At 41.3% G+C, this 72,089-nt stretch overlaps 4 protein-coding genes across 7 annotated transcripts in view; 3 read left to right on the top strand and 1 right to left on the bottom strand.

Moving 5' to 3' along the window:
- The first annotated feature begins 37,799 nt into the window (after positions 1–37,799).
- Positions 37,800–39,406, top strand: myf6 (myogenic factor 6). Of its 2 annotated transcripts, XM_072455180.1 has the most exons (4): positions 37,800–38,545; positions 38,962–39,043; positions 39,155–39,214; positions 39,300–39,406. In XM_072455180.1, the coding sequence occupies exons 1-4, from the start codon at positions 38,027–38,029 to the stop codon at positions 39,302–39,304; spliced, it is 666 nt and encodes a 221-aa protein (XP_072311281.1). In that variant the 5' UTR covers positions 37,800–38,026; the 3' UTR covers positions 39,305–39,406. The 2 variants fall into 2 exon arrangements, with proteins under 2 accessions (XP_072311281.1, XP_072311280.1); XM_072455179.1 differs by having other exon boundaries at positions 37,802–38,545; positions 39,155–39,400.
- A 2,373-nt stretch (positions 39,407–41,779) lies between these two features.
- On the top strand, positions 41,780–43,481 carry myf5 (myogenic factor 5). The gene is made up of 3 exons (XM_072455181.1): positions 41,780–42,286; positions 42,922–42,991; positions 43,075–43,481. Exons 1-3 carry the CDS (start codon positions 41,840–41,842, stop codon positions 43,269–43,271), a joined length of 714 nt encoding a protein of 237 aa, XP_072311282.1. The 5' UTR covers positions 41,780–41,839; the 3' UTR covers positions 43,272–43,481.
- Positions 43,482–44,920: 1,439 nt separating this feature from the next.
- lin7a (lin-7 homolog A (C. elegans)) lies at positions 44,921–61,833 on the bottom strand. 2 transcript variants are annotated; one of them, XM_072455177.1, is made up of 6 exons: positions 61,721–61,833; positions 55,682–55,800; positions 51,602–51,673; positions 48,533–48,742; positions 48,120–48,329; positions 44,921–46,664 (listed from the first exon to the last, which is right to left on the bottom strand). In XM_072455177.1, exons 1-5 carry the CDS (start codon positions 61,755–61,757, stop codon positions 48,120–48,122), a joined length of 648 nt encoding a protein of 215 aa, XP_072311278.1. In that variant the 5' UTR covers positions 61,758–61,833; the 3' UTR covers positions 44,921–46,664. The 2 variants fall into 2 exon arrangements, with proteins under 2 accessions (XP_072311278.1, XP_072311279.1); XM_072455178.1 differs by lacking the exon at positions 44,921–46,664 and having other exon boundaries at positions 48,066–48,329.
- A 6,281-nt stretch (positions 61,834–68,114) lies between these two features.
- Positions 68,115–72,089, top strand: part of acss3 (acyl-CoA synthetase short chain family member 3) — a 12,839-nt gene continuing 8,864 nt past the window's right edge. For both annotated transcript variants that reach the window (XM_072455196.1, XM_072455195.1), the window contains exons 1-8: positions 68,115–68,472; positions 69,395–69,539; positions 69,611–69,799; positions 69,968–70,102; positions 70,277–70,417; positions 70,616–70,696; positions 70,767–70,862; positions 71,081–71,232. In XM_072455196.1, the coding sequence (XP_072311297.1) occupies positions 68,192–68,472; positions 69,395–69,539; positions 69,611–69,799; positions 69,968–70,102; positions 70,277–70,417; positions 70,616–70,696; positions 70,767–70,862; positions 71,081–71,232 (1,220 nt within the window). In that variant the 5' untranslated portion in view covers positions 68,115–68,191. The remainder of the gene's footprint in view (positions 68,473–69,394; positions 69,540–69,610; positions 69,800–69,967; positions 70,103–70,276; positions 70,418–70,615; positions 70,697–70,766; positions 70,863–71,080; positions 71,233–72,089) is intronic.

Below are 72,089 nucleotides of genomic sequence, written 5' to 3'. Positions count from 1 at the left end.
CTCCAACTCCCGAGGCGTTCCCAGGCCAGCCGAGAGACGCAGTCTTTCCAGGGCGTCCTGGGTCGTCCCGTTGGGGATGCTCAGGAGGAATCAGGAACACCTCAGCTGGCTCATCTTGACATGGAGGAGCAGTGGCTCTACTCCGAGCTCCTCCTGTGTGACTGAGCTCCTCACCCTATCTCTAAGGGAGCGCCCAGCCACCCTGCGGAGGAAACTCATTTCAACCGCTTGTATCTGCGATCTTGTCCTTTCGGTCATTACCCAAAGCTCATGACCATAGGTGAGGGTAGGAACGTAGACCGACCGGTAAATAGAGAGCTTTGCCTTTCAACTCAGCTCCTTCTTCCCCACAACGGTCCGATGCAGCGACTGCATCACTGCAGACGCCTCACCGATCCGCCTGTCGATCTCACGCTCCATCCTTCCCTCACTCGTGAACAAGACCCTGAGATACTTGAACTCCTCCACTTGGGACAAGGACTCCCCACCCACCTGGAGAGGGCAAGACACCTTTTACCGGTCGAGAACCATGGCCTCGGATTTAATTTCTGACTTCCACTTTTTATTTAAACATAGTTTAAACAAGCTCAAGTCAATATTCAGCATAATATAAGACATTTCAAAATGGCATCCAAAGTAAACATTTATTTAAGCCACAAATTAAGATTTCTAAAGAATTTGCAATATGCTTAATAGGTCAATTACGATACAGAATAGTAGCCTATGCTTTAAATGAACCACCAACATTATTATTACTTTTTTTTTTTACCCAATTATTTTTAAATATTTAATTAAAGGTGGAATGGACTGTTTTTTTCAGCATTTTTTTTTTTTTTTATCATATGTCCTCGTGGCGTGGATAAATCATTAGTCCTGCCACGTATCAATCATAAAACGCACCTACCGCTCACCTGCAGCCGCGTCAGGCTCGTCCCCACGTTTCCGCGTGCCTAAGCGCATGGATCTATCATAATATAGTTCCCTCAGTGTACGGGGCAATGAAGACGGAGAAAGACAGTTCGAGCTGACGCAGAAGTGGACAGAAATCTACGGGAGACGAGAGATGCGATGCGCTCTGTTGCGCTAATAAACAAACGCACGTGTGTGTTGTATCAGTCCGCACGGGGGAGTGCGCATGGGCACTTCCGCCTGCGTTCTCAAATCACCGAAAAATCGTCCATTGCGCCTTTAATTTCAAGTTTCAAACGTTCAAATAAATCCTTCATTTGTAACAAAGCGATTTAGTCCTTAAATGTGGGCCGCCATGTTGGACATCCTGTCATCATGTTTTTTATGGCTTTGACTTTGATATGATCACTTTATGACAGCAATGATTTAACAGTGCTTTAGCAATAAAATAACAAAATAACTCTTGACATATTCAGTACATGAAAATGCCATAATAATACTGTTTGACTTGTGTGTCAAACAGGATGGCAGTGCGGACAGACCAGCCTAAAGATTAACAGCTTAAAGTTAAGTAGATTGCCAAGAATGTTCCACAGTATGACATTAAACATATCTATGTACAGAGACAAGATGATGCCACCAAGTAATATGTTTTGGCAGGAAAGACACATGTAATTAAATAAATGCATTGCAGACATGTTTATGCATGTAGACATCCAACCTCTGATCTACCAGATAAATGATTCACTACATTTTCATCTTATCATATTGTAGTATTGTATTAAAAGCTCTGAAAAACTCTGATGACCAGAAATGTTAGCAGAAACATTTGCATATATTTTCTTATTAGTGCTATTTTTGATCAATCAGACCGATCCAGTCATATCCGTTTATCTGCTGTCATGTCACTTTGAAACCAACAAAAAACTGACTAAATTAAAAGTGTTTATTTTGAGTACTGAGAGAGGAACAAATGGACCAAGTTTAAAAGCCTGTTGTGATTGGTTCTTAGTAAGTCTTCCTTTTGTATTTGTCACTTTTTACTGCCCAAGAGACACGTATCAAAAATCCCCACTAACATGACTACCAGTTACAGGAATTAATTATCATGATTTTCTGTGTCACGATACAGGCGCTGCGTTATTTCCTCTCTAGCTGAACATAGCAGCTTCTACACATTATTCACTGTGATGTGGCTTCTTATTTCTGAAACAACCATGTGGAAAGACAAATCCCGTGGTCATGGAAAATATTTCAGTGTGTTTGAGAAGCGTCAAATTATTGTCATCAAGCAGAGAAAACATCTAAGGAGAAGCAGAAACTAAAGTACTACAGTTCTGAACCCCAGAGAGTGTTTGGGACGAGCTGGAGAAGACTTTGTGCAGTGCATTTCCTTCTCTGTATAAAAACACACCCCCGCAGCCCGAGCGACTGACACACTTTAATTAACCGTGATGTGTCCCGGCTTTTCCTTTGGGCATATAGTCTTTTAACAGCATTCAATAGACTCGATAAGCTCCAACAGACCTCTGGGATCACAGTGCAAAACTGCATATCTAATCATTAGGTATATCAGTAAAACTGACTTGAATTGAGAATACTGCAGTGATCTTGATTTGACTGATTGATTTATATGTTGGTATATATTATTATTTTAACATTTTAATATCCTTACGGGTTTTAATAGAAGAGTCATAGTATTATTTTCAATATACCATTTTGTCAAGGCACTACAATCCAAATCTGAAAAATGGCTAGAGCCAGGTTTAATTTTTTTGCCTTGTTTTGTTGACATTAAAGGTTGAATGGACGATTTTTTTGGCCCAAATTTGAGTCTCATTTCCTCGTGGCGTGGCCTGCCGATTAGTCCTGCCACGTATCAATCATAAAACGCACCTACCGCTCACCTGCAGCCGCGTGTGGCTCGTCCCCACGTTTCCGCGTGTCTAAGCGCATTGATCTATCATAATATAGTTCTCTCAGTGTACGGGACAAAATGAAGACGGAGGAAGACAGTTCGAGCTGACTCAGAAGAAGATGGAAATCTACGGGAGACGAGAGATGTGATGCGCTCCGTCGCGCTAATAAACAAACGCACGTGTGTGTTGTATCAGTCCACACGGGGGAGTGCGCACTTCTGCCTGAGTTCTCAAATCGCCGAAAAATAGAAATACAGAGGGGATTTATTATTTAGTATTTGAGTAAAGTAGATCTGACTGTAAATTAGAGTAAACATTCAAATTTGAATTAATATATCTTAGAATTAGATATGAACAAATCCTGTACTTGGGTAGATTAAATTAGGCAATAAAACATCCTTAGGTGTAGATTGGACAATGTTGTTGTTTCCAGGTGAAAGTTTCTATCTTGAGAGAGCAAACTGTTTTATTACGTTTTAGACCATAAATATGAGAACTTTTTGAAAAAAAAATTTGTAGTAATTTGGATCAATTGTAACACCATGTGGGAAGTCATATGCGGGGTCGACCTTTTGGCGACCAATTTGAGTCTCATTTCCTCGTGGCGTCGACAGCAGAGTAGTTCTCCCAGATGTCAATTATTCCCGGCGTGCTACTGCACACCTGCAGCCTCGTCCCCAGCATAGCAGCACGTTTCCCTGGCTGCACATGCGTGGTTGATATGCCGCTGTGTGTTTAGTGAGTTCCTTCAGTGTGCAGGACAAAAATGACGATAGAGAAAGACTGTGTTTGATGCATTCCGGTCACGCTAATAAACAAACGCACGTGTAGCAGCGGAGCTGTAGCGTGTTTGTGCACGAGGTTTGATGGGAGGCGGCCTCTCGGAAAGAATAAGAGGGGGGTGAGTGTGCGCATGCACATTTTTAAAAAAAGGACTAATAGTCGCTGATTTCTCAAATCTGCGAATCTACTAAGTACAAATTTTGTACTTAAACTTTTAAGTTGCCACTATCGTTTAAGGGCAGACTTTTTTCAATTAGGACTTTTTTCTTGTACCCAACATATTTCATCCATTTATGTGGAGCAGGTAAGAGCAATCTACAGTGAACTAAATCTAGTTACTTAATATTAATATCCAGCAGTTTTAATTCAGTGCAGCTCAGAATGCACTCCATTTGTCCCGACCGCAAAAAAGTGTTTTCTTTTAGCACAGCAGTAAATCTCCTCGGATGCATCTTAACTTACTGTACTGCAAACCATTGAGAAAGTACATGTAATATTTATCTCCAGCCTGTTCCCATGTGGCACCAACAATCCCACCTAAATAATACATTCTCTTTCTAAAGTCTGTGCCGCCATTGCTCATTTTGACCTATTTAGTGGTTGCATTTTGGGAGAGACGGTATATATGGAGTTTACTTTATGTTTCAAAATGGATACACTGCTAAAAAAAAAAATGAATAGTATTAGTTTTGACAATATTTAGTTGCTTGAAAGTATAAAAACACGTACCGGTAATTGTAGTTCACATTTTCTTTCTTAAATATGAATAAATGAATGAATAATAATATGAGACACACAGCATCAATAATAATGACAAAATCTAAATTAAAATCAGCTAATCAATACTGTGACTGAAGGCTTCTAAATTAATAAAGTGGTGTTTTTTGACTTTTTAATTGAATAATGTCTTTGTTATAAAATGTATTTTTATATGTGTTTCAGAGACTGTGCAGAGAGCCATAACGATGATTAAAATATGACTGTTGGAGCTCTAATTACTATAAAGTGTTGCCTAGTAGTAAGGTTTGTTTTCATTCTTTTTTAACATTGACGTTGCTAATGTTATTATATGTGTGTGTTTAAAAGCCAATCAATTCTTCCAATGATGTCAAATCTGCTTGTTTTCACATCAACACATCACACAAACTCACTTTAGATTAAAGAGTCCATTTGAATGTTGCCTCTGGTTTTGACTCTAGCTCTGAACTCTCACTGCTTCAACTTTCAGACTGGATTCATCCCTTGCGGAAAACTGGACCAAGGTTACATCAAGCCGAGCATCAGTGGAGTCTTCAGACCGACTGACCGGGGCCAAATCTGAGGTGCGGCGCTCACCTACGGGGCCCCGGTCCATCTGGGTCAGTCCGTCCATCCCGAAGAGGCTGTAACGTGCAGCCGCGTGCAGCTCTGGGCACGCGCCATGACGCAGAATGTGTGGTGAGGGGTGAGGTTACACTGCCACCTGCTGGAGAGATGAGAGAATGCGGCCGTCGCAAACTGAAGACAGATGGTGAGTCATGATTGTTTAGTAAGTGGTTTTGGAATGCGGAGGAAATAGATGTGATGACTGAAATAGATTTGTAATAAATTTAATCATTTCAAGAGTGTTCCGCGCTTAAAGTATTCGGTTTAATGTCCGATTTGTTTAAAGCAGTGCGTCTCAAACTTTTCCTGCTGCTGAAGAAATATCAATGACTCCCCACAGCCTCTACATTAGTATTATAACTAAAAATAATAATAATAATAACAACAATGATTAATTACATTTTACTGTTCACTGGCAAATAAATACTATCATACTTGATTTAACATGTTCTGCCACTTAAATTGTTTACAGCGGTTAGTTTCATTCCCAAATAAAGTGCATGGTTACTTTGGGTTTCCCGGCTTAAAAGGTTTGAGAACACTTACAATATTATACAAGTTGTTTTGTGAGTTGCCTTACGATTCCCAAGAGATTGAGATGTATACAACACACAAATGGCACAAATGAACAGATGGTATGATTTGCTCACCTTGTTCGCAAAAAGTGGTGCCATTATCAATTGTTGTCTTGCTTTAACACAGCTCATAAAGCAAATGAGGTTGGTGATTATAATTAAAGAAGGCAGTAAAATATAATTTTCTGATCATATTTTTTACTTGGATTAGTAACAAGGGGAAAATCTTGTTGCACAAATACTCAAATGTTTAGTCATTTCAAGCACTTTTGCCTATATTTAAGACAGTTGTTTAGTGTGTTCTTTTCAGATTACATTAAATAAGATGACACAGGCAGTGGCAAGCACTCTTGCCTCACAGCAATAAGGTCACAAGTTCGACTCCCAGGTCAGACGAGTCCTCTCTGTGTGGAGTTTACATGTTTCTCCCCGGTTTCCTCTGGGGCCCTCCGGTTTCAAATCCTCCAGCTACGTTAGTCCTGACCAAGCCAAGCACAAAGAGCCATCACTGCTCCTGAGGAGACGGCCCGGGGGCATTGAAGGGTCAAATGCAAAGGACAAATAAAGTGTACCTTATCTTACTGGTAACTTAACATGTCTGTAAAAGAGGAGCCTCAGAGAATCTAAATAAACATAATATATTATACACAAGAGTAACCAAGACTAGCCTTAAAAAAAATATGACAAAAGACTTAATTCATGTGTATTAAGAATGATTCAGACCTAACTTTAACTCTTTAATCAAGCAGTTATTAATCCTGAATCAGTTAAAAATCATGAATTCATACTTAATTAAAGTGTAGTTGTTATAATATGTTTTGCGGTTTTATCTCTGAATGACGTGAACTTGAAGATATTCAAACATTGTAGCTTCCACCTGCGTCTCCAGGACTGTGAGATGTGAGCAACAGAAACAAACTTCCCCTGCAGAGTTTATGAGGACACATCTGTGTGTGCTGCACTGCCCTTTAAAGAGAGCTTTATAGAAATGCACATCACTTTATCTTCTGCTGCTGATACTGGATTAGTTTTAATGGGTTTGTTTTATAGTGTTAGCAAAGGAATTTACTAGTGTTAAGGTGAAAGTCCTTATAAGTACAACATATATTAACACAATAATTGTAATAATTGTCCTTTGCAAGTATATTTCATTTCAATGTCACAGACACACCTATTCTTCTTATACTTATATTGAAAGCAAGAATTGCACATTAGTTCAGGGCTCTCAATATCAAGTATAGATTATACACTCATACAACACATATTAGATATGAATGTGTAGCCATGTATAAACATAGGCTAATTTAAAAGCAAATATTAATATTGATAGAATTTAATCAGATCTGACACAGAAGAACTAGATTGAGGGTTCAGTGCTTATAAAAGTTTACAGTTCGCAAAAGTTATGTTCACAAAAAAAACAAAGAAATATTCCTTTGGTTTAAAGAATAAGGAAAAACGCAAGTTGTCCAAGAATCCTTAGATTGGGAAAAGGAAAAATGTCTAGATCCTACAAGCTCGCCATTTTTACAAGAAGAATTTAGTCCAGTTAGGTCGTTCTTAAACATCTTAAACATGTCACATTTACTGGTAAATAACTTCATCTGTGTCTCAGTGCCTCAATCAACAAAAATAACACAATGATTTATAGTTCAATAAACAAAATAGTTGCACAACATTCACCTCATTAGCATTAGGTCATAACATTAGGCCTTTTCCACAGACAATAATTACAAAAACACAAAGGTACTTGGCAGCATTTTGATCCTGCGCACTACAACGTTAAGCATGTAACTCATACATTTCAATAGCTTTAGTCATTTAAATAACCTTGCTAACAAAATTAGCATTCAAGCCTAATTCAAATTGAATTAGGCTTGAATGCTAATTTTGTTAGCAAGGTCCCACTCTACTACGCTACTTCATGTCTGAGAGACCAAATATTATTTGCTCCCTTTAAACCTGAGAGTTGCACTACTTGAAGTTCAGTTTGGTTTGGAGATGCTCTGCTTGTGTAGCACAACTTACTCAAATATGATCAGATGGGTCCTGGCTCGATTCACATCTATGCTGGACCATGAGTGTCGCCCCCTGCAGGACACTCTGTCCGCTCTGGAGAGCAGCTTCAGTGAGAGACTGATCCACCCTCGCTGTGTGAAGGAAAGGTTTCGCAGGTCTTTCCTTCCTGCTGCTGTCAGACTTTATAACAAACACTGTTAGTCCTGAACACTCGCATTACTGACCTAACCATGTGCAATTCCGTCATATGTGCAATTATTGTCGTGATTCATGTGCAATTACTGTGAAATTCATGTGCAATCCATGTGCCGTCGTGACAAATATTCATGTGCAATTACTGTCATGACCACATGCAATGGTATTTATGTATTTATTTATTTATTTTTATCTTTATTATTTTTCCCCTCCATCCCTTGTTGGTAAATGGGAGGTTTTGTCTATGGGAGTTTTTGTTTATAAGAGATCTTCTACTGAGAGTGTTTTTTCAAACTTCCTATAAGTTATGTTCTTTTCCTCTGTATCTTCCTGCGTTGCACCAATGAAATTTCCCCATGTGGGACAATAAAGGATTATCTTATCTTATCTTATGTGCATGAGTGAGACATCATTGTAAAGCTTTGAATTCACACTTTCAGAATCTGTGAATAACTCAAAATGTCTGCAGGTAGACATGTACCTGGTTTATCCACGGTCAGTCATATTATGCCCGATGTGTTTGACAAGATGCAGCTCCCACCACTTTGCTGCATGTCCTTCCCCAGTCGCATCCACGTGTCACGCTGTACTTTCCTCTTGAATAAAGCCTAAAGCCAAAAGAATATATATATAAAAATGGCCAGAGCCTCCATAAGATGTAGCGAGCTTGAACGTCCAGGTTGTAAGTATTAAACATATCTATAACCTTTATTCACACAGTTAATTCTTGTAAAATTGTGGAACGCTGCTCAACAATAATATCTCCAACATCAAACAATATTCTGATGTGTGTTTGATGTTCTCCTGCCTTCCGGTCGCCACTTCTGTCTTCCTCTGTTTTAAGGGAAATAACTCCAAGTTTTCAGTTCTTCCACAAACATAAAACTAAACTGAATATTTAGATTGTTGCTGCTCTTAACCTGTCGCTGTTACTCTTACTGTGTTTTATGTCATGTGATTGTGAATGTGCTGCAAACCAATTTACCCACGACAAATAAAGTCTGCTATGTACTGTATGTCAGAGAAAAAGTGACATGTTATATACAATCACAGCAACATATCTATTTCATCAAACAAACTCACAACAATTATGCTAACAGATAATTGACTTCAGTTTGTGACTATAAAGATCTTACCCTTCATCCTCCTCTCCTCGTACGACCCTCGGGCGAACAATGCACTTGATAATGCGCATAATATCGGAGGTACAGTGTTTTTGCCTCGTACTTGAACAGCATAAGCCCCTGTCGAACATATTCCATTTGGCGTGGCCGGGTGAAACTGCACAAATTTGAATCTCATGAATTCAAAGGCGCGTTGGCAGCAGTTCAGCTCCATTTTGTGCAAATCAGAGGCTTTCGGAGGCCGAGGCAAAGACAATGGGTAAAAGGTGAAGGGCAGGACGTGACGGGCGTGCAAAGCTCCAGTTGGAGACCGGCTCTGGATAAACACGAATAGGTCTGCATTAAGGTGACATTTGCGTACGGGCCAGCGTTCAGACCTTTGTCCTGGCACTGCGCGGCCTGGTTTAGCGTTTCACCATTGACGTCACAAGCCACAGTTTCCATTAATTGTTACATGTCCATATTTCTTGACGTTTGAAACCTTGCTCAGGGCTAATCAGTAAGCATAAAATCGGTTTCTGAAACTTCAAACCGTTATTTTCCGGACTATAAGTCGCACGTTTTTTCATAGTTTTGGCCGGGGTGCGACTTATACTTATATTTATACTTATATACTTATACTCCAGAGCGACTTATATGTGATATTATTTGTTATTTTCACACTTGCAACCACATTTCATACTCCAGTGTGACTTATATATGTTTTTTTCTTCTCTATTATGCATTTTTTGGCTGGTGCGACTTATAGTCCGGAAAATACAGGTATTTGAAGTGTTCTTTATGGAATAAAATGAATGAGTAATTTACTTCCGAGACCACAGCGAGCAACAACAACTGCGGTCAATGTTTAAAGAGGGATTAAATCAACTTGTTTACAGATACGTATGTTCTTTACTCGTGCAGAGGTGCAGACATTTTGCACTTTTGGGGGTAAACATTTATTCAACTACTGGTGTTTATACTGATCAAACATGCCTGGAAAACATACACTCTTACTGCGCCACCTGCTTGTTTCCATGGAAATAGACAAGTTTAATGCAATACTGTGGAACGTCCAGAAGAATCCACCAAATTCAGAGATTTAAAAATAAGGCAGCAATTTTGCAAGGAATATTCTGATTTCAATTGCAGCTGATATTTTTAGGGAATGGATTGTTTGCAACAACATATTTGGTCATTTTGTTGGATCCCAAAATACATAAAATAGAATTGTATCTTGTGTGCAAAACCGCGCTCCAGCAGGTTAATGTGGACGTCAAAAACAGGATTTACCACGAGTTGTGGTAGACTTGCTCGATGTTTAATTTGTAGCATTCAAAATATTGTATATCAATAATCCAACTGCACTCTGCACTCCTCCTCTGATGTCTCGGCCTCATCGTACAGCTTCAGCCTCCTCCACCTCTGCTTCACGTGCAGGTGATGAAACCTTTAATTTATGGCAGTGATTCTTTACTTGCTTCTCACCTCAGGACTCCAGGAACAATAGCGACTGGAATGTCGGGAGCTAATAAGATAAGATAAGATAAGATAATCCTTTATTGTCCACACATGGGGAAATTTCATTGATACAACACAGGTAGATACAGAGGAAAAGGACAGATCACAGAATATAGGAAGTTTAAAAAACACTCAATAGAAGAACTCTTATAAACAAAAACTCCTATAGACAAAACCTCCCATTTCCCAACAAGGGATGGAGGGGAAAAATTAGGATGTCCGCCGGGATAACGTGACGATCTCCGGGTAAGACGATGGTTTTCCGCAGTTTCATGAGTTCCTCCTTTGTATAAACGCACCGGCGCCGATCCATACGGCGGCTGTGGCCGAGGAGCGCGGTGGGGCCGGGGGGGCTAGCTCAGAGCTAGCGCACATCACGACGACACAACGAAAAACACTCAATAATCCAGCCGAACAAAGTCGAAACAAGTTGAATTAAGCGATTCCAGCGCGTGTCCCGATCGTACAACTAAAGTAGAAAAAATATTTACAAAATACAAAAGATAAAGCACATAAGTGTGAAAAAAGAGCGGAGCGTTGCACCGGGCTGCCAGCTGGACCGGCGCCTTTGTGTAATGGGAACCTTATTAAACTTAACTAAACCTTTTGTCCAGTTCCTCACACATAACACACTTTTACCTACATATTTTTAGAAATAACTTGACATGTGCCTCGTCTCGTTATATTACGTATCTGCAGATGCACAATGAAAAGATGAGAGCAGGAGCGAGGACCAGAACCACATTGACTGTGTGTGAATCCTGTTCTCTTACAATACTGAAAGAAATGTGGAGGATACAGTTTATCGCCCTGACGAGGCCGGACAGGTGCTGATGGGGCAGGAGCGTTACCCACATTATTTATAGCCTTGAATGTAAGCAGAAAATATTTGTCACAAACTGCTCCCTCTCTGGACATTAAAGAGGCCGAGGAGCTCATTCTACAACAGGCTTTCAGCTGAGCTCACGGAGAGTGATACAGGACGACATGCACCACATGCACGACTCACAATGTCAGATGATAACCTCGTGTCATGTTCTGTGTGTGCTTCTTATTCATCTGTGCATTGTATTTCCATAGTGCCTTTGTGACGAAGGACCCGCCCCGTTTCTGCCAGGTGCCTGATTGACAGGTCGAGTAGCCAATCACGCGTTAGCATAGGCAAGTTAGGTTGAGGATGCTACGTGTTTGCAGAGTTTTAGTTGTTTTCCCCCACATCGTGTAGAGCTTGTGGTTGTTGTTTGGTGTGCGTGATAAAAAGTGAGTATTTGTTAGAAACGAAAGTAGACATAGACACACCATTTGTTCCATGAGTGTATAAAGTGTTGCATGCCATTCGAATTGTTTAATAGTGTAGTTAAAGTTATATATTTACCTTGTTTTGTATTCGTGAATGCTAAGTGCCTCGAGCTAAGCGCTAACAGCAGTAGCTACGACGGAGCTCATGTATATTTGTGCATTATATGTTATTGTTTTACAGATTTTATTATAATTTATGTTCTCCTTGTTTATATTACAGAACCGCACACATATTTACATAATCAATAACTGCTCTGTAAATACCAACCACCAGTATTATTTGACTAAAACCTTTAATAAAGAGAAAACCCTGGATCATCTCTCCCAGTGCATTCTTGCCAATGCCCCCTGGCGGTCACAACCCGTATGAAACCAGAAAATTAGCTCTCCCCAAAACAGCCTTGTATTCATGACCCTGCACAACGATACATAGATGAAGTGCAAGATGCTGAGGCTGTACAGAATGTTACAGCATGAATCCAATTTATGCTTGAATGAGCAGTCGATGCTTCAGGAAAAACATGATTTGATGTCCGTGTGAATATAGACTGTATCCAGTGATGTCCTTCTATTAAAAATATCCAGTCTGACACGCACACGTCCAATTCAGCAAACACATCATGTCCACCTTATACAAATGAATGAAAGCACTCTCTCTTTTTATGTTAGACTGTGAGCAGCAAAGTGTGTTACTCAAAAAAACTGTTCAGAGGCGAGAGCGCCTGACTCATTCCTGATTCTTCCTGAGTCTTTGAGGATAAATAAAGTTATTTCATTGATTGATATATTGACACGTTAACGCAGTTATAGGCCTACTCTGATGTTACTCTCTCCCCCTCATTCATTTTTTTGAGCAATTTATTTATTTTGAATTTATGGGGTTTGTTAAAGCCTTTGTTAAATTCATACACTGATGCACATTTTGAATCTCTGGCCAATAACGTCGAGTTGCCATAAAAGGTGTTGAAAAAGTTTATACAAAAAAGGGGAAAAGGCCAATTTTCATTTATTTTTTAATTGTGGCTCGTCTGATCACTTGGAAACATCTAAAAGCTTTATGTTACAAGTTTGTTTTTAAATATTTTATTATCAAATGTGTATTACTGCTGAGATAAATGTATTGTTGGAGATTATTATTTAAACACATTTTATGCCATTAGAATATTTTCTATATTACGTTTTAATATTCATAATTCAATCAGGCCAAATTCATTGACTAAAGTAAATACTAGAAAATGAATTAATTAATACTTTTTGGGACAAGTTTAATGCGAGCTCTTTGTGGATTTCACATCATGTTTTCAGCATGAGGCTGTTCTCATCAGAAAATACATTTTTCCCTGGATCTATGCTACAAATTTGAGGAAATCTCCGCAACTCGTGGTAAGTAATGTTTGTGACGTCACAATCATTCACCTCAGTCGCCGTTTTGGCACATGAGATACAACTCTACATAATTTGGGACGAACATGTTGTTTTAATTATAATAACTTTATTGATATAGCACTTGTCTTAACAGTTACAAAGTGCTTTACAGCTGAATCATGTTCTAAAATTGAAAAAGACAGCATAGATAAAAAAAAAAAAAAACAGTACATTGCACCATAATAAACACTGTGCTACTGTACAAATGCCTGTCAATACAATGTGGGTTTGGTTGGTTGGTTGAATGTCTGCGATATGTTGTACACTATTGGTTTCCAACAGTGAATTAATAGTGCACCAAACTGTAAAAAAATATACAAAAAATAAACATCAATATCAAATTCTGCACTGTTACTATCAAAAATCGTTTGTTAACATTTGCATTGGTAATAAGCTTCTTCAGGGCTGGTGCTGGCTCTCCCGACCCCTGACTGGAGGCAGATGAGCGGGGCAGCTGCTCTGAGTGCCTGGGTGGGACCGCTCTCTGCCTGTGTGGATGTTGGAGGGCCGGAGAGGGGGGTCACAGCTGTGCTCTTGACCCCGGCTGAGGAGCCCTGGCTCGGGCTCACAGCGGCACACAGCTCCACTGAACCACAGTCTGGACGGAGGCCGAGGGTGAACATGCACATGTGCACAGCCTCGCTCCAAGGAGGCAGCTGCAAAGGGAATTGTGTTTCATATAGTTAAAAAGACTTCTGCAGCAGAAAGAGGCAAAGGTTGGCGGGGCGGAATAATGTGAATAATGGTTTCTCCTCATCATTAATTCTTTCAGGATGTGTTTCGGTTGATTGTTTAAACTACTCCTGTCTTGTCTTGGATTTTAGGATTGAGCGCTCAGAAAATATCTGTTTGTTCCTATTGCTTTTTGACTCCAGGTCAAAGGGTTCAAACTGAAGTTAAAATCCTATTATTTATCCTTAAAAATAACTTTTTATTTGTAATCAACAGAGATAACTTGATTTGGATATTGATCTATTATAAATAGTGAAATATTATTAGTAGCATTTTATTTTTGAGACAAAACGGTCACATCCAGCAGCAGGATTTAGTTGATTCAATACGATAATATCTATGAACTAATCATATTATGATTAGTTCCAAAAGGCAAAGCTCGGCTGTGAAAAGTCTAATGTGAAGCGCTCGCCTGCTTCCAAACACCCATTAACGCACTCATCCATGTCCCATGCATAATAATTAGCAGTTGGAAAGTTGAATGATATCGTTGTGTATGGGCTAATCTAAAAAATGTTATTTTTAAATAATAATTCTGTCTCTGACAATGGAAATGCACCTACGATGGTCATTTCAGACCCCTCCATCACTTGCAGGATGTTCAAATACTTAATATTTAATACTAGTTTTACAGGCAGCATAATTTACTGGAAAAATTAACAACATTCTCTCACATCCTCTAATTTATTTTAAAAACAGTAACTAAATAATGAAAAATGTATGTGTCAATTCTTAACTTTTTGTGCAAAACTTGGTTACAATAGATTATTTGAATAAATGTAACTGAGCAAGTGTTTATATTTAAGAGTAGTAAGCAGAGCGTTTAGCTACCAAGCTCCTGTGTTATGGAATCAGCTCCTGTCCATGTTAAAGAGGCCGACACAGTCTCTTCATTTAAGACCAGGCTTAAAACGTTCCTCTTTGAAATGGCTCATGGTCCGGCCAGTTAGGAACATAAATATAAACCTACAGTTTCAGCTACGCTGCCCTTAGAGCAACTATGCTGGGGAAGTATATCAAACAATATTTAATATTTAATTCCACTTGCAATCTGTTCATTGCTTTTCTTTCTTCTTCTCCCTCTTCCCCGCCGGGATTGGAACAGGCCCATCAATGACCTGTGGATCAAAACGCTCCTCAACTCCCTGGAGAAGCGGTCTCTACTACATATGAACAGTTCTTCATCTGCCTGGAAGAACTGGTTCTCCTCCTGAAGAACTGGTTCTCCTCCTAAAGAACTGGTTCTCCTCCTGAAAAACTGGTTCTCCTTCTGAGCTCCAGCTCCACTGTCTATCTTGCGTCCGTCTGTCCGTCTGAGGAAGTTGGATCCCTCCTTCACTCTGGGAAAAAGTAGAAACCTGGAGGAGTTCCAAAGAGGTTTTGTAGTTTTTCCTGGCCGAGAAGGAGGGTCAAAGGACAGGGGACCCTGGGACATTTGTCTAAGGATACGGGATGCTGGGACATTGACACAAGTCCCTATGAACATTGTTTAATCCGTTTTTCATTGTCGCCCTCCGAGGCAACTGCTGTTGTGATTTTGGGCGTTAAAAAAATAATTGAATTTCACCAGCAACACCTCATTAATTATGCAGGAGTGACACCTCTAACATTACTCATAGCATCTTGCCAAGTAACAAAGGCTTACAAAACAACATGTGCTTAAACAATGCTAATTGTCCAATCAACACCATATAAACTGTGAACACTGCCATTCTAAATCACTCTATCTAAACCATGCATGAGAAGAATACAGTGGGTTGAGTTTAAGTAATGCCACAGCATTCGATCTACATTTTAAAATTGAGCCGTCAGTTAGGTTGGGTTGATAAGCAGAAAACACCATGCATTTCTCACCTGACACACCACATTTTGAGGGCTTGGTATCAAAAGGGTGTATCAGAAGGTTATACTGTACGTAAACATTACACCAAGAGCATAAAGGCTGCAGTAAAGTGTGTATCTGAGTGTTGTCAATGGTTTGGACAGCAGCAGTGACAAAAGAGCTTTATTTTGTGAACTTATGAACTTCATATTACAAGTATTTAGGTTGAGGGAAAGAGGAAGAGAGAAGGAAGACAACGATGAGTGGAGGGGAGAAGGAAGCAAAGGAGAAGGAGTGAAAGAGGAGGAGAGAAGAAAGAGAAGGAGGAGAGAAGGAAGAGAAGAAAGAGAGAAGAAAGAGAAGGAAGAGAAGCAGGAGGAGAGAAGGAAGAGAAGCAGGAGGAGAGAAGGAAGAGAAGCAGGAGGAGAGAAAGACTTAGACTTTTAACCCTACATTTATTGAACATAAATAAGATTCATAAAAACAGCCACATATAGTCAGACTGCCCCTCCCTCACGGTGCATAAAACCCTGCCCACTGCAAACTGTCCACACGGCCTCAAAGTCCTCCATCTTGCTGTACACAAACTCCTCATTTATGCCTGACCCAGAGCAAAGTGAATTAAAAGCACAGTTCTATTTTGCGCCACAGAATACCAAACACAAAGAGTTTGGCCCAATGTCCCAAAAGCCTAAAGAGGGGAACGGGCATTAGAATAAACGTTGAGTTAAGTATTCCAGGTTCATTACTCAGGTTTGTATTTCAGATAACACAGATTTGTATTTCAGGTTTATTACTCAGGTTTGGACGCTTTAATATAAAGCGCCATCGGGATTGTATGATGCACTGTCTGGATGAGGAGGCCAAGCGTTCAAGCAAACGATTTGACTCATAATCCGTGGCAGTTCCTGGGTCTGGGGAATAAGCTCAGTTTGTTTGGGTTGGAGATGGTTTCGCGTTGAAAAGTTTCTCAAATGAAATAAAGTTGAATTTTACTTATCAAACGTTGTGGTCAATGAAATATTGCAATAGTTGAATACTGGTATAAAAATGGCTGCTATGGATGTCGATGTGGCTGACTTAGCATTAGAATGTGAGAACGAGGCCTAATTAGGCCTTGTTGTTGTACCATGTGACACCATCTGTTATGGAATAAGTATGCATTATCGGTTAGATAATTTATATTTGGTATATCGGTGTTATTTTCTCAATAAAGTTTGTTATTATTTGGTTTGGGACGCTGTACCATCTTACATGCATTACATTTTTATGACCACAAGATGGCGTAGTGGAGGTAATGAAACATGTTGCGAGGCAACCTAGAGCTTTAGTAAAGGTCCAAGTTTGTGGTGATTTTGCCTATTTTTTAGTTATAAATGTTTTACTGTTCAAACCCCTTGATTTTTATTAAAAAAAAAAGGTTTTAAATCTTTAGCTTCGGCTCATTCTGCTTTATTCTAGCAACTCTCTGATTGGTCAGAGCTGTCACGTTTCCGGATGTACTTTTTACTTTTTGTATTTTGTATATACAAATATAGTATCAAAACTACAAATATTATACCAATGACATTTGTCAAACATGTTATGAGTTATTTAAGGAACCATAACCTACATATGTTTTTACATTAGAGGTCATTGAAGATTTGCATATTTTCAGAGCATTTTTACATCATACATTTTAAGTAGTTTTCTTCAAGTTGTCTTTTGAATACTTTTAACCTTTTACATGAATGAATAAAGTATTTTGAAAGTAATAACAGATAGTTCAAATACATATTTTTTTTAATTTTTATTCTTCAGGATGATACCAAAAACGGAACATTTTTGACTTATTGATTTTGTATCTGGTTTTATTAGATACAAATTATTGTTCAAGAGTTTACGGAGAATTGTGTTTGGTATATGAGTTTGTCTAATAAGTTCTGTTCAAAGATATGCAGTGTCGGTAACCGAGGAGCAAACAAACTCTCAAAGTCACATTCTCAATGAGCTGCTTTGCAGTTTGAGCAATTGCCTCGCATACACTCTTAAATTCTGACTTTTTGCATGTTATTTTGTGAGTTGAGCAGATGTGTTCAAACGATTGCCCCTCTCGTCCACTAGAGGGCATATGGAACACACACCTTTGTACGTCCAACTCTGCAAGAAGAGAGATGTTCTGCTCCAAAGCACATGTTGTTCTATTGGTGTTTGAGGAGTTTCTAGCACAACAGAACCTGCTCATGAAACGAAAGCAGCTTGACTGGTAGTATTTCTATAATCAAATCACAACTAAGGACAAACTCAATATATACCTCCCATTTTCAAACAGCCCCTGGAGAGACAAAACCATTTTTGTTTTTCCTGTAACAAAAAATATTAACCGTTTCATTTTCAAGATTGCATCTAAATATTCAAAGTATATAATCTGAAGATAATATACAATATATCTTCTTAAAATCCTTTCACTATTTCAGATGTTTTTGATGTAATGCACTCAATACACACCAGATATAAGTTAAGATGGTTTATTGTTTGAATTGATTGCTCTGGTTTCATAATAGGCTGGAGAGGAGTTCTTTGGTTTTGACAGCATTAGGATGAGAGGAAAAGTTGAATGGTTTGTTTGTAGAGGCTGATTTTCTTAATGTATTTAAGATACATTAATGTATTAATGTAATGTTGGTTCAGATTGTTGTAAAAACCAAACAGCATGTCTTGAAACAGAAAAGTAAAGTTGGGGGAATAAACCTGAAAAATATATTTCCAGAAGGGGCAGTGTGACATGACCAGTAGAGATGAGTTTGACTGGAACAATGTACAATATAATCATGGCGATTAAGGAGTTTGTATGTTACTTCTCTCGTGCATGGAGCAAGTGCAGTCATGTGGGATATTAATTCATGTTGGACATAAAAAAATAAAGTTAAATCTGAAATAAGGCATCATTGCATCTGTGTGGATAATGTGAAGAACATTCGTCTGGTGTGGAATGATGCCAGTTATGCTTAGTGTTACAAATTGTATGTGCATTAAAAATGTTTTTTTTTTGTGTTTAAGTAGGCCTTTTATTTATGTTTTCCTCTATAAAATATGCTTTTATTTAGTTTATGAACCTGTATCACTTTAGACCACAAGGTGACGTAGTGGTGCAAATGAAATCCCTTGCGAGGCATCGCTATTGGCTCACAGCCTCAAATGGTTCATGAGGCTTCATTTGACCATCACTACTAAGCAGTTCTATTGCTTATACATTTCATTCTCTCACCACTGAGTTCGTTCATTTTGCTTCCGAGAGCTACTGAGATTGGAGTAGTTTTGTCTCGTCTCAAGCCACGAATTCTGCGCAGTCCACAACCGGAACAGGAAGTTGAGAGAGGAAATGGCTGGAGGCTCGGACATTTTATTACAGCGCCTCTTGTGGTTGGCGAAGGAACTGTTAGTGGAGGCAGTGTCAGTCATTAAAGGGTGAAGTTAACGTGAGTTACAGGAGGGAGCTGAGGAGGAGGAGAGAAAGAGGAGTAAAGGAAGAAAAGAAGTAGGAAAAAAAGAGGTGGAGAGAATGAAGGTAAGTTGTAGTAGAGAAGGAGGAAGAGAGAAAGAGGAGATGAGACGCAAGAGAAGGAGGAGGAGAGTTGGAAGATCGAGGAGGGAGGAAATAAGGAGGAGGAGAGAAGGAAGAGAATGAGGAGAGAAATAGGAGAAAATGAGGAGGAGAAAAAGAACGGCAGGAAGAAAAAAGAGAAGAACGAGAAGTAGAAGAAGAATCATCAATGCAGCAGGGAAATCACGTCCCATGTCTCCTGTTTTCTCCTATTAGGTTATTGTAAGTCATATTGAAGCCCACACCCCTGCACCCACTCTGTCTCCATAGTCCAGTTGGGACTCGGACACTGTGGCCGGCTGCACTTGGAGACTGGCATATGTGCTGTGCCTTAACCACTCCACCACAGGGCAGCACTCATTTTGAACAGATGAACTAGTTTATGCACAATGCATATAGTTTGTTCAAGTTTTCATTTTGTAAAAATAATATTGAAGCAAAATGAATAGATCACTGTATCATGAGGTTTTACGTAACAGTTTTTTATTTTTATTTTATTTTATTCCCTCCTCAAACTGCCCTGACACACAATCTGTTGACTCTGACCTGACGAGTTCTCCTGCTAAGCTGCACTGAGGCCTTCGACTGAGACACAAGGGTGACTGGGAATCTGTTTTTTTTCAACTAAACCCCCAGTATAATAAGATATATTATAATTAATTATAGTATAGTACCCTCACAACATATTGATGTACAAGGAGGACAGTACAAAGAGGATTTTACAGTAGGTCTACAGAGCTCAGCAGTTTGATGGCGTCAGGCAAGAGAGATTTCCTGTGTCTCTGTGCGTGACAGTCACATTCAACAACTGAACAACATCTGAAGCTGCGCAGCACATTGTGGGACAGTAACTCCAGAATAGTCCTGATTTGGGACAACATCCTCCACTCTGAGGAATCCAGCTCCTCCCCCATAACATGCTCACCCTTCTTGATGATCTTCAGAATCAAAGTCAGAATAGGTTTATTGCCATTGTCAATGAACAACATTTACAAAAATAGGAACTTGCTTTGGTGATCAATGCAACACAAAACAATACTTATTAAGTCTATTATTAGTCAAGTTGGTGTAAAGCATCATTCATCCAGGATGTTTTCATGTTTCAATCTGCGGATCAGTCTGAAAATTCAAATATTTATCCTACTCTGGGTAGGCCCTGCCCACCAGACAGAACCTCTTGATAATAGACTATAGTCTGTTTACAAGTTTTCTTGCAACTAATCTTCTTTGTACCCTAACAGCCCTGTAAAGAGCTATCTACATCCTATTTAAAGTGGCTGTAGCTCTCCATCACTGATGAGTACATGATTCGCATCAGAATGACCAGGGCTTCTCCTGCTCAATGGCTTCAAGACACTATTGTATACCAAATAAATTTAAATTTAAACCTCTATTCCTTTGGGATTCTCCTTCATAACAAAAACGGCCTCCTTAACTCTTCTTTCAAACCATTTCTTCTCCTGTTTAGAATGTTTACCTCACTGTCTTCAAAGGAGTTTTTTGTGGCTTTAAGATGAAGATGCACGGCAAGACATTTGTCTGGTAGTTTGCAGATGTGTTCAGGTGTCAGCTTGGTCCTTTCCTTTAAGGTGGTGTCCTCCTGCAGTCTCTTCATCACTGCTGCCACTGCCTCAGAGGTCAGGATGCAGGTGAACAGATAACAAACCATCAAATCATCTTAGTCCATTTAAAGATGTTTTACTTTGTCTAGACATTTCTGTTCCTCACCAATGGTGCCAAGATTGTTGTTAAATGCTTGTCCACATGGTATGTAATGGAATATGTGTCACACACAATGGGTCTAACTGGAACATTCTCTTTGTGAATGTTCTAGCACCTTTTCCTTGTAGCCGCTGGTAGGCTCCTAGAGGAGGCTGTTCCTTTGGCTTCACAGTCAGCTGTGTTGAGGATCACAGTGCTGTCTATTAGAAGTCCCTCTCGTGCAAACTGCTGCCCCAGCAGACCACAGCAGACCACTGCTGCAGACCACTGCTGCAGACCACTGCTGCAGACCACTGTAGACCACAGCAGACCAAAGCAGACCACTGCAGACCACAGCAGACCACAGCAGACCACTGCTGCAGACCACTGTAGACCACAGCAGACCACAGCAGACCACTGCAGACCATTGCAGACCACTGCAGACCACAGCAGACCACTGCAGACCAGAGCAGACCACAGCAGACCACAGCAGACCACTGCTGCAGACCACTGCTGCAGACCACTGCTGCAGACCACTGTAGACCACAGCAGACCAAAGCAGACCACTGCAGACCACAGCAGACCACAGCAGACCACTGCTGCAGACCACTGTAGACCACAGCAGACCACAGCAGACCACTGCAGACCATTGCAGACCACTGCAGACCACAGCAGACCACTGCAGACCAGAGCAGACCACAGCAGACCACAGCAGACCACTGCAGACCACAGCAGACCACAGCAGACCACAGCAGACCAGAGCAGACCACAGCAGACCACAGCAGACCACTGCAGACCAGAGCAGACCACAGCAGACCACAGCAGACCACTGCAGACCACAGCAGACCACTGCAGACCAGAGCAGACCACAGCAGACCACAGCAGACCACAGCAGACCACTGCAGACCAGAGCAGACCACTGCAGACCACAGCAGACCACAGCAGACCACTGCAGACCACAGCAGACCACAGCAGACCACTGCAGACCACAGCAGACCACAGCAGACCACATCAGACCACAGCAGACCAGAGCAGACCACTGCAGACCACAGCAGACCACTGCAGACCATTGCAGACCACAGCAGACCACTGCAGACCACTGCAGACCACAGCAGACCACAGCAGACCACAGCAGACCACAGCAGACTAGAGCAGACCACTGCAGACCACAGCAGACCAGAGCAGACCACTGCAGACCACTGCAGACCACAGCAGACCATAGCAGACCACAGCAGACCACTGCAGACCACAGCAGACCAGAGCAGACCACTGCAGACCACAGCAGACCACTGCAGACCATTGCAGACCACAGCAGACCACTGCAGACCACAGCAGACCAGAGCAGACCACAGCAGACCACTGTAGACCACTGCAGACCACTGTAGATCACTGCAGACCACAGCAGACCACTGCAGACCACAGCAGACCACTGCAGACCACTGCAGACCACAGCAGACCACTGCAGACCACTGCAGACCACTGCAGACCACAGCAGACCACAGCAGACCACAGCAGACCACTGCAGACTAGAGCAGACCACTGCAGACCATAGCAGACCACAGCAGACCACAGCAGACCACTGCAGACTAGAGCAGACCACTGCAGACCACAGCAGACCACTGCAGACCACTGCAGACTAGAGCAGACCACTGCAGACCACTGCAGACCACAGCATACCACTGCAGACCATCCTGAACACTGTCCTGCAGATGTCAAAGGTCCTCAGCTGCCCCAGAGTGTCGATGGTTCTTGCCCTTCCTGTGACATCCAGGTTTTTGCCCCAGTCCAGTTTATTGTCCAAGTTCACATCCAGGTACTTGTATTCCTCCACCATGTCCACGCTTATTCTAAATGTCTTAAAATGACCGCCATATCCTTCTGTTAATTCTATCTAACACCATTGAATTGAGTTTATGCCAAACCAATTGGCCAAACACAAAGTATCAGTTGTGTATCTAAGTTATATAGCTGGCCATTTTTTAATAGCATTTGAATAAAATCAAATGTATTCTTTTATGACCTTAGCCCTGGAGCTAGCACCTGTCTTTCCTCTGTTGACACCTCTGCCACCAGTGCAGGTCTCACGCCGACACCATCGCACCAACACAGAGGTGTTAACCCAGGATGCATTTTGTCATCACTTGCACTTCATCCCTTCCTCCCCTCCCCATGCATTTGTGCACACTCCTGAATGTCCCACCATATGCTGCCACAGCCTCTGAACAGTGTCAACGTACCATACATTTACTTTTAAATCCTTACAGCATAAAGAAAAGTCTCAACACATTTGTTGACTGCAGCTCTCCTCCTTGTTTCACACAAGCACATGCCTTTGCAATGATCAGACTCTTTGAGCAGAATGAGTAGACAACAGTAGCTGAAGGGGAAGGGACATCAGGAGACAGGAACAAATGTTGCCTTTGAATTAAAAGGAAATGTTGCATGTTGTTGTTCATTTCCTGGAGAGTAACGAATGAAAAGTGGCCCATTGTCTTTTATCTTATCTTTTAGAATATTACTAGTTTATCACTGCACATGTGTGTACCATTTCTAGTATATCTATTATATTTTTGTACATAGTATCAAACTATTGCACACATACTTTTCACATACATATATTTGAAAATAAGCGTTGATTCTTGAACCATTTGGTATATTTCTTGTTATACCATGATACATATATTTTACATTTGTTTGTGTAAATTTTAGTGGAAAAAGTAAGAGCTCACAAATAAGCCGCAGCATTAGAATGTTTCTAAGTGTTTAAATGGTTTAGCATTAACACTGATGACAGCTAAGGTCAAATCTTTTTTGTTTACTACTAAAACCCGCAGAGCTCCCAGGCCTCCTGCTTTACCCACGCTGACTACTTCAATACTGCAGAGCTGAGGGAAAAGTATGGAGCCGATGATGGATGTATCTCATGTGTTTGGCCTTGCATAGACACACTGCTCTCCTATTAAATTGTTTTTAGTTTAAAAGGAGCCAGAAAAGGGCTCTGTTACTGATTCGTTTGTTACGCTCCCCTTGGCCAGCACTGACTCATTCCCACTGCATTTAACCTAGACATAAATCTGAAAAGTCTCTTAAAACTTAACTAGCAAAATTACTGTTTAAATAACTTCTTCACTTTCTGTATACAGGCAGAAGTAGCAGCATCAAGATGTGTTCTCTGGCTATCCCAAGAGAGCTTGCCTGTTACGCCTAAGCTAAATCCCAGGTCATAGGCTAGCCAACACATCCTTCAACCTTTGACCTCTAGTTCTGGTTCCATTTCCAACCTGCAGCAGACCAGCGCTGATCGGTCTCCACAAGGTCAGCCCGCCAGCCCAAGATCTATTTTAGTAAAAACACACTGGTCACAGCAGTGCACGAGGTGAGATTTCAGCCAGCTTTGAAGTTTAGAGGTTATCTTTCATCCTTGGCACGTTTGTTGTTGTTCTTTTATTGCCATCTTTAAAAAAGGTATTGGTCAACTTGTCCTCTGTCAAATAATTACACGGTCCAAAACGAACGACGTTCATTATGTGGTGCTGTTTCTAAGTCCTGTCGATTGTTAAACGTTTTAAATCAGTCTATCCTGAAAAGAAAGGTCTTATTTGTGTCCTTTTTGCGTTGAAATTCCATTCAGCACACCTGACTTTCAGCGCCTGTTTTTTTTTTTTGCCTGACTCATTTACTGCCCTCAAAAAATTATGACTCATCCTTTGTCCTAAACCTTCAGTAAAAACCCCATTAAAAGACCATCACCATCATAACAGCAATGGATGACATTTTACTATCTATGCTCTCATCGCTTAAACCGCTTCGTTGGCAAATCTCCCAAGAACCTGTTGCTCCTCTTTTGAGTCTTTTGACCCGTAGTCAACGCTGTCACTTATGAAATGAGGCGCACATGAGCCGCTTGACTCAGAGCTGTCAGGGCGAGACAAGAAGACTGTTACTGAGGGGTACTGTGGAGAAGGCCCGTGTCATGCTGCCTCAGTCTCACGGAAGATTGGGGGACATGGCTAATTAAACGGCCTAAAAGTTGTTGAAAGGAATGGTCAGCGCCAGCGCGAGGTAGACTTGACGGCCATATGTTCTGGTTTGGAGGAAGTGGAGGGTGAGCGTGACGAAACATGAAGGCCCCACCCATTTACCAAGGCCCCATCCCGGATAAAACATTGCAATGACTGTAATAAAGGAGGATGGTGGCGCTGACTGCTATTCCAGACGTCCTGAAAACCACTGCTTGTACAACTCACAATGCGGCGCGCACACGAGAATATATGGTGAAAAAGATGAGAGCGTGACAATCTGGAAACAACGGTTGTTAGTTACAGAAAATGCATTAAGGCGTGAGCTAAGGGAGAGCAGCCGAGCAGAGGAAGTGCCGGAATTACCCCTGGTTCGCTCCGGTCTCCCCTCTCCTCTCAGTAGTAAACTGTCCAGATTTACAAGGCCTTATGGGATACCTCATACTCGTCCTGTCAGTCCTGGACAGCCCCTCATTTAAAATATTCTTAAATCAGCCATGACAGTGTTCAGAAGGGAAGAAGGTCAAAGTCATCAACAGTGGAAAAAAGGTAAAGTATATCACCTCTGGGCAGATAATAATAGCATCAGTGCAAACTTAACTGAAAGTTCTGGGCTTGCCATTTATCAATAAAACAGTAATAGTCAAAATAGTAAAAAAGATATTCCAGCAGTAATACTATTAAAATAGCTAAATTGCTTTTAAAACTGTTAGAATATAACAACCCATTATGGCTTCCATACAATTACAATGACAACATTTTAAGTTTGGATGCTACTCCAGCCTTTTCATCCTGTTGTTGGCACATGAAAGGATGTCATATTTTAGCCTTTTGACTACAGAAGTAGTTTCATTAATAAAATACACAATGATGTCTTCTTTGCAATACTTACTTAAATAGTTTGTTAACTTAGATTTGTCAAGGCAAAAAAATAAACTCTGGAACTGAACAAACCAAAATCCAGAAGTAGTTTTCTACCACTGAATGAAGAGAGCATGAATAATGCATTTAAGAAATAACAATAGCATATACAAATTGCAATTGAAATTGCACTTGTGTTGCAGATTACATATTTCTAACAGTTTCTCACCCCTAAATAACTGCATGTGTGAATCCCTCTCTTCCTGATCTCCAGAAAACATATCTTCCCCTTACAACTGTAGCAGTACATAACAGCACAAATCACAGAGCTTGGACATGTCTGTGAGGCCTTGGAAGACTCGCTCAACAGAAACAGGAAGCAGTTCACAGTGTAGGTCATGACCCCTCTCATTCAGCCCCATGAGTAGGCCTGGCCCACCCCAGCGCAACACGCAACAGTTCCGGTCCCATCAACAAGGTGTGGAAGGATGCTCAGGCCGCACTGTCCTGCTGCACATGTGTGTGAGGCAGAGAGAGAGGTGCACATCTGTCCAACTACAGCCGTGTAACAGTATTATACACACAGACATGTACAACTGCAGCTGTGTTCAATACAAAACCTCCACAGGATGACTACTGTATGGGCTGACGTTCAACAAATATATGGTTTCATTGTTCCCTCAGGTCTGCTGCTCCGAGACCATCGTGTAAAATATAGACTCAAATACTATAACTCTTTTGCACTGAGGTCCATGAAGCTGTATAAAGTCTTTTCACTTTTGAGTTAACAAAATTGATCACTCTGTTTCTAGTGTGAATGGTTTGCAGATTTATTTAAAATGAGATTATCTATATGGATGGTGGTCATGTGATGGTTCACGCACAACTTTCTGAAATGAAGGACAGAAGGACACTGTAAAGATGTGTCTCTGTGATTGAAATGGTACTTAGGAAGCCTTCTCTGTTAATGCAAGTTAAAACTAACCCCCTTTTGAGGGACCCCTTGAAAACAAAATGTGTCATCTCAATTATTCCTCTTAATATATAAATGCATTCCACATTTAATTACCAATATGTTATGCATTCAGTTGGCTTCCATCAACATCTTAAACACTGTTTTGTTTCCATCGGTCTGGTGTGTGGTAACATGAGCGGTTCACTCCTTTCTATCTCTGATTCAACCTGAGACGTGCCCTGACTTGTTCAGAGACTACACGGAGAGTAAAGAAATCATTCATAACCTAATTAGCCCACTAAGTCAGTTATTTTATATTAATTGCTTGTACATATTTGTTATGTCTTGAATACACACATACACATTATTGTACACGTCCTTCTAAAATAAAATACACATTGTGTTTTTGCCAAAGAACAGGATTTTCTGGCCCAAAGGCAGAGCTGATGTCATGGGAGCTGCGAGCTGTTTGGGCCACATCTGATGTTTCACTTTAATGGCGGAGTGTTAATAGTAGGAAGCCCAGGCAATATGCTCTGTGTGTGTGTGTGAGTGTGTGTTTGATGGGAATTTGGCTGAAAAGAGCTATCGTTTTCAGTTAAATCCATGCAGATTTTACTCGCAGCAAATTCAGCTCCCAACTTGCCAAACAAACCTCTCTCACCTGATTCCAACTTCTCAAATAATCTGAAAGTGCACTTTCCCACAACCCTTGTGCCAGATATGAGCTGTGGGCTTAGAAAGCAGTTCCATTTGTTAGGCAGACATGAAGTACAATGTATATTCACCTCTCCCCAGAACATAACCCGTCCAATAGTTGAAAAAAGAAAAGAAAAAGTGTGCTCACCGGTGGTGCAGTGGTTTGGAGCGTTGCACAGGGCCACTGCTAGCCTTTTGGGTGCCCTAAACGTAAATGCTCAGTTGCACCCCCATGCCCCTTACCCACTTTGAATGTGTTGTCTGTCATATGAATTCAATTTCTGAGTTTTTTATACATTTAATTTTACAAATATAGGACAACTCACGTGTGATCTGATGGCCCACAACCAAGAGGTTGTCTGTATCGGGGTGCATTTTAGATTATATATTATTAGCAACTCATTACTCAGACCCTAAAAGTCCCTGCTCCAGCATCACCTGAATCCCTTCTCCTGCTCTTCTGCTGAGCAGATCGAAGCTCTAGAAAACACTACAGACTGAAAACGATTGATGCATTATGTTGCATTTATAAAAACATGATATAGTTAATAAAATTAACCACTTTGGCTTTGCACACGCCGCAATGTCAGCTCTGCAAAGCCGCACCAGCTTTTTCACAGTTTCTAATTGAATATGAGGCCAATTTTCCTGATGGTTCGTTGCAGACACGTGTGGAGTCTAAACCGCTCCCACTGCGCCCCTGATCTCTCTTTTTCTGTTTAAACTGTGGCCTGTGTAGCTGCCCCTGCGCATCTCAACCTGCTATGGAGAGAGAGCGGCGACACTTGAGTCCAAGGCACTTTTGAGAATAGCCCTACTGTCGGCTCTCTGTTTAATTGCAAAGGGAACAGTACAGCTGCTGCACAAATAGCCAATAATGTCAATAGGTCCAAACTGCCTGGTCATATCAGTGCCCGTCAGAGCACTTGATGCCCTACGCACTGCATGTTATGTGCGGAATGGGAGCGGCGGCACTGGCGTTGCACACATATGGTTGCTGCCAGTGTCATTGGTTTGATTCTGGCCCTCGACAATTTGCTGAATGTCTGTACCTCCTCTCTCCCCCTTTCACATGGTTTTCCTGTTGAATTAAAAAAAACATGTTATCTGCATGGTGCCATTTCACACAAGCTTGATTTTTGTATTGCTGTATTATTGCAAATATGTGAATCGCAGGCCCTTTTCTCTGTAATATATTCAGTTGTTTAGGGAAATGAACAGCTATGAAAGATAATGCCAATCAAATACACTTCAACTTCACATGTAAGACCCAGGAATAAATGTACACAGCTTTGCAACAGAATCCACAATTGACCTGGTTTTCCACTAAAGTCACTTATAAGTCACAATAATAATTAAAAAAAAAACAGTTACAATGCCATGAACCAGTAGCTTTTAACATATTTTCTTTCATCTCCATTACAGTCAGACGTCTGCTGCTTCTCTGCTTCCAGGTTTATGTTTTGACCTGTGATGCCGCTCGTCCTGTTTCCAGCTGTTGTCTTTGCAGAGGTAAATCTCTATAAATCAATGCGAGTTAATCTGCTGAGAGATTGTGAGCTGGGCCTGACTCTGGGGCACTCCTTCCCCATTGGTTACAGAGCATCCATCATGTGCTCAATGAAGCCTCCGTGGAGCAGTGACACTTCGCTCCTGTCTGCCCCTCATCCAGAACCAGAACGCCACTTTGCCTGTTCTTACACACACTGCAGACAACACTGCATGGTAGCGTGAAACCTTTAAGAACAACAATCATTGGAATAGTATTTAGTCTTTCACAATCATTTATTTGAGTGACTGTGGCCTGACAAAGAAACTATAACGCACATCTTCAAGGGAGCAGTGACTTGTGGTGAAGGAAAGGTGAGCTGATTGACCTGTCGTTTATCATGTAACTTTAACTCCAGCAATGGCTTTAGTGATATGAACCCAGAAATGGTTCATATTGTTTTCTTTCAAACCTCTATAGAGTCATACATCTAGCTTTGAGAATCTGAAAAGAGGGAACCATGTAAATGTAACTATAATCAATCAAATAAGAGACTGTATTTGCTAATCTGATTTCATTTTTTTTTTTTTTTTATCAGCCTAAATTTCATATGTATTTAAGGAGGTGTTCATTGTCATGAAAAATATAGATTTCAATGGGGAGTTTGTGAATTTGGGAGCAACACATCTCCAATAAGACATGTGAACAACAGTAAAATAATCAGATAAAAGACAACAACTTTAAACCACTGAAAATAAATCTTAATATAGTATAGTATATTGCAAGGAATATAGTTGATTCGAGTAAGACTAAATTAAAGATGGCTTACCTGATTTTTATTTTTGCAAATTAGTGAATTTTCAGATTATTTTGTAAATGCAGCACTTCGGGACAAAAGCAGACCACTGCGTGCTGTCTGCATGTAAAAATAATGCATTTTATTTCTTGTCAAACAGGAAACAAGAGCTGAAAGCAGCACTCTGATTTGCTGTTCTTGGGGGTCCACCCTAGCGTCACCTTTTTCCATCTGAAAGGCTGTTCTAAAGCTGTAAACTCAGATGAAAATTACTGCATGTGAATACAAAGGATTTGTGAGAGCAGAAGGATAAATTGTATTTAAATACTTCTTTGCTCCTTTTGTGGTTTGAAAATCAGGTATTCCAGCTTTAAGGACATTTAAAGAAGATATTGTATTGTTATCGATGTTGAGAGTTGATGCCTACAAATGATCACAAATGATGTTTTATTTACATCCCTCAGGCTTTGGATTGTGATTGCACTACAGCACTGAAACTGAGATGTTTACAGAGATCAGAAGTGAGACGTGACCTTTGCTACCAGAAAGGGAAAATGCCTCTTATAAATATGTAAAGAAACAAAAACAGAAAGACGAGTGTGACCTTTCCTCTGGTTGTGACCCCATATTGACCCTGTTGTGTTTACCTAGGCTACCCAGCTCCTCCCATATTAGCCACATTATCCTGTATCCTCCAACCGTTCGTCCCCTGATAACCACTGATGGACCATTTCCCTATAATTAAGAATGTGTGGAAAAGCAAATGCTATAGATAACACCCATCACTGTTGTCTCGTCACATGTCAACAAAAGACAGCATATTTTATATCATTTTGTTGTGGTCTAAACAAAAAGGACCTATAAAGCAACATTCCAATGAGCAAAAGCATTAGCATCATTAGCATCAGACTTTGTGTTTATGTTTCTTTTTGCTCACAGAGACAAAACATTAGTGGCATTTCTTTCTCCTTCGAGACCAGAAGTGTTTTTTGGAACAGAGAACAACAGGCACCACATGTGGAGTAGAAATCAAGTAAAACATGTTCAGCAAACACAGCCAACAACCGCTCTCTTTCATCTGCAGCAGGTCAGCTAAATGTCTCGGACCCGACTGCAGTTTTGATGCTGTGGTGTATTTACATTGCTAATAGCCTCCCACTGTAGCCAAGCCCAAGTCAGGCAGGTCAGTGCTGGCACGAGTGAGGCCAACGACACAAAACAGATTTCAGAGCCAAGAGACTGTTTGTTCCTATTGCTCATCAACAAAACCTTCCCATTTCCATCTGAGAAGCATGAAGGAATTAGTCAAAACTCAAACATCAGCCCCAAAGGAACTTCTCACGAGCAAAGAATGTCCAAATGAGTGCAAGGATCTTAAACATCAGCACTGCTCTCTTGAAACAGAGTCCTAAATTCTCCAAAGGGGCAAGCCCGCAGACAAAGCAGGCTTCATTTTCAGTCGTCAGCGGAACTGGGCTGGTGGGAAACTAGAATAAAGTCTAGATGCAGTTTAAAGTTACAGTTTGTGTTTTGATAAACTGGCCTGCTGCCAAAAGCTGGTGTCATTGTAATGGGCAGGAGCCATGTCCCGGGATGGGCAGTATATGGTGATTAGTTTAGGTTCAGAGATGAACTCGGGGTCCGGGCTGAGTTTCGGCTCCCCACTGGTGTAAACTGTGGGTGGCAAAAAGATAAAACAGTCGGCCGGCTGGCCCTTGTTTATGCAGTCTGTTTGTGGTCTACATCTAGCAGCTCTGAGCAATGCTCAGCAGCGACACTCAGGTGACAGGACCTTCTGCGAAAATAAAACACTGACAGAAAAGTGATGATAACATACTTGTATGTTGTTGAGTCACTTTTTTAATTCTTTTTTTTAACCCTTTTCCCCAAAAAAATGATACAGATGTTACAGAGTCTGGTGTACTCTTCTCTACTGGAGGTCCCTGGTAAACTCTGGGGGGTCCTGCTCCACCTGTCCTTGCCCCACAGACCCAGGGTCAGTCACAGAGAGGTGGTCCACTGGTCCATCCACCACCAGCCCTCCAGCACGAAACACTGTGAAAGTGTGAGACAATACATATGTAACACACAGAGCAGTGCCTCACTTTTAACAACACAAACACAGGCGTCCTGTTGTGTGGTCCCTATTAACACAAGTGAGAGTGTTTAAACTGTTGTGCATTGCTTTGTGTATGTATACATACATTTACAAACTTTAACTAAATCAATTCTGCAGATACACTATACTCAGAGAACACAGACACCAGATATTATTTCTCACAAAAAGTTTTTGTACTTTTATACTGAAACTCATAATATTCATCCCAATGATTTGGTAAATCCTTTTGTAAAGTAAGAATGTCATATCTTTAGCTGCCAAATTGTTATAGCGTAATGAGGATTTATTGCATGGCATTGATACTTGTTATTCTGAAAAATAATCTCAAACCAATCATAATTTGTTTAAAACTCTGAACACATTGTGTAGTGGCCCTCTTTGGGGTTTAGCAGCAGAACACAGGCCCGAACTATCACAACACTGTGGTTATATTGTGCAACCCAAATCCGCGTACTGTTCCACACATAAATCTGTGCTGCCGTGACTAACTCGGTGGTAACAGGAGCCGAGGCGGGCATTCCACCAGGACCTTGTCTGTATAGGCCGCCCCGCTGTAAGAACCATCCCAGAACCTCCACGGGCCCCGAGGGGACCCACTGAAACCAAACAGTGAGGTCAGCTCTGCTCCATCTCACAGCACGGATGAGACATAAACACATAAGTATCAACTAAAGCCTGTGAAACTGAACTTGGATTAAGTCATTAAGCCTCACCATTCACTTCCCAGGATCCCATCAATTCAAGCACAATTCATTTGTCACATGGAATAGTTTAAAGTACAATGCGATACATTTTTGCCCTTTTACACCAGTGTCACAAGTGGATATTATTATTAGTGTCTATTGTTTTGTTTTGTTCCCTTCTCACATAAATATATTTTTTGTCACTAATTCCTCAGAATTAACCTTATTCCAACTAAATATGTATTTGATGTTTGATAAATGTCTCCTAAATTTAATAATAATGATAAAAAAAAACATAAACGGTAAAAGGAATCTCTTCAAAATCCCTTGCCTGCTGCATGCACCTGCACCACTCTCACACATATCGTGAAACTTTATATACCTAATAACTTAGGCTGCAGTAAAACTAACATTTTTATTGTATCAAACAGGTGGTGATGACCTTGAACCAGTGAAGGCCATTCCACCAGACATAGGTTGTCTTTCTGTCATTGTTTGAGTTATTATTACATGTGAGATTGCTAGAAACTTGGATACAGACAAAAATATCTGCATTGTCATTAATTCCATTAATACTCATTCAAACGCACTTTCACACAATTGATACACCTTCAGTGTTTGGACAGTAATGGTTATCCAGAGACGTTTGGGTGTGGAGAGGAACCTGTTGGGAATAATTCATTGAAGTGTCACAAGTGGGAATCTTGGGATTTTCTTACATTTTAAAGGCCACACACACACATGAGCCTGTCTTCTAGCCATTTATCCACATTACAAGGATAAACCCTGAGACATGTTTTGTTTATGGTGGCTGAAATGTGATATTTTTTTTTTCCAAATAAACCCAATATTAGTCAACATTTATATATCAAAGTATTTATTTTCCAACATGACCTATTTATCTCCAGTGAAGGCTGTTTGATTCAAACGATTGATTCTTTAAACGTTCAATATACTGAGGCAATGCTGAATAAATAATGATATAGTCACATGACATTATAAAGCCATATGAAACAATCTACTTACTTACTAAAAAGACTGTGATAATAGCATGACTTTGGTTATAATGTCGTAGTTTTGGGCAGACAGACTTCCAGCTGAGGTTGATCCTGACATGGCATGTGCTTTACCAACTGTGGCTTTATGGTGATCCTGTTGATAGCTACATCCAGACATCTCCTCAGTCTCATTTAGTCTCTGTTATTATAATGGTGAACTCTATATCAGCAATTTTACAGCTCAGCAGTGCCCCACGTCTAACTCTTCACCATAGACATCTATCATTATCCCATTAAGTTCTCTCAAAGCCACCTTATCTCCACCACCGTCAAACACATTAACGTTCTGTTGTGTTTTGGAGTTTTGCTCCAATTTTCATTGTAACAAAACCCGCTTTGTTCCAGGCTTAGACTCTTGTGGAAAACTAATATTGTTGGACCACTATCACCGTGGTAACCATGAAGACAGTCACACTTGGCTGCTGATTGGATAGACTCTGTTATCACACGCTACATCCATGGCTCCCAAAGCACGTGTGATATTAATGATAACTCCTCCACCGTATCGTTTACAGGGGGCAACATCAAAGACGTGGCACAAATACGAAAGAAAAGCATGCATGTCTATATCAAATCTGAGTCATTTTACCAGAAAAAATGTTGTGCAGTCTTCCTACTTCATCTCAGATCATTTGCTATAAAATGTATTTAAACAGTGGGAGGGTCAATGGGGTCAGCGTCTCACCTCAGCAGCCAGACGAGAGGTCTCCATGAGGGTCAAGGCCAGTGCCCCTTCTAAGTCCTGCATTAGGGCTTTAGTCTGGGCGACCTAAAAGACACAGTGCGAACAACCTGAGCCAAACGTATTTTAATCCATCACTTTTTGAATGAGGACTGAATCAATCAGGAGGGGCCATCAGATCACTGCCACCTAAATCACCATTGCCTGTCAGGTTAAAAGCTGCAAAGGGCCATTCTCTGTGTTTATCGCATATAGAGGAAACCTGTTGAAAAGACAACCATATTGGCATGTGAACAGCTGCAAAAACCCGCTTGATGTTGCACTTCTCCTCTAACTTATTATTCTTCCCATCCATTTGCAGGGACAGCGCATAAAGCAAGTCCGTCAATACTAGACCATTTGCAAGGGCCTTATATTGACATTGCCGTCCTTGTGTGCAAGACCAGTTCGCCTCGCAATGTAAAACACTGAGGTCATGCAGAGTTAAAGCAAGTTAGTGAGCTTTTTCTCTCGCTAATTGACACACTTCAGCTGCTCAAACTTTGAACTGAATCCCTACATGGGCCGGCAGAAAGCAGGCAGATGCCATCAGCGCTCACAATCCCCTTACTTTGAAACCCAAGCCTCTCCATGTAACCCTCAGCCCAGGGCACGAGTGAGAGGAGCCGTCTGCTGGCCAAGCTTTAACCCAAGAGACACCACCTTCTTTTGTCTGAGCACCAGCAACGTCTGCAGCCGGCAAGTTTAAGGGACATGGCCAAGACAATGAGCTGTGGGAGATGTTGTCGTGCTCGCAGACCAAAGCATCCCGGAGGTAGCGTTGGTCTGGGGAAAGGCAACAATGTCTGTCCAACATTTAGCCTCACTATCATAGTCAGGATGAGTTGGCACACAGCTCCCCATGATGCATTTTGGCAAGTGAATGAAGTGGATTTGAGTCTGTGGAAATGTGAAAAGCCGGTGTGCTGTTATTTATCCATCCTTTTGTCTGACCATGCAAATGGTCCAAAGTTACAGTCTAGAGGCGACTAGGAGAAGAAATGTCATTTAATGCAATGTAGAGACTTCAGGCAGAAACAGATGTTATAGAGTCCGTCTCCTCCCCAATCACATCACTGAGACTGACTAAATATCACTATGAGACATTCATCTTTTACAGTTTGAGGTTTTGACAGTTCAATGCATATTTTTTTAAGAGATGTTCTGTGATCTTTAGTCATATTTTTTTTCTGCTTCTTGTTCCTTTCTGGGGCCACCAAACGACCAAAACTGGATTCTCTGTTTCTTTCTGTGGTGTAATTAGCACTTAAGCATTAAGGACAGGTGTCTTTGCGGGTTCCACTCTCTCCTTCCCTCTCATATTTATCTAGACTTCCAACTGTCTCAAATACAACACTAACCTTTGTTTAATTTAGACTTAGTTGTCCTGATTGATCCAAGCTTGGATGGAGTACTGAGGTTACATCCGAATGTGACTCTTTACTGAAATATTTCATGTTTTGGTCTAATTAAGTATGTTGCCTGTAAAGCATTGGTCTCATCTTTTCTCTATTTAAGTGCATTGCCAATCTATTTTCTCATTTGTATAGAGTTATACAGTACATTTTCCAGTGCACTCAATGGTTTGATGACCCCATCTGTGACCCCAGGTGACATTGTCAACGGGCTCATGACCAGGGTACTTAACCTTACATTGGCTAACTCATATTCCATGTGTGGAGCTAGATGCAGTGTGTCCGTCATGGTGCTAAGAGTTTCCTCTGAAGCATGGCATTGAGTGTGCACTGTCTGAGGCAGGACGTCCTGTTAAAGTGGGGCAGGGGACGGGGCAATGGGGCCCTTGGTTCGTGTTCATTATTGGGGTTGATTGTGACCTTCTTGTCAGCACTAGTCCTAACTGGATGCTCCCCTTTACTCTAGTGTAATATGCAATGAAAGTACAATGAATGGAATGGAACAAAGATTTTTTTTAAAAGGTGGGTAGAAATACAAATTAAAAATGATTCATTATTTTTATTTCCCGTATCATTTGTTTTGCTTTTGTTCTCTTTTGTGATTTTTTTTTTTTTTACCCCTTCTTCTGGTGTAATAATTGTTGTTGAGTTTGTGTATGTTTTATGTTCTGATGAAAAATGAAATAGTAAAAAACAAAATATGTATATATATATATTTTGTAGTGATGAGTAATGACCTGTATTTTTCATAATAGTGGAAGTCAACCATTTTCACAACATCATTTGGGATGATGACAATGATGATTTTTTGTCTCCATGAAACACATATCACTTCATTTTGCATAAGCCTAGAATAAGAAGCGTTTTACATTTGGGGAAAAAACTCTTCTCTACCATAAATGAATTGAAATGCATGGTGGTTTTGTTTGCATGCAGGTATCTATGGTTTTTCAGACCCTTCAAGTATTTGGGCACATAACTGAGGTAGAAAGATGACTATAGCCTCAATAGATTCCAGTCAGATTTATGTTTATGTGTAGTCGTTCCCCGAGAGGCCGGATCATCCAGGTTGAATTTCTGCCCAGGATATCCCATGATTCTCTTTGACAGCTGAAGCGGCAACCTTCTGACACTGACAGGAATTTATGCTGCACTTCAGGATGCGCAGTAGTGCGATCGAGAGAATGCACAATCTATGCACAACAGGGAGGCCTCTCAGTTATCTTCAGAATGTTCTGGTTTCACTGCTGCTCGGTGAATATAAGATCATATAAGTGTCCATGTCAATTCATCCACGCATTCATCATAGATTTAATACCGTGATATTAACTTATCAGTGTCGAGACGTTTCTTTTGTAACATTAGAAAAGTAGCCATTGTCAAACTTCATTTTGTGCACTAAATATGTTTATTTCACGCAGTCTTTGCACAGTTACAGTGCATTACAGCTTATGCAACCCCCCCCCAGGGGCAGCAATGTGTGGAATGAATATATATTTCATTGCACTCCATATAATAAAAGCAAATAGGATGTTTTATTCTGCTATAATTCTTAGCATGACAAATGTCTCACATGATCTTTTGCATTTATTGTTTTAGACATTCTGGCAGTGTTGAATGACTCTCTGTGTGACTTTACCCATAAGGCAGCGAGAGGAGGGTGGGAAGGGGGGAAGGAAAAGTGACAACCAGGACAGTCTCAAGGTCCTTCTAAATTTGACTTTTTACATAAATGTTGTCTCTTAATTAGTTCTGTATCTACATGTGTTTGTCTTGTTTAATTCAAAACACACTGTAATACAACACCCTCACCATGTGGGGCTTCCAGACAAACATTTCATCTGTAATCAGAACATTTAAATGAAAACATGAAAAACGTAAACCACCAAATATCACAAATCATAGTAATAATAATAAATGGTGTTAGATTTTTATGACAGTATTGGCCATACTTTTTTGCTGTTACCTTTAACCTAACAGGTCAGATTGGCCACATCGGTTTTTGCCCACAATAAACTTTTAACCGGTATGTTCCACAATCAAAGCCTATATTTATTCTCTTGTTCAACACTTCAGTATTCAGAGTATTCCCACACAAAGTCAAAGGCTATGGTGGGCACAGAGAATGATGCTTGATGCAGTGTGACAGTCCAAGTGTCGGATAGAGTTTCACATTCTATATTTAAGCTGGGACTTCTGTCGCTGGGCACTATTTAAATACCACTGTCAGTGTCAACACAGAGACGAGGAGTGCAACAATATGATGGACCTTTTTGAGACCAGCACATTTTTATTTAGTGATGATCTGCGTTACTTGGATGAAGGAGACCATGAAACGCTACACAACTTGGACGTTGCTGGAGTGTCCCCTCTGTACCACAGTAATGACAGTCCGCTGTCTGCGGGCCAGGATCATGTTCAGTCCGAGACCGGGGGCGACAGCAGCGGCGAGGAGCACGTCCTGGCGCCGCCCGGGCTCCGTGCGCACTGCGAGGGCCAGTGCCTCATGTGGGCCTGCAAAATCTGCAAGAGAAAGTCAGCGCCTACGGACAGGCGCAAGGCCGCGACGCTCCGAGAGAGAAGGAGGCTCAAGAAGATCAACGAGGCCTTCGAGGCGCTCAAGAGGAAGACTGTGGCCAACCCCAACCAGCGGCTGCCCAAAGTGGAGATTTTACGCAGTGCCATCAGCTACATAGAGAAACTACAGGAGCTGCTGCAGTCAATGGACGAGCAGGACACTAAGCACAATGGGCCCACGTACAACAGCAAGGATCAACATGTAAGCCAACAGTGTTAGCTGTAGCTACTGAAGAAAACATCCATTTTTATTTATCTATTTCACAACAGCAGTTTTTAAAGTCTGCCTAAAACAATTCATACTAGTTTGAATAATATACAATGATTTTACCTTTGAACTGAAAGCAACATATATCTATGATCTAAGTTTGAAAGAGTGGTGTTTATGTAGTAATTCTAACCAAATAGATGTGATATTTATTTAAATCTCAATTGCCTGTTGTGTAGACAAGCTTTTTTTTTTTTTTTTTGGGGGGGGGGGGTTCTGCAAAGCACCTTGGGAATCACAGTTTTACACAGTATGGTCTAAGCACTGTTGTATTTCATCCACTGTCATATGTATTATTTAGCCAGATTCCAAACAATGCCGTTATATAATTTAACACGTGGTTTCTGTAGGCTGGAGTTTATTGGAAGCACTCTGAAACCTGGGCCTCCTCTGCAGACAATTCATCTGCTACAGAGACAAGCCAGAGAGAGGGTAACTACAATTTATTTTTTAAAGAAAGAGACAAAACAAAAAACGAATAATTCCAAAAACATAATCCATACGTTTTCATACGTCATTTTCTGTTGTGTTTTATATTTTCAGAGTCTGATGATGCATCCTGCAGCCTCCTACGTCTCTCCTCCATTGTGGACAGTATTAACAGTGAGGAGAAGAGCTTTACAGAGGACAGCTCTGAAAACTGACTTCTGAATTATTTCCACAAATTAATGTGTATTTTTTTCTACAGAATGAGCCACAGTCTTGTACATACTTTTATACTATTTTGTATTTAAATGCATTATCAAATAGACTATTGTTGAAAATAAATGTGTGTGCAATATTTGACCAACAAAATATATCAGTGTAGTGAAATGTTTTGATCATGGTATATATATATATATATATATATATATATATATATATATATATATATATATATATATATATATATATATATATATATATATATATATATATATATATAAGAAGAAAATTAAGATTAAAATGAACAATAGCACGGTGCACCTATAACACTGCACATCACCTCTGACTTTTAGTGCAACATCTACTGGTTCGCCCCACATTCACGCTTATTTAAAAGCCATAAAGTCTCTCAAATATGTTCCAACTGGCACCCAGCACAGCAGCTCTGATTCCACAACAGAAATTGGACCCCTCTTGCTGGGGGACTGAAAGTCTGGAGACGGGACTAAGAGCAAAGCCTAACAAAGCTAACAAAGTTATGTGAGATGTTGACATGAATGTATCATCTCAATCGCAAAGGACAGTAATTATAAGCCATTCAAATAAGTAACATAATGTTGATTATGAGTGTTGGATGCAAACACCCTCAGATCCCTAGATGACTGGATGCTGGAGTTGACCTCTGAACTCTGCATGTGTGAGGTCAGTTGCTAAAAGTGACTTCTGGTAACACAGCAAAAAATTACTTAATGCAATGATTTGCAGTCATTAAATGTAACAGTTCATTCTACTGTAAATACCACTGGCTGAACCACAGTTTTCTTCAAGCATCTTAGAGCTTTGACAAAATATCCCATTTTATCCAGACAGAAACCTGATATGCCTGTACCATGATGAGATTTTAATGGCCAGCTGAGAAGTCTATTGTTGATTTACCCTGTTTTACACCTTTAAAATACCACTTCAAGCTTTAAGTGTAGCTACACATTCACATGCTTGATGCATTTTTTATTCTAAGTCACACAGCAGAACTCTAAAAATCTAAAAACAATTATAAAATAAGAATGTAGCTGTTGACACACTTTTTTTCTGTGATAAAGTAATGTGCGTTTAGGGTAAAGTTTGAGCAAAACCTTTAAAAACACATATATTTGTGTTTATCATTAAGAAGTATCCAATATCTGTGATGATGCCTTTTTTTGGCAGGAGTGCGGTGTAATGATATATCGAATCTCTGTCAGGAGCTGTTGTGGCACAAATGAGCAGCATATTATAAGTCAAAGCATGAGGTCGTTTAGAAGAAATAGGGCTCTGAGACGTGAGGGAGATGGACGTAAAAGATCACCTTGTGCCCTTCACTTAACTCTATCTCTGACCCTTGAGAACAACACAAGCACAGCCCAGGAATCCCCTGAGAGCGCAACAAAGCTGTGCGCTGCGCCTGCATCACTGCAAACTGCACACGACTCATTCACTACGTGCTTCAAAATATAAGCCCCGGCATCGTTTTCTCATCAACGCAGTTCTTAGCCCAATGAGCTAAGATCTGAGCAGCGCAGTCTAAACTAAAACAGGCCAATGTTTGTGGTGCTGCAGACTTCTTCTGTTTTGTTTGGTGCACATGGATCATCAGAGATGTGAGTAGCCAAACGTCTCACAGTGCAAAATATCACATTTTACGAGCTGTCAACAGTATCACCATCCAAACCATAGGTCAGGGGCATGGGCTGGACAGCATAAGGCAGTGTGTGAACTGTTGTGGAGACAACATACCTACATCTCAAGGCATTATTTAGGCCTAAAAGAGCTTTTTAGATGGCTTATACACCACCAACAAATAGGCCAACAGTAGGCTTAAGTAACAAATCTGGCAAGTCATCCTTATGTTCGAGTGTGAGGCTATAGGCAATTGAGTGTCATCTTATAGTTCTCAACCAGTTGTTGGTGCTGATCTGAACTCTGCCGTGTGTCAATAACATTTAATGGTTAAAATTTGGCCAGTGCAGGGAGATGGTGCAGGGAATTACGCAGTGGTGTCAATAGTGTAATTAGTGTTGAAGTGAGCTTTAACAAACAAAGTGAGGTGTTTAGAGGGAATTTACCTCACTATGTGAACTCATGGGGCTAGAAATATTACACCTTTATTTACAGCTATGCACTGATTGCTGCAACATCACAAATGGTCCTCCATACACACGTTTGTAAGTAAAGGTTGATGAGTATTCTCGTATTATACTCCACAAACATGCATTGTGCAGCCACTATCTCCTCCAGAGTGCTATGGCAGTGGCCTCGTTCAGCAGACTGCAGGAGGCGTGAGTGGTGATGAGTGGGAAAACACCAGTAAGTGCAGATGTGGGAAACTCGGCAGGGTATGGGGTTGAAGGGTGAGAAGGGTGAGGGGGTTCAGGGAGGGGCCTGCCGCCTTCTGCTGGGGCAGAGGGCTATGGTAATTAGATCTGGCCAATGTGGGCCCGTCGCTCTGTCCAGGGGCATATAAGAGGGCCAGGGGCCACAGACCCTCACATCACTCCGACGTCCCTCTGCATCAGTCTTCTGCCTTCAGCGTGTTTTACAGAGGTCATGGATGTGTTCGGTCAGTCCCAGGTGTACTACGACTGCGCTTCTTCTCCAGACAGTATAGACTTTGGTCCTGGAGCAGAACTGGCTGGTTCTGAGGAGGACGAGCACATTAGGGTTCCAGGAGCGCCCCACCAGCCGGGACACTGTCTTCAGTGGGCCTGCAAGGCCTGCAAACGTAAGTCAAGCTTTGTGGATCGCAGAAGGGCTGCCACCATGCGTGAACGCAGACGACTGAAGAAGGTCAACCACGCTTTTGAGGCTTTGCGCCGCTGTACCTCGGCCAACCCCAGTCAGCGTCTGCCCAAAGTGGAGATCCTCCGCAATGCCATCCAGTACATCGAGAGCCTGCAGGAGCTGCTGAGGGAGCAGGTGGAGAACTACTATAGCCTACCAGCAGAGAGCAGCTCTGAGCCCAGCAGCCCACTGTCCAGCTGCTCTGAGGGAATGGTGAGTTCTGAAAACCAGTGCGTTTGTGGATGGATATGTCACTCAGCTCATGTTAACAGCAAATAGCACACATTTTTAAATTTATTCTTTATAGCCTAAAAACGAGCAAGTAACAGTTAACAGTATTAAAATCTCTTGTACACAAACAGCCCTTGAACACAAACATTGTGCCTTGAAGGTGTAATGGTGGACACTTAATAGCCCACAGAAAGCACAGTAAATCCACCTCAGGGAAGTCTGGCAGCAGAGACCGGGTCTTTTGTGCATTTCATCTTGACTCCATGATCTGCGCCGCTGCCAGAATGTTCTGCAGATTTACACAGAGAAAGTGTCATCTTGCACAAACTGGTGTTGCTTCCACTGATACAATCGATTGGACATGCTCCGAGCCAGGCAGCGGAGGGGAGCACCCTCTGCCACTGAGGCTTTATGGTGGACGTGAAACAAGAACACCTATAACTGTGGTAGTCAGGATTTATTGGTCTTTCCGAAATATTGGAAATAGCATATATTTCCCACATTTTTTCCCCTTCACCAAGGATGTTTCACTGAACATTTTAGGTCAGATCAATCCAGTCGAATGTGCCTATATTTAGTTTGAAACAGAAAAGTCAAGGTTTTGTTGTTCTTTCCAGGCTGAAAACAACAGTCCAGTGTGGCATCAACTGAATAACTACAACAACAGTTACTCTTATTCCAAAATAGGTAAGTCATTGACTCAAATTTATAATTGAGCTAACTCTATTCCAGGCACTTATCTGCTCAGTCTTTTTTTCTGTTGTTTTTAGACAATTTAAATGAGAAATCGGCTGGTGCATCCAGTCTGCAGTGTTTATCCAGTATCGTAGACCGTCTCTCTTCGGTGGAGGCCGGCGGTGGACCCACATCTTTACGGGACGTGTCCAGCTACTCCCCCATCAGCACTGGCTCACAGCCCTGCACACAAGACAGTCCCGGGACCAGACCTGTGTACCACGTTCTGTGAAGGAACTGCAATATGGATATACGGACAAAGCTGCAAAAGAAGAGAAGATCTGGACAAAAATGACCAAGTAACTATGGGATGAATAAAGTGGCTTTGAAACTGTACATGGAATTGTATATATATGTAAATTACATTTATTCCTCGCAATATTTTACCAAGATTTAAAAAAAAAAAAAAACATAAATAAACATATTTAATAATTACATTAAAGACTATACTAGCATTTTGTTGTAGTTTGGATTTATGCAAATCTGTTGCATACTTTGAAAAAATATTCATTTAAGTCACAAAACAGTTCAGAATGTTTGTGAAAAAAAAACCTTTGTAAGATAGACTTTGTGGTTGAAATATAAACACAATCATCAGATGTAAACACTTATCAATCCATCATTAAACACAGCCCAGAGAAAGTTACAGCACTATTTAATGTGTTGTGAGAGGCCTACCTGTGTCACGTTTACACTTTAAATCTGTACATATATTACACAAATAATTTATGTTACAAAATACTAATTTTTGATCATTTACCTTTCAACATAGATATCACAACTGTTTCAGACAAAAGCTGGTTCAGGTGTCAAATGTTTTTACTACAGAAGTGTTTATTACTCCTTCTATAGACAATATTCTTCATATTATGGCTCCTGTGTGTTCTTTGTGTGTTTTGTTGTGTCTTCTGTTGTGTGTTCTGCTGTGTCTTCTGTTGTGTGTTCTGCTGTGTGTTCTGTTGTGTGTTCTGCTGTGTGTTCTGTGTCTTTTCTCAACGACCTTGGGCCAAAGTGTGCTGTTTTAGTTGAACCGACTGATGCAGAGTGTTACAATTGCTACCTGTGTTTAAATAGTTGATCATTGTGGTTTAGGTTCTGCATAAAGTACTGTGTAGTTTTGATTTGAGAGTTAAAGCTTTAACATTAATGTATGGTTGTGCCAATTTAAGCAGAGTTTTGGCTCCCGGAATGGCTAGTTTTGTGTCAATGCAATTGAAAAAAACTTTAATAAACAGCCTAACATTTGTAGAAGTAGTTATAATAATATGATGATGATTTTTTTCCTTCTTCACAATTTAAAGTACATAAATTAGTGCTGAAGTTATGCATCACATGTGGCGCTTAAATGTAATGTGTAAACAGTCTACAGCTTTTCACCCTCTCACTCTCACAAAGAGTCAGGACCTGGGTGAAGTGTCTTACCAAGGAAGCAATTTTTGCACCACTTTTGGGTCTGTCTTTACAAAAGGTAAAAAAAAAAAAAAGAAGAATTAACTTGACTCAATGTTCTGTTTTTTCTTCATACAACTACAGAAACATCAAGCAAAATCAGTTGGTAATTTAATTAATTGATGAAATACACTGCATGTGTTGGTTTCAACTCTAAATGTGAAACTAGTGAACACATTCACCACATTCGGTCAGGTTCTCACTCTTATTGCCACTCCACACATCATTATGGCAACTCTGAATACTGTGACATTGGTTTTATATGTTATCTACAATTAATGGCGAAGTCATGTTGAAAATAGTTGTTAAATGACGCCATTCTACATATGATCATTAGAGGGCGCTGTTTGGCATTATTTTTTTGCCCAAATGTTTAAAAATGCACCTGTATTTATTATAATTGAAATGAGAACTCAAAAAGCAATCACTGTACACAAGCACATAGATTTATTCATACAAATATATCATATATAACATATATAACAATTGCATATCAACAGTTTGTTCTCTTTCTCTTTTCTGCACGTTACTGGACCATCCGCATCAAAAGTGAATTTAGAAATACACAATAGAAAAGGAGTGTAACATTTTGAACATTGACAGAAACAAAACATGTTGGTGTGCATTTTTATACTTTAATTTAAGAAACAAAGGAACAAAAGTGTCGGTGTAATCCCTCATTCGTCCAGGTGTGTTCCATAGTAGAAAAAGCTTCAGTTGTAGTCATCTGGACTCAGTAAGAAAAAAATAGACGTTTCGACTCTCATCCAAGAGTCATTGTCAATAAAATAATTTAGATTCTGAATAGGCTAGCTCGGTAGATACAAGGGGGAGTTTCTGTTGAAACAAACAACTCTTTCTACTTCAGGAAGGCTCCGCCCAATGGGCGGGTCTTACCACCGAACAGTATTAATATCGGAGTTCTCGATCTAAATTCTTTTATTGACAATGACTCTTGGATGAGAGTCGAAACGTCTATTTTTTCTAACTGAGTCCAGATGACTACAACTGAAGCTTTTTCTACAAAGGAACAAAAGAGCAAAAAATAAGACAAGACTGGAAAGTGCAGTGGGAAGACACTCGCAAGACAAGAGACAAGGAGTCACAGCAAACACATGTATGTTTGAACTTAAAGAGTGTTCAGAGACAATCAGAGGGCGGGACTAAATCACATTTTCTATTTGACAGAGAGGAGAAAGCTGCCACCGCTGCACGCCGCAATGATTGTCCAAAACAGAATCAAATAAATGAACAAAACAGTCCACTACAGTCATAAAGGTTACATAACATTTTGCATCAAATACATATACTTTTAAAGAAAGAATAAAACACGTTACCTCTAAAATATATCTGTAATAAATAGATAAATCTGAAATAAAACAATTTTACTTTTGGATGACAATCTTTTCATCTGTCGGAACAGGATAAATTTATATTTATTTGGAGTATCTGGTCAGTGATTTATAATTTGTGAACAATCTCATATAATGGCACAAATTTGGACAAGCTGCCTCATAATGCATGAAACCAGTGATTATTTGCACATCTTTACCACTACGTGAAGTAAGAGAAAGTGAATGACGTTTTGAAAAGACAAACTGAACAATGTGTGTTATTGCTAACTCTACAGGATACAAAATCTGTTCTTGCTACAATATAAGAAGGTAAAAAAGAGTTTGTCACATTTATCCAAAAACAGGACACAAATCAGATGAATTGATCATTCATACATCGACACAAGCACCAGTTGAGGGCTCATTGAAAACACCACTGTATAAATGATAACAATGGCAAAATGGCTAAGGAGCCACATTATAATATTAATCAACAAATCAACAATAATAGTGCCTGTAAACAGAAATCACAAAAAGGAAGATTAACTTAACACACAAACTTCAAATATTCAGGAAAAAAGTAATAACTTAGAGAATATAGTTTAAATAGTTGACTTGTAGCAGAAGTCCCCCGGAAAGCACTGCCTATTAGAAAACCTTCTCTTCATGTTCGCTTGGAAATAGATGGTACACATGAGCCGAGGGAGCGCGGAGAGTAAAAAAGTCTTCTACTTCGTCCACATTGGGAGAGATAAGAGGTTTTTCCTTTGGGATGCTCAGCCTGAACAGATGATCGTTGAGATCTGCTGCTGTCGCTCATTCACTTTTTCTTCTGAAACAACCTGCAGATCACACACAAGAAGAAACATACTGAGAGCAATGCAAACTGAATCCCACGCACACAGTCATTTACCTTACCAGTCATTACCAGTAATCATGGAGTTATAAGAAGAGTACCAGTAAACAGCTTTATGACTTAAATTGTTTTGAATTAGTTCATTTTATTGTATTTCTGTTTCTGTAATTTCTTTGTGATTTGAATGCATTTTCCCTGCTGTGTGAAGCACTTTGAATTGCCTTGTGTATGAAATGTGCTCTACAAATAAACTTGCCTTGCCTTCAGTGTACTACAGCAGCCAGTACAATCTCTCAACACTTTACATCTACTAGAAACATTTAGCATTGACCAACTCAGACTGTCAAACTTTATACAAATTAGTTGACACTTTAAAGTTATCTTACTTTGTATTCACTGTATTCAAGTATATAGAGATTTTGTGTTTTGAAACGTTGGCACGCCCATGAGAATCTCTGAAGTCATCGAGCTTGCATGGACCGTAGTCCCTGCCCAGTCCCGTTTGTACTTCCAGCACAGCAGTTAAAGTCTCCTAAAAGCTCCTAAATACCTTCCCAAGCCCCGTCGTGCCAAGAGCCAGACAAGAGATATCCTTGTGAGGAATTAGCATCAAAGGGGCAGTGCCACAGTCTGGACACGTGCCCGTTTTTAACATTGTAAGAGAAAGAAAAGTGTACCACAGCAGCCATGCAGTATTTCATTGTAAGATTAGAAATGAGCTTTAGATTAATTTCACATGGTGCAATATGCAGGGTATCGTTGATCAGGCTAATTTATCCGCACATACCTATGAATAATTCAGGGTTTTACAGTAAATGTTTTGCACAGACACAGCTGCTGCAGCAAAACGTGCCACTGGGATTGGATGTTTCATGCTAAAATGGAACAGTCGATCATACTCTTCCTATCTGCACAAAGACGGCTCAAATAGCTAAATTAAAAACAAAAGGAAAAGTAAGAAACGGATGGATGAATGAGGCATAAAATCAACAAACAAATACATTTTAAAAATCGATACATAAAGCAGGTCATGGTAGGTAAAAAAACAAAACAAAGCAAACATTATGTGTCAAGCAATTAAAAAGGAAATAGAAGAAACTTGTGATATGTTTATACATTCTGTAATATATTTAGTTCTTTAAATCAAGAGCTGTCATTGCCCAGGTCTTTAGAGGAAAACCACATTACCCAGACTTGAACTACGTTAGTGCTTTGATTTACACAATAATGCCATTACCGGTGTTATTGACAGAGAAAAACACCATTTCATATAATCTAAAGTATGATTTCAAGCAAACCCCAGATTTGCTGCATTGCCTGCCTGCATTCTGGCTGGAGAAAGTTTTCTTTTGCGACATTTATTATTCGATGTCTCTCGCTGTAGCTCGTGCTGCTGGTTCAGGTGCACCTCCCGCACCCTTGAAGCAATGAAGCGTCTCACCTACGACATGTGGTTCTGCTGTGAGGCCTGGTTCTGCTGCTGCTGTATGAGGAGCTGCTGCTGCTGGCGCCGCCGGGCCGTGCGCAGCTTCTCGAACCGCGCCTCCATCTCCTCCAGCACTTTGGGAGTGTAGCGCACCACCAGCTTCACACTGTCCTTGGCTGCTTTCAAGAGCTCCACGGCCTTCTCGTGGTGCTCGCCTTCAACACTCTGCAGAGGTAAACCAAACAGAAAAACCACTCATGTTTTGTAGTAGTATAGTATTTTTGTAGCGTTTGTTAATATGTTCCAATATTATATTCACTCAGCAATGAATGTTTAACTAATTACATAGCCATTTTACAGCAGTATAGTAGTGATGAAAACTGTCCCCACCCCAGTTATTTTACAGAATTTGAATTGGTAAGACCTACCACTCCATTGACAGACAGCAGCTGGTCTCCTCTCTTCAGGCCTCCCTGTCTCTCCGCCACGCCCCCAGGGATGATACGTGAAATGTAGATAGGTGAGTTCTGCTCCTTTCCGCCCATAACGTTGAAGCCCAGTCCCTCGTCTGTTTTGGGAAGCTCCACCACCCTTGGGTGTGAGTGACCTTCACTGGCTGCGAACGCTGCCACTGTGGCCTGCAGATGGAAGAGCCAGATCAGGTTTGTTTTGGAAACAGATGGGATTCACATATTTACTGTATGATAAAATTATAACCATCATTCGTTTGGAAAATATAATTTTAGAATATTATGTACAGTTAACAAAAAACATCATCTTAAGTTATGAAATCAACATTTTGCATAATCACTACATATTTACCAACAGATGAATGCACATTTTTCTTGTTACTTTATACCTAAACTCCACAAATGGCAAGGATTAAGGCCCAGAGTTCACAGTTGAGTGAACACACAGCCAATACTTCTTAACCCCTGCTGGAGAAGTCACATACTGCACCACAGTCGCTTACAGTCGTTCTGTGATTGTGGGGAGCCTTTGAACCACATGCCAGGCTCCTTGCCTCTTGCACGCTGAGAACAAAGTACTCCATGAGCTTGTAACACTGAGCCTCAAAGCAGTCATGGCAGCCGAACAGACACACATCCAGTCCACACATGCACTCTGCTGGCAGGGGTGCATCTTTTATGAAACGTCCTAGCGATGGGGCAAGTTCAAGTGTCTCTGTCAAAAAGGTGCTCCTTGATGTGTGTCCAAAAACCTCAGAAGCGTCGTCAGACTTGGCACTTTCAGATCCATACCCTCCCTGCTCCATATTCATGCTTCTTCCCACCTGCATTACTCTCCTTTCACTTATTTATCTTAGCTTCTTACTCTGTTTTGTTTTGCCGGCTTATTGTATTCTGCAAACTCACCTCCCTTTATGCCATCCAATCCTGGCCAAACCCTGCTCTCAGGCTCAAAGCAGCTTCTCAGCATGCACACTGTCGCCTGCAGCCTTGCAAAACCTTGCCCTTCACCGTGTTATGAATGGTTTGTCACAAAGCCTTCGCATTTCCTATAGTCGCAGCCAATGCATGCAAAGCACTCTCAAATACAGCAAGAAGGGCCCATTGTAGAAATCTGCAGTCATTGGGGCAACATCAATGCAATCAAACCTCTATTATATTACATTTATATAGGACCTTAGGAAACCAAGTGGTGCCAAGCAATTTCAAGCCCTTTAAACCCCTTTAGTGACCCCATGTGGCTGGCGTAGGAATCTATAGTTCACCTCCCTGAATACAAAGGGTAAACATCTATCTAACTATTTCAACGTCTACTTCTTTATTCCCTCATTACTGTCCTTTTTATATCTTGTATTTCCATCCACTATTTTTCCTTAGTGGGATCATAAAAATGGTATAATGTATAAACAATGGTTTTAGTGTCCAGTGAAAGTAACCTAATCAACTCTGTCTGCACAAATTATATCATCATTTGTGTTTTATATATAGGTAGATCTAACTGTTTCACCTTTACAGTTTATGGACAGGCCACAGGTTTGAAACTGGTCATTAGATTCTCATTTAAGAATCTGCTTTCTGTTTTATATATATAGGTACCCCACGTTAATTAGTATTGCTGATTACTTTTTCAGCGTGCACTCGGCAGTACTTGTTTCTATTTCTTTTCATCCTTGTGTATTCAGGGCTCTATAGCGGTGTGCGCTGGAGAGGAGTGGACCAAAGGGCTGGGGGTGCTACTAACAAGATGGCCTCAGTTTCCTTATTTCCCTTCCCCCAACAGGTGCCTTCTGTCTGTTTCTAGGAGACACTGCTGCAAAAAAGGGACCTGCACACAGCGAGCAGCGTGACACAGTCAAAGTAATTTATTTTGTGTCTGTTGTATATGAATATCTACTTAAAATGCGGTGGCTATTTTTAAACAGCTATGCACATGAAGCCAAACAAGTGATTTGGAACAGTGGAAGAGGTATGGCCGTAATAACATGGATCAATGTTAATAACAGTAATCCGCAGCTCATATTGAAAAGTAGAGCGCAGCGGCAACTGTGACAAATGAAAAAGCAAACACATATTTATTGATGGTTTTACTGAGATTGTGAGTGACATTTATTTAAGCTCACATCATCCAATAAAGATCGGTTTGAAATACGTGATGGCTTCTCTAAGTGTGAGATGCTCTGTCACTGAAGGCTTTACATTTAATAACTGAGCTTGATTCTTTTTGTTTTCTAAAGGTATGGTATGTAGCCTGTGCGCTAACTGGTTTATAAATGTGTACATGTGCAATACCGTCATGTTCATGTGCAATTACTGTTGTACTCACATGCAATAATGTCACATTCATGTGCATATAACTGATGTAAATAGAGTGTTTATTTTACCATTATTACTAGTAGTATTTTGTCTTACGCTAGCTGTTTTTATTTTGTTTTATCTTTATTTTTTATCTTTATCCTTATTAAGAAATTAAAGCTTTTGTCTATTGGAGGTTTTGTTTATAAGAGTTTTGTTTATAAGAGTTCTTCTATTAAGAGTATTTTTTAAACTTCCTATAAGTTATCTGTCCTTTTCCTCTGTATCTACCTGCGTTGCAACAATGAAATTTCCCCATGTGTTATCTTATCTTAAAATCACAAGAGCCTTAACCAATAGATCTAACTGTTTCACCTTTACAGTTTATGGACAGTCCACAGGTTTGAAACTGGTCATTAGTGACTCATTTAAGAATCTGCTTTCTGATTCGATCTCATCTTAAGAACCAAATTATAACGTGAATAACTTGTAATTAAGAATAAATCAACATTACCATTGTTATTAGTAAAAGCTGGATTTGAACATGTTTACCTTGCATATGGGCGGCACAGATAGGCCATGTTTCTTTTCATTTTAAATACACTTTTGACAAACCCTACCTTGAAGATAGATAATAAGTGATCATTAACATGTTTGCACAACGAGCAAAAACCCAGGTGAATAACCAGCATAAATGACAATAACAGGGTATAAAGTTGTCAAATGTGTTCCTACCTTGGCAGTGGCCCTGGCCTGGTACTCCGGACAGCCATTTACTGTGATGGTTTCATGCATATACTGATAGACCTTCAAGAGAAAACAAAATACATATTAACAACACAATTTGATATGTCTATGTGCAGTAAGAAAACCCATTAGCAACAATAAGAGAAGCCTACACTATCCATTAAACACATATATACCTTCCCTTTGCTGTACAAATAAGGACTATATGTCATAAGACCAGCTTGTAGTATAAAATCATAACACTTTACGGTAATTTGATTTTATTCTTAACGTGCTGTTTTGCAGTATAGTGGTCTCAAATTCTTGCTTTTCTTTTTTGACTCTAAAAGAGGAGCTCAAAGCGTCGTACAGACACTCAGTCATGTTTTTGTTCCAGACCTCGACAGATACTGAGTCACAGTCTGTTGAAAACAAGATTTATCTTCCTCATCTGGGGCCGACACAATCGAGATGGACAACTGGCCTTCTGCAGAGATGTCTCAAAAGAGAGAGGGATCTTAGTGAGATGCTGAGGTTAATGATGTCACGGAAAGGAAATGGATACAAAGCACAAAGAAGCTAATTTAATTGAATTACTGCCAACCTTTGCAGCCTTCGTTTTCATTTACCACAAGATGCACAAGGTAACACTGCTAAACACACCAGAGTATTGCTCGTAGAATGTATTATCAAGACTTTATCCAGAGCCAAGGGAAATCACAGAGCTCCAGTGTATCACAAAAGATTAAGTGTAATTAACTAACATCCGAGCTGATTAGCAGAAAGAGGGCAATCTATGGCATGTTTTCTGCTCGATCTCACGGACAAAACGTAGATTTGTCTCCAAAAATATTGCTAAGACAGTATAGTAACTGTATTTAAATGGTACTTGAGTTGCTGTAGCTGAGGCAAAAATGTGTGTTACAATAGAGTCTATTACATCACAGCCTAATCTAGTAAGATGAAATGACAAATGTCCCTTGAAACAGCAATAATTCCATTAATTTGTCTTGTTTGCTCATGAATCTTAAAATGGATTCGCAGCAGAGCACCGCTGAGCCTTTGCACTGCTGAGGATAAGCACTTTTTGAAACTACACACAAGGCTTTGCCAGCTTCTGCCTGCAGCAAGTTACACACATTAAACAAATACAATTCAGACAACTCCAAAGTAGACTAGATGTTGTTATGGCTGCTTTAAAACATGTGTTATCAGTCGGAGACATTTCATAACAAATGATGCCGTAATTCTACTCATTAGATTCCCTCTATCTGCCTTAATTAACGTCAATATATCAATCATTACCATATACAGGATTTTGTGGGAAATGAGCAACACATGGTTCTTGGTCTATTCTAAAAAAAAGTACAGAATCATTTGATTTAGCTGAAAAAGCATTTACATTTAGATATGGTGGAAAAAGGTCTGAAATGCAACGTAATGGTGTGTGCAAAACTTTCTTTATGTAACATTTTAAACAGCTTTATACTCAACAAACCCTTAATATCTAGCTTAATAGCTTAGCATCTCTGTCCAGAACTAAACTTTCCAAAGACAGAGAGAGAAAATGATATCACAGATTGAAATTGTCTTGAAATATGTTGAGAAAAAGAGTTAAATTACCAAAAATGATTCAACCCTATTACCTTCATACATTAATTGTCAAACGTAATCACTGAAAATATAAGTGTGAAATGTGCAGAGGTAAATCCACTCTCGTCACTCTCGTAAATTTCACTCTGGATCATTTCCAGCTGATTGGCTGGCACAGTCACCTCATCTTGTGTCCTTCCTCTCTCATTTGCAAGGCTGATTGATCCTGACAACTCATTTAGGCCAACGCACTGGGACTAACACGGTGGACACATTTCACCCCACTCTGTCACTCACACCATGGACACAGAGGAGCGCATCAGGTCTTGTGCGTTTGACTGAAAACTGCGGAACACGTGCTCGTTTTCTTTTCTTTCTTCAACCACATTTACAATTTTTTCATTTAAACATCCGTCCTGTCGCCTCTGACCAGTTAGATCCATGAAACCGGTCAGATTCGTGAATGATCCTCGAGGTGTGGGGGCGCACAAACATACAAACGTGTTCCCACTCAAGCTCTGAAATGATCATGGCGTCAGTATTGCGTGACAAGGGTAATATCACTGCAGTGCATAAAAAGTAAGGCGTTTTGACAAGTTGCTTATGATAAATAATGTAATCTGCACATGTGAGGAATAAGCCTGCACAGGAACTGCTTAAAAATATGTAAAAGCTGTTGATTAAGCTGAGATCATCAATATTTGAAATAAGTATAGACTTTAAATGGATTTTTAGTTGATGACTTTTTTTTTAAATGAACCTGACTGAGTTGTGATGTTCAGTGACAGTGATAAATGATCGCTTTCTTGCAGTTCAAAAGACACGAGTTAGGGACGGCTGGATTGTGTGTGAATTGAGACTTTTTGAGATTTTCTACACCAAAATGCAGCTGAACAAAGGCCTGGCAGTGTTCTACAGGAGAATGACAAGTCTCGCCACAGACTGAGAGCAAAGAGAGGGAAGCGAGCGGCATATGGGTGAAGCTTGGGAGAGAGCTTTTCCTGTGGCGTCTCCCGAGTTCACCAGGATGCAGACTGTGATGCCAGAACTGCAGGACACGGCTTTTACTCTCCTCAAACAGGACATATACACAGGATCTTTTGACCGAACTAGACCTCCTGCTGTGCTGCACTCATGCCTGTTGGGAGTGTGCGGTTAAATGACTGCGCATGGAAGTTATTCAGTTCTAGAATGTGCACTTAAATAAATAGAATGTCAGTTGTAATAACAGTCGTAACAGGGCGAAGTTGCAAACATGTTGAGTGAAAATGTTGTTCTGATGTAGTGTTAGTGGCTTGTCATGTCCCAGTGACATGTGCTTGTATCGTGTGCTCACAATCCCGTCATTTAGTGGAAAATACAGCCTGTGCCTCTGATCATAACACCACTCTAAACTGTATGTGGACATTTCTCTGTTTGTGAACTGTTCATGTTGCTCCTTTGTCCAGTTATATCCAGCAATATGTTGACTATTGTAAGTAAGTAAGTAAGTAAAATGTATTTGTATAGCACCTTTCACAGACAGAAGTCACAAAGTGCTTCACAAAAATACAGAATAAAATAATAAAAACACAGAGAACTTACAGTGAGCAATACACATACAACAATATACAGTCAAAACATTCTATTGTGACTATTGTGTGAAAAAACATTTTGGATTTTTTTTTTTTTTACTTCTTTCAGTTCTTCTTCGTGTAAGCCATATTTAAATAACATAAAAAAGTGAAGGATATCCAATATAAGATAAGATAAGATATTCCTTTATTGTCCACACATGGGTAAATTTCAGTGTTACAACGCAGTAAATACAGGGGGAAAGGACACTCTTAATAGAAAAATCTTATAAACAAAAACTCTTGTTGTTAACATATACAATACATTATAAAACTACTTTTAATACCATATGCTTCGATTTCCAGAAATAAAAACATAATCTCTTTTGATGACATTCTGAATGAATTGGTAAATTTGGTTGAAAAGTTAAAAGAAACACAATGGGAGCGGTACAAGAGCGGCTGTCGTGTTGGTGTCAGTGGCTTTTGTTAACGTGGCAATTGCGAAACGATGACAAATTGGTGGGTTGAATTTGTGTTTCCTAACGAGAGGGGAAGGAAGTGCTGGGATCGTTTGTTATGACACAAATCAATATTGCTGCAAAATGTGACAAAGAAGAATCTTCGGGCTGATGTGCTCAATAAAAACAGACTATAACGCGCTCATCAAAATGTCAAGTTAATGAAAAGCTCATCATGATTTTTTTTTTTGTGTGAGTTTTACTGTTAAGCTTATTTCCTGTAGTACAAACAAAGCAAACATGTTATACTGCAATGTAACGTTTAAAAACCTGGCAAGAATCTAGTTAAAAAAAAAGAAAAAATAGCACACACAAAAGCTTTTGATTGCCTCATGTTTAGCCATATAATTATAATTAAACACGATTTAGCTGCTTTTAGGTGATTGAAATCTGAAAATAGGATGATTATAATGTGGCCTCACCTCTCTGATGGCTGTGCAGAACTCACTTTGAAGCACTTTCTTCAAAGACTGAAGTTTGTGACTCGGGACGTCTCCCATCTCCTGCAGCTTCTCCAGCAGCTCAATGGCCCTAGCGACATCTGCGGAGAGAAGCCAGGAACGTTTACGCGTGACAACTAAAAAACGAGGAGCAAACGGAAAACATTTCTTTCTCTTCAATTAAGAGAGAAAGAGCGAGTCACGGTGAAGGTGCTGGAGATCAATGTGTGGGGACGATGGGAATGGATTTGACAAAGGCCAGTGGAGAAGACAGAAAGGCAGCAGCAGATTCATAGATTGTTTACATAGACTCAGCACAACTGTGTAGAGCAGCGATTCCCAAAGCGGAGGTGGTGACGCCAGAGCTTAACGACACTTGATTTAATCTATTTTCAAACTAAAACAGTCGGATTTTGTGAAATTAGGTCCAGTGAAACAATATTGAGCCTGGTTCTACACGTTTAAATTGCCAGATGAGAGAATAACCACTTAGATGTTTTCTCTGCTCGATGCCAGTGATTTGACCCTTCTCAAACACACTGACATCTTTTCCATGACCACGGGATTTGTCTTTCTACATGGTTTATTTCAGGAATAAGACGCCAATCACTGCATCATTTGGGTTTAAATACCGTGTTGCAGCTGAAAGATCATCACTTACAGCAGTTCTCCAGTAGGAGGAGAGGACCTACTGTGTTTGCTTAGTTGAATCCAAGAGGCGACTTTCCTTTTTGGACAGGAAGTATAATAACTGATTCAATAGCCTATATTTTACAGAAAAGTGCTTATAATTCTAAGATTTGTTACACCAATGGTCGTGGTCCGGCCCTCGACCACTTCAAATATGGCCCTCAGAGGAAAAATGATTGCCCACGTCTGGTATAAAGGATGGATTGAAGAGGAGTCCTTTTTTTGGGCAGGTGAGGTTATTACCACGACTAATGCAATTCAAAGATGTTGGGCACGGGGCAAGAACGCCTTTTTGACGTGGTGTATTCCTGCATTTTTTTCTGCCGTTTTGAATTCAAAGCCAATTTTGAACTTGAGAAAACGCCTGAAATGATTCGATTTACGGTCACAAAAACACCTATGCACTCAATCTGCACTTAAAACACCTTAGTCCTACTGTTACTACAGAGGGAATGAAGTAATAAATACTTTGCAGTGCACTTTCTCAATAAAGGGGAAAACCAGGGAGCTCTGACTGATTTCAGGTTTATGTCAAATGAGAAAGGAGAAAAATGGCGTAAAAGAAAATGTAAACTGCCAGCTTTTATACCATTGTAAAGATTGATGTTACAAACCCAAAGGCTGCTTCTATCCCACTGTAATAAGAAACAGTGGGTTGTATTGATCTACGAGGCTGGGGGGGTTTCAGTTTTCATTTAGGGCAGGTTGTGGCTCACTCGAACACATCCCAAATAGATCTGTATTGACCGAGGAGAGCTATAACCCATAGTCTGTACATGACAAATAGAAATAACTGTTTTACATTGTGCGTTTCTCAAGACAAGGCAACACGGGTTAAGGTAATCGTTATCAGAGCTGCGGTCGATTGATCAAAAAACTAAACCACAACATGGAGACAATAAGAACTCACTATAACGAGTTTGTTTTTATATTATCCATCCAATTATACAGCACCCAGCACCCAGCCCTGGTGTGATAGAGGTGTCTCTGCCATTGTTGGCTGTTTGGGGCATCTGACTCCAGCTGAATAATGAGCTGCGGCGCGGCAAGAGCATCTGTCTGGGAAGTTTACGTGCATTTCCCTCTCATTAAACGAAGGTCAAGCGCCATCGCGGAATTTCTTTTCAGCTTTCACATGCTCATTAGCACTATTTTGTTTTCACACATTTCAATGCAATTTCAAAGGCTGACGTGGGAGGGACTTTTCTGACTAAACGCTTAATTTCATCTACTCCCTAGACTAGAAGGTATTTATATAGTAGATGTGTTCATTACTTTACACTTAAGACACTCTCAGACTGTAACGCACCAGTTTTAGATGTATTTTTTGGCATTTTACAAGACTGAGCTGGACCACATTTTATCTACGAAGATGAGACATTTCTTTTCTTTTTTTTTTTTAAGTCTTATTTAAAATATTCCAATTAAAGATGAAACAAACAATAAATGGGATAGTTTGGTAATTTGTTGTAGTTATATAGTCTTTTTTCAATCAGGTAGACAGAAGCCATGTCTTGCAATAGTCCAGTGCCTCCACACTGTTTATTTGCTCCATTACTGACTTAATCAGCTCTTTTTACAGCCTTTTTACTATAGAATATACCCCATATTATGATAATTGCTTCATTATCATTTTTTCGATATAGCTACTGCTTCTAATCATAACTCGACATAAACATAACTAAATCAACAGCTGCAAAAACATAGCTTCCTTTGGGAATGGACTGGCAGTAAAGCTTCCCACGCACAGTTTTCATTTCCACAGAATATCCTGAAACAAAGCTGGTGTTGTATGAAACACATCTGATTAAGTGTCAATGTGTGCGAGATTATTTCCAGCCGAGTATGCAGAACAATCTCATTCATTTTCTATTTCACAGTCGCTGCAACTTCCTGTTATGAACAAATTTAAATGATTGCGATGCGTGCCTGGCTGCCCAAAGTGCTGCGTGCAATTCCACTATGTGGGACATTTCACAAATTATAACAAAGTAAAGGGATCAGGACAGGGCTGTGCAATTAATCAAATGTTAATCACGATCAGGATTCAGTTATTTGTGTAATATTCTCTGATCAGCATAGTTTTAACTGAGAGGGTCACAGCCAATCTTCTGTCAGAAAGAGCATGTCGTTTGAGGGGAGTTTTGTTGTTGTTGTTAAATTACTGATTAAATGTCTATTTTATTTATGTTCAAAAATGTAACACTGCAACATGGCATCTTTAGTAGGCCACCTTTCAATCAATGCTCATCAATAAATATCTATGAGTTGTGATTTCTTTGTCATATCGCTCTGGCCTAAGTCAAGACGTATACTCCAGGACAAAGCTGCAAAAAAATGATCTACAAGAGATAAGTAACTCCAAGGTTATTGAGACAAAACGACGCAGATGTGGCTCAATGACAAATTGTATTAACAGTCTGGCATGCAGCGTGGAAACATCCCAGGACGAACCTATGAACTAATAACAATGAAAGGCTTCATCACGGCCACTGCAACAGATAGTAGTATAGATCGTGAGTAGAAGGAGAAAACCAAAATGTTATACACAAAGACTCAATACCAACATCAATACAGAAAAAAACAAAACATGAATAAATATGAAGTTGTATCTTTCCTGAATCGTTTTATAATTATAAGACCACAGAGCAATATTAAAGAATCAAAAAAGACATTGTATTGTTGGGCTGTTAAATCAATGCAAATGTGGTATTAAAAACTATCTATAAAAGGTTATGTGAAGAAATATCCATCAGGCACACAAGTGAAACAAGTGAAACAAATGAAACAAGTGAAACAAGTGAAACAAATGAAACAAATGAAACTAATGAAACAAGTGACAACTATGGCCAGTATAACATACAGAAAATTGTAAACAATGATTAATGTCTAACCACATTATCATACATTTATTACACTTTTGTTACACTAATCAAATCATTTATAGACCTTTCCGTTTACTATCTTTAACACAAGACAAGAATTGTATTATTATTGATTCGCATTAAATTGATTTCAAGTCAACACTGATATTTTATTTTCTATATTGCACTCTTACGTACCACAAAATATAGTACATTTTGAAGTCTATAAGCAATCCTTAGTCAACAACGTGTGTCATTTTGATACGCAAGTTGTAATAATGTCCGATTTCACTGAAAAAATAAATGAAAATAAACATGGCCAAAAACACCCTTGAATCTTCTGTGGACTCTTTTCACTCATGGTGGTGAGTAAAAGGTCAGGCTCATTATCAACTAATTAGCGAAACCAACACAGACGTCCACAAAAGCACGTCAGTGTCCAACAATAGCCCCTCGACAAGCACGTCGCTGTCGATGGATGTGCTTTTGTCTGTAATAACAGTCAAACAATCAGGGATTTCTTGTTTCTAGTGTTTAGACGTAAGAGCTAAAAATACAGTTGTTACACAGACAGGGCTGATATGAGAGAAAACACAAAAACAGGGGATCTAATGCTTCTTCGTGATTTCCACTCAAGTTAAAACAGGTGCCGTTGAAAAATGGCACCTCAAATGAGAAGAATGCAACATTAAACATGACCATCTACACAGTAACGGAAAGAAAGTAATTTACTCATTTCATACTGAATCTTTTTTTTTATTTTGTTTGAAACCGAATCACAACAGAATCAACAGAACCGTCTCATGGTGAATGTAATAAACATTTTTCTTTAATCCTCTAGATGTGTAGTGACCAGAAGCATGTGATGAAATCTGCTTTAACCTCAAGTCACTCGACAGCTCAATCCGTCTCTCAGTCCAAAGCGAGGATTTCAACAGATGCAGTTATGATGTTGTTCTACTGAAACATTCATGAATACTCGCTGTTTCTTTACAATAAAATACTCCTTTTCTATGCTACAGCATTTATAAAAATGCTTTCATTGCATTATTCATTCACTCCACACCTGTTGAGTGGTATTGTAGCCACAGCTGTCCTGGGCAGACTAAAGGAAGTGAGGCAGCCCACCTGCACCATTGGCTCCGCCGCTCCAACACTCACACACACCTTCAGACGACGTCAATGTGCTCAACCTGAACCTTCAGGGTGGTGCATGCAATTTACAATGCAACTGCAATTTCCAGGAAGAGATTAAAATTCATGAGTATTGTTATCAGATTTCAATTTGAGTTAGTTTGTTAGTTCATTTGTTGCTCTCTCATGGGAGAGACTCCGCTTTCACTCATTCTTTGGGAGGAACCTGAACAGTTCAAATATTATTTTTGTGTTTGTGAAAAGCTGCAGTCTGCTCTCAGATCCATGATAATCTTAAGATTAGGGTTTCATCCAAAATAGCCCTGACTCAAGTGCTGTGTTGCTTGCCTCTACGGTGTAAAACTATCATTACTAACTGAAGGCACAGCTGCTGAGCGGTCACTACATGCCACAGATTGCACTGTCCTGCACATCAAGGTCAGACCACCTGCTTCAAATCAAACACGTTGAGAGTTGCTGCTCGAGAATTTTGGCTTTACTCTCAAAAAGTTGCAATTAACTATAAAACTCAATTGCTGAATGGATGGCATAGAATATTTTAAGAAATAATGACAGAAGCACCTCACTATAATTCACAGTGACTGAGGGCTTTTCTTAGCTCAGAGGAAATAGCTGCATGAGGTGTCTCCTATCTCTATATCTGACAGTTTAAGTCCTATTCAAAACTTATGGAAATCACAGCAGGCTACACGGTGCACCATGTTTAGTCTCAATGGAGTAATCGAGAGTTTATTTTTTTATGTATGTATTTATTTATTTATTTATTTTTAACAGCAAAAAAGCAAAATCTGGGAGTCATCCATGAACACGGCCAAAGCACAAGTAGAAATATTTGACACCATCTCATCATTACTAGCACTTAATGACACTGCTCCTGCTCAGAGCCCGGGGAACAGCTGATAAAAGGCAAATACCAGCAGCTACTACAAATCAATAAGTTGGGAGTGCAAACGTTAAAGGCGACTGAAAGATGTGTTACATAATAGCATGTACAAGGCTTCTCATCCCAACGCGCCGTAAGCAGGATTGCATGCTGCTAAAACAAATGATCGAGTCCGAAGATGGCACTGGCGCGGCGAGAAATAGCGGCTCGTTTCGCCAAAGCTGCGTTCAACTAGTCTGGATGAGGCACGGGTGGATTTAAAATGGCTTAAGCGCACAGTGCTGTGGACATGCGAGCGCACTTCATTACAGAACAAGGCAACAACACGTCTCCGATCCGAGTCGAGTACAAATACCTATAGAAGTACAGCATCCACTGGCAACTCAGCAAAAAATGTGCGAGACAAATATATAGGAAAGAGCGCCTTACCTCGCTCCAGAGTCAGCGGTTGGACCACTGTCGCCATGACTGCTGTTTACAAGAGACGGGAGCGACTACGGGAGCCGCAGCATCACAGGGAGGGAGAGAGAGCAAGAGGGAGGAGAGAGGGAGAGAGCAAGAGGGAGGAGAGAGGGAGAGAGGAGAGAGGGAGAGAGCAAGAGGGAGGAGAGAGGGAGAGAGCAAGAGGAGAGGAGAGAGGGAGAGAGCAAGAGGGAGGAGAGAGGGAGAGAGCAAGAGGAGAGGAGAGAGGGAGAGAGCAAGAGGGAGGAGAGAGGGAGAGAGCAAGAGGGAGGAGAGAGGGAGAGAGCAAGAGGAGAGGAGAGAGGGAGAGAGCAAGAGGGAGGAGAGAGGGAGAGAGCAAGAGGAGAGGAGAGAGGGAGAGAGCAAGAGGGAGGAGAGAGGGAGAGAGCAAGAGGGAGGAGAGAGGGAGAGAGCAAGAGGGAGGAGAGAGGGAGAGAGGAGAGGGAGAGAGCAAGAGGGAGGAGAGAGGGAGAGAGCAAGAGGGAGGAGAGAGGGAGAGAGGAGAGAGGGAGAGAGTAAGAGGGAGGGAGAGAGCAAGAGGAGAGGAGAGAGGGAGAGAGCAAGAGGGAGGGAGGGAGGGAGGGAGGGAGAGAGCAAGAGGGAGGAGAGAGGGAGAGAGCAAGAGGGAGGAGAGAGGGAGAGAGCAAGAGGAGAGGAGAGAGGGAGAGAGCAAGAGGGAGGAGAGAGGGAGAGAGCAAGAGGGAGGAGAGAGAGCAAGAGGGAGGGAGAGAGCAAGAGGAGAGGAGAGAGGGAGAGAGCAAGAGGGAGGGAGAGAGCAAGCAAGAGGGAGGGAGGGAGGGAGCAAGAGGAGAGGAAGAGAGCAAGAGGGAAGAGAGAGGGAGAGAGCAAGAGGGAGGGAGAGAGGAGAGAGAGGGAGGGAGAGTGCAAGAGGGAGGGAGAGCAAGAGGAGAGGAGAGGGAGGAGGGAGGGAGAGAGCAAGAGGGAGGAGAGAGGGAGAGAGCAAGTGGGAGGAGAGAGGGAGGGAGAGCGCAAGAGGGAGGGAGGGAGAGAGAGAGCAAGAGGAGAGGAGAGGGAGGAGGGAGGGAGAGAGCAAGAGGGAGAGAGGGAGAGAGCAAGAGGGAGGAGAGAGGGAAAGAGCAAGAGGGAGGAGGAGAGGGGGGAGGGAGGGAGAGAGCAAGAGGGAGGAGAGAGGGAAAGAGCAAGAGGGAGGAGGAGAGGGGGGAGGGAGGGAGAGAGCAAGAGGGAGGGAGAAGAGAGGAGAGGAAAGAGGAGAGGGAGGGAGAGAGCAAGAGGGAGGGAGAGGAGAGAGGAAAGAGGGAGAGAGCAAGAGGAGAGGAGAGGGAGGGAGAGGAGAGAGGAAAGAGGGAGAGAGCAAGAGGGAGGAGAGAGGGAGAGAGCAAGAGGGAGGGAGGGAGGGGGAGGAGGAGAGAGGGGAGGGAGAGAAAGGAGAGGGGGGGAGAGGAGAGGGAGGAGGGATAAGGAAAGAGAGGAGAGGAGGGAGAGAGAGGGTGGGGAGAGCAAGAGGAAGGAGGGAAAGGAGAGGGAGAGAGAGGGCGAGAGAGCATGTGGGAGGGAGAGGAGGGTGAGGAGAGAGGGAGCGAGAGCATGAGGGAGGGAGAGAGCACAAGAGGGAGGGAGGGAGAGGAGAGAGGGAGAGAGGAGAGGAAGTGAGAGAGAGCAAGAGGGAGGGAGAGGAGAGAGAGGGGGAGAGAGAAAGAGGGAGAGGAGAGAGAACAAGAGGGGGAAGGGAGGGAGAGGGAAAGAGAGATGTGGAGGGAGGGAGGAGAGGGAGAGGTGGGAGAGAGAGGAGAGAGAGAGGGAGGTAGGGCAAGAGGTGTGGAGAGAGATGTTGGTGAAAGAGAGAGAGATGTGACAGACGAGGGAGAGAGAGGGAGAGAGATCTGGAGAGAGAAAGATGTGGAGGGAGGGAGGGATATATAGAGAGAGACGGGAAGAGAGAGAGATGTGGAGAGAGAAAGAGACGCAAGAAGATGTGGAGGGAAAAAGAGAGAAAGGGAGGGATGTCAAGGGAGGAAGAGAGAAAGGGAGAGATGTGGAGGGAGGGAGAGAGAAAGGGAGAGATGTGGAGGGAGAGAGAGAGAAAGGGAGAGATGTGGAGGGAGGGAGAGAGAAAGGGAGAGATGTGGAGGGAGGGAGAGAGAAAGGGAGAGATGTGGAGGGAGGGAGAGAGAAAGGGAGAGATGTGGAGGGAGGGAGAGAGAAAGGGAGAGATGTGGAGGGAGGGAGAGAGAAAGGGAGAGAGAAAGGGAGAGAGAGAGTGTTTGGATCACACATCTGTTGTATATGAGTCATCTGAATGAAGCCTAATCTGACAGACACAACCATGAATCCAACTTCTTGTTTTATGCAACATTTTTGCCAATGCAAATATATATTTAGTTTTAAATTGTTAAGCGCTGCTATGGAAACGGTCCCACCTTTTATCATCATCATTGTGAAACCAAACGTTTATTGGCTGGAAGTGCAATGAAGTTATCTTTATTTTCTAAAAGGCCATAGGCTATAGTTTAGGCTGATGTTGACAATAGTCAACATCAGCCTAAAGTCATAACTTATATAACCATGATCAGACTGTAACATATCTGCAGTCAATCTGAATAAGAGTCTAGTGCTGGAGCCACACACGCTCCTCTATTACTTTAACGCCCATCGTTGTGATGAATAATGAGTTCTGAAGCTGTGGTGCTTAAGAGACATGGCATTTGTGATAATGTAATAAAATTAACAACAGGCAGAACTATACAGTGGTGACCAGGCCAACACTGGCCCTCCAGATGTGATGGTGCTGATGGAGCTGATGGAGCTGATGGAGCTGATGGAGCTGATGGTCGAGAGGGAGGGGACGGGATTAAAGAGCACACAGAAGCAGGGCAGGACGGGATTATAGACCTCTCCCACATGTGCTGCTGGAATACTGGGCTATTTTAAAAATATGTTCATGCAAAACACTTTTAAAAGATGTATGCGTTATTTTGGCATTTTGAAGAGGGCCTTTTGGACACCTTTGCATAACATGCCTTATACATATATATATATATATGCGCATATCATGCATACATATATATATATATATATATATATATATATATATATATAGGCAAGGCAAGTTTATTTGTAGAGCACATTTCATACACAAGGTAATTCAAAGTGCTTCACACAGCAGGAAAAATGCATTCAAATCACAAAGAAATTACAAAAACAGAAAAACAATAAAATTAACTAAATAAAAAATTACTTTTACACGTCTAACGTGTTTTGGAGTCCAACTCCCTTTTAAATCAATCCAACTGATTGTCTAAACTAATGAAATCACAAACAAAAGTGAAGAGTGCAAAGAAAAAATCCTTTCAGTCATATGCGCAGCTAAACAAAACTGTTTTTAGCTTAGATGTGAACATTGTCAGAGTAGAAGCCTGTCTCACATCTTCAGGAAGACTGTTCCAGATTTTAGCTGCATAAAACTGAAACGCAGATTCCCCATGTTTAGTCCTGACTCTGGGCACCAGCAGGAGGCCGGTCCATGTTTAGTCCTGACTCTGGCACCAGTAGGAGGCCGGTCCATGTTTAGTCCTGACTCTGGCACCAGCAGGAGGCTGGTCCATGCTTAGTCCTGACTCTGGCACCAGCAGGAGGCCGGTCCATGTTTAGTCCTGACTCTGGCACCAGCAGGAGGCCGGTCCATGTTTAGTCCTGACTCTGGCACCAGCAGGAGGCCGGTCCCTGAGAACAGGACTAATATGCTCATACTTCCTGGTTCTAGTCAGGACCCGAGCAGCAGCGTTCTGGATGTACTGCAGCTGTTTTACAGCTCGTTTGGAGAAGCCAGTGAGCAGGCCGTTACAGTAGTCTAATCTACTGGAGACAAACGCATGGATAAGTCTCTCCAAATCTGGTTTAGACACTATATTTTTGATTTTGGCAATGTTTTTTAGATGGTAAAAAGCTGCTGATGTTATTGATTTGACGTGGCTGTTAAAATTCAAGTCTCTATATATTGTAGAGTTCTATGTTGCCACAATGATTGTCGGGAAGTTTTCTGGGGGTGGTCTGGGATGTTGAAGCGGGAAGTTAGGGTTGTGTGTATGTGTATATATATATATATATATATATATATATATATATATATATATATATATATATCCATCCATCCATCCATCCATCCATTTTCTGCCGCTTTTTCCGGGGCCGGGTCGCGGGGGCAGCCGTCTGAGCAGGGACTCCTAGACATCCTTCTCCCCAGACACTTCCTCTAACTCCTCCGGGGGGTCCCGAGGCGTTCCCAGGCCAGCTGAGAGACATAGTCTCTCCAGCGTGTCCTGGGTCTTCCCCGGGGCCTCTTCCCGGTGGGACATGCCTGAAACACCTCCCGAGGGAGGCGCCCAGGAGGCATCCGGAACAGATGCCCGAGCCACCTCAGCTGGCTCCTCTCGATGTGGAGGCTCTACTCCGAGCTCCCCCCGTGTGGCCGAGCTCCTCACCTTATCTCTAAGGGAGCGCCCAGCCACACGGCGGAGGAAACTCATTTCGACCGCTTATATCCGCGATCTTGTTCTCTCGGTCACTACCCAAAGCTCATGACCATAGGTGAGGGTAGGAACGTAGACCGACCGGTAAATAGAGAGCTTTGCCTTTCGGCTCAGCTCCCTCTTTACCACAACGGTCCGATGCAGCGACTGCATCACTGCAGCCGCTGCACCGATCCGCCTGTCGATCTCACGCTCCATCCTTCCCTCACTCGTGAACAAGACCCCGAGATACTTGAACTCCTCCACTTGGGGCAAGGACACCCCACCCACCTGAAGAGGGCAAGCAGCCTTTTTCCGGTTGAGAACCATGGCCTCGGATTTGGAGGTGCTGATTCTCATCCCAGCCGCTTCACACTCGGCTGCAAACCGTCCCAGTGCATGTTGCAGGTCCGGGTTTGATGGAGCCATCAGGACAACATCGTCTACAAACAGAATCCTATGGTCCCCAAACCGGACACCCACCGACCCCTGACTGCGCCTAGAAATTCTGTCCATAAAAATTATGAACAGAACCGGTGACAAAGGGCAGCAACATGCACTGGGAACAGGTCTGACTTACTGCCGGCAATGCGAACACAGCTCCTGCTCCGGTCATACAGGGACCGGACAGCCCTGAGCAAAGGGCCCCGGACCCCGTACTCCCGGAGCACCCCCCAAAGGACACCCCGAGGGACACGGTCGAAAGCCTTCTCCAGATCCACAAAGCACATGTGGACTGGTTGGGCAAACTCCCATGAACCCTCGAGCACCCGATGGAGGGTATAGAGCTGGTTCAGTGTTCCACGACTGGGACGAAAACCACTCTGCTCCTCCTGAATCCGAGGTTCGACTATCGGTCGGATTCTCCTCTCCAGAACCTTGGAATAGACCTTACCCGGGAGGCTGAGGAGTGTGATCCCTCTGTAGTTGGAACACACCCTCCGGTCCCCCTTCTTGAACAGAGGGACCACCACCCCGGTCTGTCAGTCCAGAGGCACGGTCCCCGACCGCCACGCGATGTTGCAGAGACGTGTCAGCCAAGACAGTCCTACAACATCCAGATACTTTAGGTACTCAGGGCGGATCTCATCCACCCCCGGAGCCCTGCCACCGAGGAGTTTGCGAACAACCTCAGTAACTTCAGCTTGGGTGATGGATGAGCCAGCCTCCGAGTCCCCGGTCTCTACTTCCTCTTCGGAAGACGTGACTGAGGGATTAAGGAGGTCCTCAAAGTATTCCTTCCACCGTCCGACGACATCCCCAGTCGAAGTCAGCGGGCCTCCACCCGCACCGTTTACGTGGTATATATAAAATATATATGAGATTATATATATATAAAATATATGATATATATAAAATATATATATATATATATATATATGATATATATAAAATATATATATATGATATATATATATGATATATATATATATATATATATATATATATATATATATATATATATATATATATATATATATATATATATATATATATATATATATATATATATATATATATATATATTTGTTGATGTTGAGATGTGACTGTTCCAGCACTAAAAGACCAAGTGAATGACGTAAATAACACTCCCCGAATTACCACTAAATGAATCAACCATTTAAGAATGAAAAGGTAAAGTCCAATGTTAAACAGATAAATCATGTTTTACTGTAGGACTACAGTAGAACACACACTGAGAAGGAGATGAGAGTCAAAGAAACACAAGTGCGTTTGGATCGCCACATTCACTATGTGCAAAGTTCATGTTGCGTGTTTTGCGCTGCAGAGCGCGAGCTCTTGCGTCACAGTTCACGCTCCTGAAGAACGCGCTCAAGACTTTCCTTCAGATGACGTGGTTCCACGTGGACTTGCGAGAGCGGAACGTCACCTGCAAACATCGTGAAAGTAACGAGGAGGATCAGTTAAAGTAGTTTTCAGACTTCCGGCCATGCACTCACACATAAAGCAGCTTCTGCGACTAACGCGCTGCGGCCACGCGCAGTGCAGGACATTCGGAGGAAAAGTCCGAATAGATCCTCAGCCCTTTGTCCAGCAGGCCTCCAGGAAATATGCCTCCAGGAAATATGCCTCGGACACGGCGTACACTCAGGCCTTCAGCGCCGCGAGGGACCGGCCAGACACTTTCTGGACTGAAGCTGGACTAAACATTGATTGGTTTGAGCCCTGGACAAACACGCTGTGCTCTGAAGACCCTGTGTTTCCAGGATGGTATGTAACTGCAGGGCAAACTCGCATCTAAACTCAAGGATACTTCACTCTGAGTAGAACAGATCTTAACACGTTTCCCTCGGTTGCACGTTTTGCCTTTAGAACCGCCCCGTGCACGAGGAGCAGGACAAACCCGCGTGTCCTCCACATCTGTGAGTGGCAGCTGTTTGTCTCATGGATCTGTCACTCATGCAGCGGAGAAACGTTCTCTTTAGGAACCTTAGAACAGACGTGACACTCACAAGGCTGAATAATGATAGGCCCTCTGTAGTGGCCCCCGCTCTGCCACCTTCACCCTCTAATAAGGAGATTATGGGTTAGATTCCTGGACCAGACCAACGTCACATGATCTCTCTGGGGACCGCGGTAAAGTGGTCAATCTTTTATCATTACCGTAATTAGCAGGAACCATGCGCAACAGCATTTCTCGTGCAGCCACATTACCGTCGCCTCCTAAAAGGCAGAGCACTCTCTGACCGGAGTCTGCATGTCCGTCCGTGTTACCATGGGTTTTTATGTATTTATTGTATTCATCATTTATTTATACAGTGAAAACCCGCTGAGAGAAACTATTTGTCGCGAGGACTCAGCTAAAAACAAAAGATTAAACAAACACAGGATATCCAAATAAAAGGCCAATAGAAAATTAAATAAAACAATCAACAAAATTAACAAACACACATGCAATATGGGAACAGTGGATTGTCCTTAACCAGTGCTTTAAAATGATTAAAAGTCTCTGTATTGACTTCCTCACACTGTGACAGGCTTGTGTTAGTTAAACTGGCTCTAGACTCTAAATGGCCCCTGTCCAGTCCAAAGTCACTGGGATAGGCTCCAGTGACCCGTGACCCCTAACAGTAGAAGATGAATAATACTATGCATATAGCCTGTGGGCTCTGTGATAATATAGTTTTGTCAGGTTTTCCGGTGGAAAGCTGAACATGTGCTACAATGCTGTGGACCGACATGTAGTGAGTGGACGTGGAGATCAGCCAGCCATCATTTATGACAGCCCTGTGACTGGAACCAAACAAATCATCACTTACAGAGAGCTACAAGACCAGGTAAAGGGGAGTATTTTCATGACGGGTACACATTGCGCTACTAAACTCTTGACTACTTTAACTCGTTTCAGGTCTCCATGCTCGCAGGAGTACTAGTGAAGCATGGAGTGCAGAAAGGAGATTTGGTGGTGATCTACATGCCCATGGTGCCCCAAGCTATGTTCACCATGCTGGCCTGTGCTCGGATTGGGGCCCCACACAGCCTCATCTTTGGTGGCTTCGCTTCCAGGGAGCTTGCTGTCCGAATTACTCATGCCAAGGTTAAAAACAGTGATCCATTTTGCATTTTTGTAGTTAAAGAGGGACAAATGGAGGGGACACATTGTCAAATAAGCTATTCTATTTTAGGCACAGTCTTTATTGAAACTACATCACAATGTGGCTGTATTGTTTGATGATTTTCAGCTTCAATCTTACTTTGTCTCCAGCCTAAGTTGATGGTGACTGCTTCCTTTGGCATTGAGCCAGGCAGACGTGTGCAGTACATTCCTCTGGTGGAGAAGGCCCTGGAGCTGAGCTCCCACAAGCCTTCCAAAGTCCTCATCTATAACAGACCAAATATGGTGAGCATTTCTTATGCTATCATAATAATTGCAATTATAAATCAGTGAAATGTATATAATATGCATATTGTAGTAAAAGAGGTGAATGTTTTTTTTTTGTCATTCAAGTTAGAATATTTTATTAAAAATGCATTTCACACACACTTGAAATTAAATATGTTGATCATGTTTTAGGAAAGGGTCTCTATGAGCCCGGAGATGTCTCTAGACTGGGATGAAGAGATGGCCAGAGCCCAGCCACATGACTGTGTTCCTGTCCCCTCCAGCCACCCCCTGTATGTGCTGTACACCTCTGGGACAACGGGGGCACCAAAGGTACTGGCCTCACAGAGTTCTAGTGCTATTCAAAGGAGCTACACACACAGAATGTTTTGACCTGGAAGCTGAATCACCCAGTAATAGACCTTCAGGTTGCCAGGTAACTCAGAAAAATAAGCAGATCTTCCACATAATCCTTCAGATTGTGACAGGAGTAAAATCCTATAGGCCTATCAGTTTTTTTTTGTCCCCTAGGGCATTGTGCGTGACACTGCGGGCTACGCTGTGATGCTGAAATGGACCATGTCAAATATTTATGCACTTCAACCTGGTGATGTAAGAATATCAAGCATCTATTTACATAGTCATGAAAGAAATACTGTTATGTTAATTCTAAATCTTGCAGGTTTGGTGGGCAGCGTCTGACCTGGGATGGGTGGTTGGTCATTCATACATTTGCTATGCTCCTTTACTCCATGGAAACACCACAATTCTTTACGAGGTACAAAATGACTTTCCATTGTTAAAATATTCTGCATTTTGCACAAATGTTTGAACTTTCTTACATCGTCCTCTGGAGATTTATGCTTTATAGTTTGTGATTTCTCTAAGTTTTTACGCTGCAAGTGAAGTGAAATCAACTGTGTCCTGCACTGTTACATTCACACATATTAACATCATATCCATAACATCAAGTAACTTGCTGTTGTGGGTTCTTAGGGCAAACCAGTGGGGACCCCAGACCCAGGGGCTTTCTTTCGTGTCCTTTCTGAGCATGGTGCCTCTTCCATGTTCACAGCACCTACTGCCATCCGGGCCATCCGGCAACAGGATCCTGAGGCTGCTGTGGGAAGGAAGTACCCTCTGTCAAGGTAAAGGTCATGTCTAATAAGACCAGAATGTACTTTGGAATGATTAACAATAATATTACCAATATTACATGCAAGACAGAAAGGGTTAAGGCCAACACACACCGGGGCACTTTGCTGCGCGGGAAAATAAGCACCTCTGTTATTTTCTATGAGCGTGCACACACCGGGGACACATGCACGCACCGGGGACCCGCATGCGTTTGACACATGCTCTTCTGCAGTGAGAATAGACAGACTGCTTTGTGACAGACAGAAGGAGCGCTGTAAAATTCGAGGACAGGGACAAGAGCTGCAGCAGAGGCAGGGAGAGCGCCGGGCTCCTATTGTCCTCTCTCCACACAGGGAAACTCCTGTCTCTCGCCAAACTCGCTATAACCTGCTCAAATCACCGCCTTTTCTCTCCTCAACCAGCCTCATGTCTCTCATTTAGTCAGTAATCTGCAGATGAAATTCCAATTTAAAGCCTTTTTAACAGTGTGTGCATTGCCTATAAGAGTCATCCTTTAGATGCAAACTAAAAAACTCACAAAAAATAATATAATCAGTACAATATGTACTTTGTAATTTTTTGTCCATGTGCGTAAGCAGTGTATTTTTGTCCTAGATAGAAGCAACCTGCTGTTGTTGAGTGAGTCACCATCTCCTACCTTCACTGAGCAGTGCATGCTCCCAGTTTGACCCACATGGTGATTCTCTGAACATATCTGAAAGTAGTGCAGGTTCTGTGCGCCTGTACTTTTCTTTAAAGACAGGTTACAGATCGATGAGAATTGGAGCATAGAACTATTGGATGTCATGTAAAGTGTGTAAAGATGGAATGTAGCATGATTACTTATGTAATGGGTTACCTATGGTCC

Source organism: Eucyclogobius newberryi, unplaced genomic scaffold (genome assembly GCF_026437365.1).
Source record: "Eucyclogobius newberryi isolate DKJ021-1_F unplaced genomic scaffold, fEucNew1.0.hap1 SCAF_2, whole genome shotgun sequence".
NCBI lineage: Eukaryota > Metazoa > Chordata > Actinopteri > Gobiiformes > Gobiidae > Eucyclogobius > Eucyclogobius newberryi.
Note: the sequence above shows the minus strand (reverse complement) of the source record. Positions and strands in the feature narration are given on the sequence as shown.

Bases quoted from the DNA above. Each gene is read 5' to 3' on its own strand.
- myf6 (XM_072455179.1), top strand. From the start codon at position 38,027: ATGATGGACCTTTTTGAGACCAGCACATTTTTATTTAGTGATGATCTG. The intron at 38,546-38,961 runs GTAAGCCAACAG...TGGTTTCTGTAG, and splicing joins ACAACAGCAAGGATCAACAT to GCTGGAGTTTATTGGAAGCA. The intron at 39,044-39,154 runs GTAACTACAATT...TTATATTTTCAG, and splicing joins AGAGACAAGCCAGAGAGAGG to AGTCTGATGATGCATCCTGC.
- myf5 (XM_072455181.1), top strand. From the start codon at position 41,840: ATGGATGTGTTCGGTCAGTCCCAGGTGTACTACGACTGCGCTTCTTCT. The intron at 42,287-42,921 runs GTGAGTTCTGAA...TGTTCTTTCCAG, and splicing joins CCAGCTGCTCTGAGGGAATG to GCTGAAAACAACAGTCCAGT. The intron at 42,992-43,074 runs GTAAGTCATTGA...TGTTGTTTTTAG, and splicing joins TTACTCTTATTCCAAAATAG to ACAATTTAAATGAGAAATCG.
- lin7a (XM_072455177.1), bottom strand. From the start codon at position 61,757: ATGGCGACAGTGGTCCAACCGCTGACTCTGGAGCGAG. The intron at 48,743-51,601 runs GTAGGAACACAT...TTCCATCTGCAG, and splicing joins AGGCCAGGGCCACTGCCAAG to GCCACAGTGGCAGCGTTCGC. The intron at 48,330-48,532 runs GTAGGTCTTACC...TTACCTCTGCAG, and splicing joins TGCTGTCTGTCAATGGAGTG to AGTGTTGAAGGCGAGCACCA.